At 57.0% G+C, this 58,891-nt stretch overlaps 2 protein-coding genes across 2 annotated transcripts; both read left to right on the plus strand.

The window, feature by feature from the left end:
- The first annotated feature begins 6,516 nt into the window (after nucleotides 1-6,516).
- On the plus strand, nucleotides 6,517-8,964 carry LOC118666303 (putative MORF4 family-associated protein 1-like protein UPP). The gene is made up of 2 exons (XM_036328462.1): nucleotides 6,517-7,059; nucleotides 7,935-8,964. Exon 1 carries the CDS (start codon nucleotides 6,685-6,687, stop codon nucleotides 7,042-7,044), a length of 360 nt encoding a protein of 119 aa, XP_036184355.1. The 5' UTR covers nucleotides 6,517-6,684; the 3' UTR covers nucleotides 7,045-7,059; nucleotides 7,935-8,964.
- A 9,079-nt stretch (nucleotides 8,965-18,043) lies between these two features.
- On the plus strand, nucleotides 18,044-47,562 carry MAN2B2 (mannosidase alpha class 2B member 2). The gene is made up of 20 exons (XM_036310149.1): nucleotides 18,044-18,178; nucleotides 19,530-19,676; nucleotides 22,351-22,456; nucleotides 25,208-25,380; nucleotides 26,009-26,097; nucleotides 27,083-27,287; nucleotides 30,272-30,470; nucleotides 31,124-31,314; nucleotides 31,742-31,880; nucleotides 33,315-33,448; nucleotides 34,910-35,187; nucleotides 37,994-38,185; nucleotides 38,873-39,125; nucleotides 40,042-40,152; nucleotides 40,226-40,418; nucleotides 41,664-41,811; nucleotides 43,372-43,474; nucleotides 44,823-44,952; nucleotides 45,791-45,878; nucleotides 47,487-47,562. Exons 1-20 carry the CDS (start codon nucleotides 18,044-18,046, stop codon nucleotides 47,560-47,562), a joined length of 3,090 nt encoding a protein of 1,029 aa, XP_036166042.1.
- The last annotated feature ends 11,329 nt before the right edge of the window (nucleotides 47,563-58,891 follow it).

Consider the following 58,891-nt stretch of genomic DNA (forward strand, 5'->3'; position numbering starts at 1 on the left):
CTCATTCCCCACCCACTCCCCCAACCCCACCCGTCAGCTGTCAGCCTGCTCTCTATCTACGAGTCTGTCTCTGTTTTGCTTGTTAGTTCAGTTTGTTCACTAGATTCCACATATGAGTGAGGTCATACAGGACTTGTCTTTCTCTGACGGGCTTATTTCACTCAGCACAGTGCTCTCCAGGCTCATCCATGCTGTCGCAAAGGGTAAGATTTCCTTCTGTTTTATAGCTGAGTCGTATTCCATTGTGTAAATGCACCACCACTTTTTTATCTGCTTCCAAATCTTGGCTTTTGTAAATAACGCTGCAATGAACATAGGGCTGCACATAGTCTTTCAATATACGCTGCTTTCGACAATGGCGGCACCAGTCTGCATTCCCATCAAGAGTGCAGGAGGGTTCCCTAGTCTCTGTATCCTCGCCAACACTTGGTTTATTGATGACAGCCATTGTGAAAGATGTGAGGTGACAGCTCATAGCTTTAATTTGCATCTCTCTGATGATTAGTAATGTTGAGCATCTTTTCATATGTCTATTGGCCTTCTGAATGTCCTCTTTTGAGAAGTATTTGTTCAGGTTCTTTGCCCAACTTTTAAAAAATATATTTTTTTATTTATTTTAGAGAAGAAGGAAGAGAGAGAAACATCAATGATGGGAGAGAATCGCTGATCAGCTGCCTTCTACATGCCCCCTTCTGGGGATTGAGCCCGCAACCCAGGCATGTGCTGTTGACTGGAATCAAACCCAGGACTCCCTAGTCCACAGGCCGACACTCAAGCCACTGAGCCAAACCGGAGCTCTTTGCCCATTTTTTAATTGGATTGTTTGTTCTTTTGGTGTTGAGTTTTATAAGTTCTTTATAAATTTTGGATAGTAACCCCTTATCAGATGTATTGGTGAATGTGTTATCTCATTCATTGGGTTATCTTTTTATGTTCTTGATGGTTTCCTTTGCTGTGCAAAAACTTTGTTTGATGTAGTCCCATTTGTTTATTTTTTCTTTTGTTTCTCTTGCCCAATGAGATATATCAGAAAAAATATCACTATAAAAATTTATTGCCTATGTTTTCTCCTAGGATTTTATGGTTTTGAGTCCGACATTTAAGTCTTGAACCCATTTTTTTGTTGTTGTTGTTTTGTTAATCCACACCCAAGGATATTTTTTCCATTGATTTTTAGAGAGAGTGGAAGAGGGGGGAAGAGAGAGTGAGAACGAGAAAGAACCATCAATGTGTGAGAGAAACATCGATTGGTTGCCTCCTGCAAATGCCCTGACCAGGACTGGGGATCAAACCTTCAACCCATGGCCATGCCCTTGACTCGGAATTGAGCCCACGACCTTTTGGTGCGTGGGCCAATGCTCTAACAACTGAGCAAACAGGGCAGGACACCTTTAATCAATTTTGAGTTGATTCTTATTTATGGTGTAAGAATAGGTGGCCTAGTTTCATTTTTTCGCATGTGTTTGTTCAATTTTCCCAACGCCATTTATTGAAGAGACTGTCTTTACTCCATTGTATGTTTTTGCCTCCTTTGTCAAATATTGACAGTACAGGCCTGGGTTTGCTCTCTATTCTGTTCCATTGATCTCTATGTTTTTATGCCAGTACCATGCTGTTTTGATTACTATTTACTCATATTATTATTTGCCCCTTCAAAGCATGTTTCTTTACACCTGTAACAGCTGAGGCAAGACTCCCTCAAGCCTGGGCTTTCCTGCAGTCTCGTTGGTGATGGGCCCTAGTAGCCCTCAACGACCGGGGGCTGCACTTCTGGTAGAGAGTAGAGAGAAGGGGAAGCAAGGAAACAGGATGTGAGGTTGGGGTTTTGAGGAGGTGTTATTGCCTCAAAGGACCTCATACACTAACTGGGTAGCGGGGGAATGAGAAGCAGGGGAGCAACAGGAGAAAGTAGCTGTAAAGTGAATTGAGGGGTCAGAGGTTTAAAAAGGTGCTGGTGATAGAGTTGAAGTGCCGCCTGGAAGGGTGGGATGTGGTCAGCAGAGAGGAGTGCTGGGCAGGTATTGAGCAGGTTTGCGGTGAAAGCAAGTCCCAAGCCACCCTTGGGACTGAGTGGCCAAGGGGCGTGGAGGAGCCCACTGGATACGAGGAAGCCGGGGGCCGAGGAGCCCAGGTGTGGGACGGTGGCTGTGTGAGCATCCGGGAGATGGCGGGACCTGGGGTGGAAAGGGAGACCGGGGCAGGTGCCAAAGTGGAGAATAAATGAGGGGACAAGGTGGAGGGTGATTAGGTTTTGGTTCTGAGCTTAGAAGTGGTTCCCTAGGGCAGGGGTTGGCAACCTTTTCCTGTAAAGAGTCAGATAGTAAATTTTTTGTTTTGTTTTTTTAGGTCTTGGGAGTTAAATAGTCTCTGTCACATATTCCTGTTTCTCTTTTTTCTTTCTTTCTTTCCCTTTCTTTCTTTCTTCCTTCCTTCCTTACTTACTTCCTTCCTTCCGTCAATTCCTTCATTCCCTTCCTTCCTTACTTCATTCTTCCTTCCTCCCTCCCTCCCTTCTTTCTTCCTTCCTTTCTTTCTCTTTCTTTCTTTCTTCTTTCTTTCTTTCTTTCTTTCTGTCTTTCTTTCTTCTTCTGTATTCCGTCTTCCTTCCTTCCTTCCTTCCTTCCTTCCTTCCTTTCTTTCTTTCTTTCTTTCTTTCTTTCTTTCTTTCTTTCTTTTCTTCTTCTTTCTCAGCCCTTAAAAATGTGAAAACCATTCTTAGTTCAGGCACTATAGCTTGCCAACCCATTATTTTATTTTTATTATTTTAAAAAATATATTTTTAAAAATTAATTTCAGAGAGGGAGAGGGAGGGAGAAATATCAATGATGAGAAAGAATCATCGATTGGCTGTCTCCTTCGTACTCCCTAGTGGGGATGGAGCCCACAACCCGGGCATGTGCCCTGACCAGGAATCGAACTGTGACCTCCTGGTTCATAGGTTGGTGCTCAACCACTAAGTCACACTCGATGAGCATTCTTCTTCACAATACTGCCGGGGCTCTCCAATATGTTTTTCCTTTTCCATCTCACTCCTTGACCATTTTGAAGAGAGCATTGAAAAATATGCCAGTTTTTAGCTCCAGAGCCTGTTTTCTGCTGGTAGGAAATTGGGAGTCTAGCCCTGACGGGTTTGGCTCAGTGGCAAGAGCGTCAGCCTGCAAACTGAAAGGTCCCAGGTTCGATCCCGGTCAAGGGCATGTACCTTGGTTTCAGGCACATTCCCAGTAGGAGGTGTGCAGGACAGCTGATCAATGTTTCTCTCATCAATGTTTCTGGCTCTCTGTCCCTCCCCCTTCCTCTCTGTAAAAACCAATAAAGCATTTTTTTAAATTGGGCGTCCAGACGTCTTTTACATTTTGAATAGTCTTAGTCTCTTTTCATGCCAGCTGGCAGCATTTCTGCTAATACTGGAGCCGGGTGCATGAAATTGTGCACTGGTAGGGTCCCTCGGGGTGGCCTGCGGAGATTGGGCCCCAGCTTGCAGCCCTGCCTGGCACCCTGCCTTGGCCTGGCACCACCCCTCACCCGCTCCACCATCCCTGTGTGGCGATTGATCAGGGCCAGGCCCCCCACTTGGCTCCCTCACTGCCTGGGAGCTGGGTGGCTGCCCCACCTCCTGCTGCAGCTGCTGATCACCAGGGGAGATTGGGGCCCCGCTCGCACCCACCCTGACCTGGTGCCGCCCACTCATCTGCTCCACCATCCCACTGTGGTCCCACTCTCGTCAGGGCCCATTGGGGCGGCAGCACCTCCACTGGCGCCCGCTGCCAGTGCTGTGTTGCTGATGCCCGCCATGTCCTGCGCTGCCCCCTGGTGGTCAGCACACATCATAGCAAGCTAAACTCCTGGTCAAACGACCTCCCGAGGGGACAATTTGCATATTAGGCTTTTATTATATAGGACGAGGCCCGGTGCACAAAAATTTGTGCACTCGCGGGGGGGGGGGGGGATCCCTCAGCCCAGCCTGTGCCCTCTCGCAGTCTGGGACACCTCAGGGGATGACCACCTGCTGGCTTAGGCCCGCTCCCTGGGGGATTGGGCCTAAGCTGGCAATCAGACATCCCTCTGGCAGCCTGGGAGCCCTCGGGGGATGTCCACTTGCCAGCGGGGAGCAGGCCTAAGCTGCAGTCAGACATCCTTAGCGCTGCTGAGGAGGTGGGAGAGGCTCCCACCACCACCGCTGTGCTGGCAGACGGCAGCGTGGCTTGTGGATGAGCAGAGCTCCCCCTGTGGGAGCGCACTGACCACCAGGGGGCAGCTCCTGCATTGAGCGCCTGCCCCCCTGGTGGTCAGTGTGTGTCATAGTGACCAGTCATTCCCAGTCATTCTGCTGTTAGGGTCAATTTGCATATTACCCTTTTATTATATGGGATAGAGGCCTGGTGCACGGGTGGGGGCCGGCTGGTTTGCCCTGAAGGGTGTCCCAGATCAGGGTGGGGGTCCCCACTGGGATGCCTGGCCAGCCTGCGTGAGGGGCTGATGGCTGTCTGCAGCTGGTCACACCCCCTTCAGGGTGGGGGTCCCCACTGGCGTGTCTGGCCAGGCTGGGTGAGGGGCTGAGGGCCGTTTTCAGGCTGGCCAAGCCTCCCCGGCAACAGAAGCTCCCAGCCTCTCCTTTTTTTTTAAAAAAAAAATATATTTTATTGATTTTTTACAGAAAGGAAGGGAGAGGGATAGAGAGTTAGAAACATCCATGAGAGAGAAGCATTGATCAGCTGCCTCCTGCACACCCCCTACTGGGGATGTGCCCGCAACCGAGGTACATGCCCTTGACTGGAATTGAACCTGGGACCCTTCAGTCTGCAGGCTGATGCCATATCCACTTAGCCAAACCGGTCAGAGCCCAGCCTGTCCTTTTTTTCTTTTTATTCTGGGATTTATTTACCTTCTATAATTGAAACTTTGTAGCCTGGAGTGGATCTCAGAGCTGGCCAGGACAGGCCTTCTGCTCGCTCTAGCTCCATGGCCATGGCCGGCTGAAAGCAGGTATCTTGGGTTTATTTACCTTCTATAATTGAAACTTTGTTGCTTTGAGTGGAGCTCAGAGCCAGCCGCGGCAGCTGGGAAGCTTGGCTTCCTTCATCATTGGGGCAACCAAGCCTCCTGCTTGCTCCAGCTCCATGGCTGCCGGCCGCCATCTTGGTTGGGTTAATTTGCATATAGTTGCCCTGATTGGCTGGTGGGCGCGACTTAAGGTGTAGCAAAGGTACGGTCAATTTGCATGTTTGTCTTTTATTAGTGTGGATGGCTGCCTCAAAATTTTTGTGGGTTTCCTATGTGCTTTATTCCATTCCACTCATGTACCAAAAGCAAGACAAGTCTTTCTGAGGTATGTTTAACTCTTTATGCTTAATTACCAGTACTTTTGCCATATCTGGCTGCTGTGAGATCACACCCTTAGCATTCCTAGGAGCCTGTGCCAGGCCAAATTTTAAGGTGGCCCTCTATGATCTATTACTCCTGTGACTCTGTTACCTTATATTGCAAAAGAGAGATCATTCAGGTAACCTAATCCTGAAAGCAGACTTCCCTTTGGCTAAGAACAAAGGGACCTCAGAGAGATGAAAAGGATGAGAATGATCTGACATGCTGCCGCTTGCTTTGAATATGGAGGGCACTATGTGCAAGGACCAGAGTGGCCGGCAGAAGCTGAGAGTGACCCGGGCCAACCCACAAAGAGGGTCTCCCAAATATTACCTGCTAGACCAACAAAGAGCGAACCACCTGGAACTTACTTTATTCACCCCACAACGACCATAGGCAGTAGTAACAGCAGAGGGAAACAGCTATTGGGAAATAACGTTAAAGCAACATTTACTGAGCCCTTGCTGTGTGCCACCTCCGACGAGGGCTGTAAGGAAACAGAGGGCTAATACTTGGCCCGAGCGTCTGTTGTCTCGTGGAGGTGCATGGACAGCACGTTGAAGAATGGGCTTTCAGTATTCTCCTCCAAGGGCACACCCGGTGCCAGGTGGGGGTGAGGAAACTGCTGAGCCAGGCCAACACCAAGTCCCGAAAAGCGAGATGCAGACCTGACCACAACCCCAGGCAGAGTAAAACCTACCCTGTGGACAGCAGTCGGCGAGGTCCGGGAGGGCGGTCAGGAGAACAGGGCCACTAGCATCAGCACTGGGATGCCGCAGTTCTCAACCAGCCTCGGGGGGGGGGGGTGAAGCCACTGCCCTAGGCGGCCTTGGCGCAGCTGACATCCAGACACTGGGTGAGCCACCTACCTGCTCGGGGCGTTAAGTTTCAAAAGGCACCAACTTAATTGGCTTATTTTTGAATCAGCACGTTAAGTACCTAGGCCATTGCACCGAAAGCGCCCTCCTAAGCTGTTCCATTGCCCTAACGCAGAGAAGCCGAGGTTAAAATTCAAGATCTTGGGGAGCCGGATCGTGATGGGAGGGCGGGAGCGTGCACGTGCCAGTGGAGGTCCCTGAGTTCCCACCGGCGGCGTGGCCGTAAAGGAGCTCCGGCGTGTCGTAAAAGCGCCGCACGCCAGCAGCGCCCTGGCAGACGGCGGGGAAGCCATCTTGGACGCCGTCTCCGCTGCGAAAGTTGGGAGAACCTGTTGCTCGTCACAGTGGCGGTTGGGCAGCGCTCAGCCCCGCGCCCGGCGCTCGCTGTGTGCCGGCCGGCCTCTCGGGGGCGGTGACGGGGCCGCGGGGGGCGGGCGGCGCGATGCGGCCCGTGGACGCGGACGAGGCGCAGGAGCCCGAGCTGGACGGGGAGAGGGTCCGGAGCCCCGCGCTCGCCGCCGGCCGCCGTGACGTCAGCGCCCTCGAGCGCGAGCACGTGCGCGCGCACCTGCGGGCCCGCCGGCGGCTGCAGGAGATCGAGCGCCTGCTGGACGCGATCCACAGCGAGGTGGAGGCCTCGGAGGCGCGCGCGCTGGACCCGGCGCGCAGCCCCGGCGCCGAGGCGGAGGAGCGGGTGGTGAAGCTGTGCGAGAAGGTGGAGAAGAAGGCGGCGGAGGCCGCGCTGATGGGGAAGCGCATCGTGGAGATCCACCAGCAGATCGACAGCCACGGGTGTTGCTGAAGGGCGCGGGCGCAGGTGCGTGTCGGGCCGCGGGCAGCCGGCTTGCGGGGGGTGATGGGTGGCGCCCCGCACCGACATGCTTCGGCGCTGGGGAGCCGGGGCGGGGGGCGCGGCTGTGGGTACGCGGAGGCTGAGACTGACGAGATTTTACTTTTTTTTTTAAAATAATTTTTTTAACATATATTTTTTACTGATAGGAAGGGAGAGGGATAGAGAGTTAGAAACATCCATGAGAGAGAAACATCGATCAGTTGCCTCCTGCACACCCTCTACTGGGGATGTGCCCGCAACCGAGGTACATGCCCTTGACGGGAATCGAACCTGGACCCTTCGGTCTGCAGGCCAAGTTCTAGCCACTGACAGCGGTTCTCAACCTGTGGGTCGCGACCCCTTTGGCGGTCGAACGACCCTTTCACAGGGGTCGTCTAAGACCATCCTGCATATCAGATATTTACATGACGATTCATCACAGTAGCAACATGACAGTGATGAAGTAGCAACGAAAATAATTTTATGGTTGGGTCACAACATGAGGAGCTGTATTTAAAGGGCCAGAAGGTTGAGAACCGCTGCGTGACTGAGCCAGACCGGTTAGGGCGAGAGTTTCCTTTTTCGACGTTGCTAATTAGAAGGAAACAGGTGGGTCTGTAGTTGTGAAGCATCCACACACTCGCAGGAAGTACTTGCAGAATGTGGAGCAGCCCAGTGGCTAGGGTGCAAGCCGAGGTCACAAGGCAAGAAAAAAAGGAGACGCCCTGGAGGGGGCACTCGTGGTGGCTCTGATGCAGTTGGAGTGCTTCCGGTGACCTGGGGGGGGGGGGGGGCGGGGGGCATTCTGCAGGGGCCGGGTGTTTAGGTTGTGACAGTAGATGTCCTCGCTTGTCCTCTAGGTTATCCGCTGATGGGCTCCGCCGCTAAGGAGGACTGACTGCTTGGAGAGGCGGAAACCACGAGTCTTTCTTTTTCCTCTCTCCTGGTTTTCCGTCTGCGTTCTCATCATGGTAAAGACAGCTCCAGACCATTCCGGGAGATGTTTTCAGTGTTACCTTGTCATACGTGCAGTAGGCTTACTTGGTGCATTCGGCTTGGAAAAGACAGCGTAGGTATCATTTTAACTTTTTATTAAATGCTCTTCCATGAAAAATAGGGCCCAGCTTGTAAGCTGCTGTGTGGTCGTATTCGTTACCGTGACTGTTGTATTTTTAAAGTTTGCAAGTATACGCTTGTGCTCTGCTATTTTTTATGCTTCCTGGAATTTGGGGACATGGAGGTCAGCGTTCTGCAAGAGAGAAGACACCTTGGCTGCAGCTGCTGAAGCCAGAACCCAAATCCTGATGGAGGGTGTTGGTGCCTCCTCCCTGGACGAGATTGAGCCGGCCCAGAGGACGGCGGGGCATCGAGAGTGGTGGGGTGTGAATTTGGGGACTACGCAGTCTGTTGGATCAAAGCAGGAGGCCTGTGTCCTGTTTTTTCTTCTTCTTTTTTTCCAGAAATGTAATTTTTTCTGTGGCACGTTAATTGGTGTACATCATGTAACCTGTCTGGTGAGTAACCTAGGGTAGGGGATATGAGTTCTCGTCACTACATATATTTGATGGCTTTTTTATATAATATAGTCGTGCATTTCACGGGCTTCTCGGCCACAAATGCACATGACCTCTGGGGGAGCTGGGGAGGAAGGTGAGGAGCCCGTGGCCACAGTGGGCCTCAGGCTGAGAGCAGGAGGCATCTCCCAGGCTCAGACGATGTCTGCCCTAGGCCGTCGGCGCAGACTTCACAGGGACTGAGGTCAGAACTCAAGCTTGTTATGATGAAGTTCATTTGCCTGGAAAACCAATTTTTAGAATCTTTGTACAAATGACCAAAGCTATTGAGTTGGCCAGAAAAGGTGAGATAAATAAATTTATTTCAAAATGAAAATTTCTTACTGATTGTCCGTCATTGTCAAATGGAGGCCAGTTGCTCTTGATTGAGAAATGTGTGGAAAGGCCGGTGTAGCCCCGAGGGAGGTGTGAGCTGTAGGCACTGCAGCAGGAGGGGCGGGGGCAGAGCAGGAAGGGGCCTCATGAAAATCTGGGTTGGCCCCCTCAGGAGGTTCAGCCACTCACTCACTGGGACCACGTGCTGGTCCACAGTCCCCCGAACACCAGGAATTGCCGGGAGAGACGAGCTAGTGAGACCGTCTGTAAACCCACAGTTGCAGTGTGGTGTCCCCAGTGCTGGTCTTCGCGTCAGCACGTAAACAGCCCCCGAGGCGCGGCTCCATCAGGGAGCAGACACCGCGCTGGTGCACTTGGACCTGGTGTTTGTAAGCAGAGAACAGTGCCGGGCCCTGGAAGGCAGGAAGAAAGATGGTGTATATGTCAGCAGTGAGTTCTGTGGGAAAAACCAGAAGGGAGCATGGGAGGCGGGCTGTTTTATGTAGGGTGGGCAGCCAACATCTCTGATACGTGACATTCCAGCAAGACAGATGTGTGGATGCACAGGGATGTTACACGTGTAATAATATTTATATAGGAAATATATATGATATGATATATAGGAAGTGTGTTGATATATACAACTATAACAATGCATAACTTTGAAGGAAATTCTCGTGTAACCCTACACCAGATGAGGAAGTAAAACCATGCCAACATCCTCAGAAATTCTGTCTTCTTAATCCAGCCCTGCCTCTCCTCTCTCCCCTAGAGGTAATCCCTCTTGTGACCAGGTTACCAATTTCCTCCCCCCCCATAGTATTAATATATTAAATCATAAATGTACAACAGCTTCTTAAATCTACACACGCACTTACCTTTTTTTTTTTTTTGAAAGGAAAAATGTTATGTCTTATACCAAGATCCTGGCTAATAGCTTTTCAAAACTTTGAGAGAAATCTTAAAGTTTTCACATGTCACCTGCAACTTACAAATTTAACATCATCAGAAAGCCCATTAGAAATAAACAAGTAAAAAGCTAAGAAACTGTCTCAGGCATTTTTTTTTTACAATCCTCCCTCCACAGTGAGGTAATGTTAAATAATCCAACCCATTCACAGAATGGCTCTGCGTCTGCCCTGGTGTCTTCTGCCACAGCCCTGCATGCTTACGCATGCCTGGGAGTCTCCTTAGCATGGCTACTGCGTGACCTGACGCTGTTCTGTCAGCTCAGGGCTCAGCCTCCTATTTATACAGGACGCTCAGGACAAATAGGAAGAAAGCGGCTTCTCCCTCCACAGCCCCACTTCCTCCAGGACCATAGTTCCCTCCACCATATGGTCCCCCATGTTCCTGCTGCCACCAACATTTCCACTCTTCACGGGACCATAGTTAGATGGTTGCAATTTCCACTTCCGTCATTTCCTCCTCCAGAGCTGTCATCGCCACCTCTGTAGCCGCCCCCCGCCCCCAGGTTGCCATATCCGGGTCCACCACCAGATCCTCCTCTTCCCCCTCCATAACCAGGTCCTCCTCCAGGCCCTCCATACCCATTTTAGCTGTCCCCCTCAACCCAAGGCCACTTCTATAGCCATCAGGTCCTCTAGAGTTACTTCCTGGTCCTGGTCCAAAATTTCACCGCCGCATTGAGAATCTCAAACCAAAGTTGCCTCCTCTCCCGCTTCTAGAACTTGGAGCTCCCTGCGTTTCTTGTCCAGACAAGCCTTACTTCTGCACGATGACCACGGTGGTTGGTATTTCTGCCACAGTCTTAGCCACAGGGTCATGCTCATCAAAAGGAACATCCAAAGCCTCTTCCCAGACTGCCTCTCAGTGATTATCTCCATGGTAACAATTTTCCCTCCTCAAAGTCGTCTCCAAGACAGTGTTCCTCAGTGTCCCCTTTAACCCACCAACAAACAGCTTCACAGGTACAGAGCCCCTGGCTTTCCAGATTCCTCTCGCAACAGCACCTTTTGGCCCACCGACTCTCCCATCAATTGAATGAGGCCTTGCAGCCATGGCGGCATCAACCTCGGCCATGGGTGTGAAGTTACAAAACCAAGTCCTCTTGATTATCCGCTTGCAGGATCTCTCCTTACCACACAGTCGGTAACCCCCCCCTCGCCCCCCTCCCCCCATTGCTCATAGTAGTTCCTCAGACTTTCTTCTGTGGTTTCAAAGCTCACGCCACCAATAAAGAGTTTACGGAATTGTAATTGTTCCTTTTCTCTGTCCATCGTGGACTCAGTCGCTTCCGCCCAATTGCCCGCAGCCAAGCGAGATGAGAGAGCTCTGTGGTCGAAGGCCAACCGGACTGGTCCTGGTGTCACGAGAAGAAATTGCAAGGCTGGAGGCACGTCTGCACGCTCAGTGGTGCTGCTGCTACTCATCAAAAATTCTTTATTGAATATTTTTAATCCAATTTCTTTGTTTTATGAGCTATGATTGCAATCATAAGTAATATGACATGTTCCCCCCATGTTGGACTTTATACAGTGGAATCAATCCTGCGAACATGCGTCTCCCTGTGCGACACAGGCCCATAGGTCCCTCGTTTCGATGGCTCCGTGGCAGTTTCTCTGATTTCTGTGTGCCTCGGGTCACCCGGGAAGCTTGTTAAACCGCGTTGCTGGGCCCCCCCTGACGGTGGCTGGTTCATTTGGTCTGGGTAGGGCCTGGCCATCTGTACTTCTAACAGCCTCCCAGCTGATGCTTGCGCTATGGTCTCGCCGCACTGTGAGACGTACTGTTCTCCTTTTCGTCACGCTGCTATGGACGGGTCTTTGGGCCACTAGCCATCTGTAGTCATGTACACCACAACTTGCTCAATGACCATAATCCCTGAGTCCCATCTACTCCTGAACAAACAGGACTTGGGCACTCTTTGGCAGTTTTCTTTGGAATTCCCCCAAACATTTGATGCCTGGAAACCTCTCTACCTATGTCTGCACAGACAGAGACACAATCTGTACTGTCTAGGGTTGCAGTGAGTTGCTATGTTGAAGTCTTACCGCCATGCCTGTGACTGGACCTTCTCTGGAAATGGGATCTTTGCAGAAGTACAATCCAGTTAAGAGGAGGTCGTGCTGGAGTGGGCGGGGCCTTAACCCGCTAGGATCGGTGTCTTTATGAGAAGAGGCAGAGAGGCAAGATGGCCGAGAGACGGTAGAGGTGGAAGTAAGTGCGAGGGAGGAGCTAAGTCAAGGAACCCCAGGAACTGCCGGGAGCCCCCAAGGCTGGCATTGGTGAGAAAGAACCCTCCCCATGAGCCTTTGGAGGGAGCACTGCCTTGGTGGCAGCTCAACTTTGGACTCTGGTCTCCCAGTTGTTCCAAGCCCCCCTGTTTGCGGCCCTCTGTCATGAGGGCTGCCCAAGAACATGAATACAGGGGGTTCTGAAACTCGCTTTTCCCCTTGAAAATGTGTCAAGTGTATTTCTTTTTTAAAAAAATTTATCAGGGTGACATTTGTTGACATGATCATACAGGTTTCAGGTGTGGGTTTCTATGTTACAAGATCTGTATATTGCACCGTGTACCCAACACCCAAAGTCAAATCTCCCATCACCATTTATTGGGCCCCCCCCTCTTCCCACTCCCTTCCCTCTGGCAACCACCACACGGCTGTTTGTTCACGAGTTTTAGTTTTATATCCCACATATGAGTGAAATCTCTGGTTCTTAGCTTTTTGTGACTGACTTATTTCACTCAGCATAATGTTCTCAAGATCTATCCATGTTGTTGCAAATGGCGCCATTTCATCCTTTCTTATGGCTGACTTGTATTCCATTGTGTATATGTACCACATTTAAAAAATATATATTTTTATTGATTTCAGAGAGGAAGGGAGAGGAAAAGAGAGACAGAAACATCGATGATGAGAAAGAATCATTATCGACTGCCTCCTGCACACCCCCAACTGGCGACCAAACCTGCAACCCAGGCATGTGCCCTGACCAGGAATCAAACCGTGACCTCCTGGTTCAGAGGTTGACGCTCAACCACTGAGCCACACCGGCTGGGCTGTACCACATCTTCTTTATCCAGGCCTCTATCACAGGACTCTGGTTGTTTCCGTGTCTTGGCCGCTTGAATAATGCTGCAATGAACATAGGGGTGCATATATCTGCGAATACATGATTTCGAGTTTTTCGGGTGTACACCCAGGAGAGGGACTGCTGGGTTGTATGGTAGCTCTATTCTTAATTTTCTGAGTAATCGCCAGACTGATTTCCATAGTGGCTGCACCGGCCTACATTCCTACCAGCAGCGAATGAGGGTTTCCTTTTTCCCCAACCTCTCCAACATCAAGTGTATTTTCTTCCTCCCTTCCTCCCTTTCTTTTTGATCAGCTGCCTCCTGTATGCCCCACACTGGGGATCGAGCCTGCAACCAGGGCATGTGCCTTGACTGGGAATCGAACTGTGACCTCCTTGTTCATAGGTCGATGCTCAACCACTGAGCTATGCAGGCCGGGCTATGGGAGGATTCTTCCCCCCCCCCCCCCAATTATTCTTTATTGTTGAAAGCATTACATATGTTCCCCTTTTTCCCCTATTGAGCCCCTCAAGACTGCCCCCCGCCACTGCCCCAGGCCTTCAGCACCCTATTGTCTGTGTCCATGGATTATGCATACAGTGGGGCCTTGACTTACGAATGTCCTGACTAACGAGTTTTTCGAGATATGAGCCGTCTCTTGGCCAATTTTTTGCTTTGAGTTGCGAGCTAAAATTCGGGTTATGAGCCAGCTTCAGATACCCCACCGCTAGTTGGCGCAGTGAACGTCACAGTGAACGCCACAACATCAGCCCAGCATCACGTGTCTCACTCGTTCACTCTTTGATTTGGCATACGAGTAATTTGAGTTACGAGCTCCGTCACGGAACAAATTAAACTCATAAGTCAAGGCCCCACTGTATTTGCATACTAGTGGCCTGGTGCATGAATTTGTGCATGGGGGGTGGGGTCCCTCGGGGTGGCTGGGGGGATCGGGCCAAAATCGGCAGTCCAACGCCACCTGCCGCTCCTGCCTGCCTCTCCCGCTCATCCTGGCCCCGCTGTGCCTGCCACAGGCTCGCGCCCGCTGCAGTGGCACTCGCCAGCCATGAGCCCTGCGCCTGGCACTCATCAGAGGAGTGTGGGGGGCCACCTGGGACGCGATCGGCCTTCCGGGTGGGCGGTAGGACCCCCTTGCCGGCCTGGGATCTGGATCTGTCCCGCTGATGGTCGAGCTGGTTGTTGAGAGCTTCCTGGCGGCCACTTTCATATCGTTTCTTCCTTGTGGAGTGTCTGGGGAGGGGAAGCGGCCGTGGTACCCAAGGCCGACTTCCAGGAGGCCAGTGGCGCTGTTGGGATCGTGCCGTTGGCACTGGTCTGTCGGTGCCTGGCCCATTCTCCGGATATTGGGCCTGCAGGACTACTGAGGGAGTGAGTGGCTGCCGCTGGGCTGGTGGGCTGCCAGGACAGGTGGTCAGCTGAGCGGCGCTCCCCCTGTGGTAGCACACTGACTACTAGGGGGCAGCTCCTGCATTGAGTGTTTGCCCCCTAGTGGTCAGTGCGCGGTCATAGCCACTGATCGTTCTGTTGTTTGGTTCCTTAGGCATATATATATGTATGTAGACAAGGTCTTTGGTTGATTACCTCCCTCCCACCCACTCTCCCCCACCTTCCCTCCGAGATTCCACACTCTGTTCCCTGCTTCCATGTCTCTGGATCCACTCTGTTCATTAGTTTGTTTTGTTATGTAGAGTCCACATATGAGTGCGATCATGTTATACCTGTCTTTCTTTGATTTATTTCACTTAGCATCATACTCTCCAGGTCCCTCCATGCTGTCTCAAAGGGTAAGAGATTCTTCTTTTTTTTTTTGACTGCTGCATAGTATTCCTTGGTATAAATGTACCACAGCTTTTCCACCCACTCATCTGCTGATGGGCACGTGGCCTGTGTCCAGACCTTAGCTATTGTCAATTGCTCTGCTATGAACATAGGGCGCATACATTCTTTCTGATTGGTGCTTCGGGTTTCTCAGGATATATTCCTAGAAGTGGGACCACTGCGTCAAATGGAATTTCCATATTTAATTTTTGGAGGAAACTCCATACTGTTCTCCACAGTGGCTGCACAGCCTGCATTCCCACCAGCAGTGCAGGAGGGTTCCCTTTTCTCCACATCCTCGCCAGCACTTGTCGTTTGCTGATTTGTTGATTGTAACCATTCTGGCAGGTGTGAGGTGACACTTCATTGTCATTTTGATCTGCATCTCTCTGATGATCAGTGACTTTGAGCATGTTTTCATGTCTCTTGGCCTTCTGTATGTCCTCTTTGGAGAAGAGTCTATTTAGGTCTTTTGCCCATTTTTTAATTGGATTGTTTGTCTTCCCCTTGTTAAGTTGTATGAGTTCCTTATATATTTGGAGATTAACCCTTTATCAGGCGTATCACTGGCAAATGTGTTCTCCCCTGTAGTGGGCTCCCTTTTTGTTTTGTGGATGCTTTCTTTCGCTGATGGCTTAGAAAATACCAGGTAGTATGTCCTTTCCTGCCGGGCCCACCACGGCCTGACACCCTCCAGCACCAGCCTGGTCACTGGCCTGATGAATCACAAGGGCCCCGGGTCCCTCTGGTGTCAGCCCTGCCTCAGGGGTCCTCGGGGAGATTCCCTAACTGAAGACCCTAAAAACCGTACAGATGGAAGGTGAGCGGTGCCTCGGACGGCCAAGCACCCAGCTGACTGAGCAGGTGTGGGAGTTGGTTACGCGCCTGTTCACACAGATAGGCCCACGCGGCTGGGCTGCGGCTCTGAAGCGCAGGCCTGACACACGGCTGCTTCACTTCTTGGTGGCAAACCTGGCTGGCCTGGCGACCGCGGCACCTGGTGCTCACCGCCCACCCCCCCACCCATGTCATGCCTTCACCACAGAAGAACCCGTGTTAGTTTTCCAGGGCCGCCCTGACAAGTACACAGACTGGAAGTCCCAGGTCCAGGGCTAGAGCCTGACGCTGAAGGCCTGAAGCACAGCTGAGGGCGGGCCGGGGGCCATGGCAGGGCGGGCCTGGGGGCTATGGCAGGGCAGGCCTGGGGGCCATGGCAGGGCGGAGCAGGCCATACGTCCATGCTGCGGGTCCCCCAGGGCATGGGCACCGGTGCGCCCCAGGCAGTTTCCCACCACGGAGCGGTGAGCCCCAGGCCTGTCCACTCTCTCCAGAGGACAGAGGGGCTGTGGTCACGGGGACTCGGAGAATGGGGCAGGTACCCATCTGGCCAACTCCCACGCACACCCCGAGGGGCACGCTGTTCCCGCCTCGAGATCACTCCGAGCTTTGGCCTCTTCCCCTGCAGCCACGGCCCTCAGGAGCCGCCATGTGTGCCCTGCCCGGGGCAGGTGACTGTTCGGCGGGAGCCTCGCGCCTCCCTGGCCGGGGGAGCACAGTGCCCGCGCCTTCCTCTGGACAATCGGCTACTCAGACCCAAGTCACAGACCCAGAGCCTGTCCTCTTAGGGTCCCCACAGTGGGAGGTCAGTGCCGTGTCCTGTGACATGCTCCGGGTGCGGGACGTTGCATGGCCATCGCAGGAAGCAGAACGGGCACGCTTGTCAGATGCACCCAGTGGCTTAGCTCCTGCCAGGCACTCATTCCTCACGACCAGTGGCTGCTCTGAGCCCGGAGGTCCTCGAGTGCCCTCTGCTCAGGCTGTGGGTGAGGGAGAGGGGCCATGTTTTGGGCCAGCCTGGAAGGGGGCAGCACCACCCACACCCCTGGGCTGAGCGCGCCCCCCTGGCCTTGGTGAGTGGGGCGCTCTGTGGCCTGCAGGATGTGGGCGCAGGTGCTGGGCACGTCCTGTCTGCCTCAGGCGAGAGACCTCTGGGAGGCGGTGGAGCAGAGGGACCCCGACCTGCTTGAAGACGGCGCTGTTCTCCGGGTGCATTGCCGAGTGAATGACACGACAAGACGGGCAGCGCGGGGCAGTGAGCACGTGGTGCTCAGGTGGTTCCCCCACGACAGACCCTCCGCTCTTGGGCACAGAGATGGCCCAGGCTGCCCTGATGAGGCCTCGCCAGGCCTCCAGGTGGCCCGGGGACGCCGCAGTGTCACTGCAGTGCGTGGCGCTGAAGCCACAGCCCTCCGCTGCCACCCTAGTTTCCGATGCGCCTGCTGGGGGTCAGGGGAATGACGTGTCTTGCCAGGGTTACCATCCCGCACCCAGGCCTGACCCTGGCTGTTTAGGACAGTCTGCTCCTCCACCAGCTTGGTGATCTCGGCAAGGCCTTCTGAAGGCCAGGTCCTCCTTAAGGTGGAGTGCCAGTCCCTATCACGTGGCCCAGATTGGGGTTTCCTGTGAGGGAGAGGCTATCAGGGCAGGCTTCCTGGTGGTGGCACCTCCCAAGCTGAGTTTGGAATTGAGTTTTGCAAGACAAACACGGAGCCCAGGAGTCCATCTCAGAGGGTGGGGACGCCAAGAGAGAGCACTCAAGAGAGGCACAAGTGAGGCGTGTGGGCACTGGGCACTCCCTGGCTGGAGGGACACCTGGCAGCTGCTGGGCGAGGTGGCATTGGCATTCAGCTTAAAGGTGGACAGCAGTGGCCCTGGCGGAGTGGCTCAGTGGGTGGGGCATCATCCTGTACACCAAGAAGTGGTGGGTTTGATTCCCGGTCAGGGCATGTACCCAGGTTGTGGGTTCAGTCCCCATCAGGTCACGTGTGGGAGGCAACTGAACGAGTTTTCTTTCTCTCTCACATTGATGTCTCTCTTTCTCCCCCACTTCCTCTCTCTAAAAATTAAAAAAAAAAAAAAGGTGGACAGCAATGGCCTGAAAATGGGAGATGGGGGCCGATCACTGGAAGTTGTTGAGCAAGCATCCACCCCCCCCGCCCCCCCCCCCCCCCCCCCCCCGCAGGGCAGGGCTCAGGCCCCACCTAGCCCAGGCCCCATGCTTCCTAATCGCCTACTTGCTCCCTTGCTCCCTCCCCTGGGGCTGGGGGCGGGGTGGGGGCAGCTGCCCAGTTTGCTGCCTAGCGGCTGCCTGCTGGCTGTGGACGAGAAGTCCCTGCACACCCGCTGCCCGCCAGGCACTGGGATGGGGCCGCGCTGGCTGCCTCTGTTCGCGCAGCTGGTGGTGCTGCAGCTGCCAGGGGCCTGGGCCAAGGACACCATCAGGGTCTTCGTGGTGCCCCACAGCCACATGGACGTGGGCTGGCTCTACACGGTCCAGGTAGGTGCCGGCCTCCTCCCCGGGCGCCCCGAGGAGCTGCCGCCTCCTCTCCCTGCGCAGCCCAGTGGGTTTCTGCGCCCGTCCGCGCCAGCGTGGGGGGTCAGCCTGCTTCCAGGTGTGCCTCTGGGCGGTGACTGGGCGGCTGACCTTGAGCCGATCACTTCCTCCCTCTGAACCCAGCTCCCCCCCAGTGACAGGCAGCCCAGGCCGAGGAAGGTGCGTTGGCCGGAGTCAGGCCGTGGTCAGCCCTGCTCTGGGGGCTGCTCTGGGCCCGTCCCCCTCCCGCAGGGGGTGCAGGCCTCAGACTTGGCACCGGTTCCCCCTCTTCCTGCCAGATACTGGCGGGACTCCGTCCCTAACTCCCAGGGCGCCCCCCTGGTGAGTCACTGGCCTGGTGAGGCCTGGCAGGCAGTGGCTCTGAAGTCTGTTCCCTCCCACCCTCTGCCTGCGAGGGCCTGCTCCCCACCAGAGAGGAGCCCACAGCTGGGGGGGGGTGGCTGCACCCCTTTATTCCGAACGTTCTCTGTGTGCTGACGGACACGGAGAATCGCTGAATGAGTGGCTCGGCACAGAGAAATGGCGTGGAAGTCCCCGATTTCCTTGTTCCCGGTGCCTCTCACTCTTATGAACGAGGGAGGAAACGCCTACACAAATGAGCGAAGGCCGCTGTGGGGGGACCCGTCACTTCGCGAAGGACATTTGTGTAACAGAGACACGGGCAGGAAGAGGCTGAGGCCGAGGGTTCAGTCTGGTCGGGGGCACATGGGGAGCCTCTGGGGGTGAGGACTCCTGCAGATGGAGACGGCTTGGGGAGGGGGAGCATGCGTGTCACCCCTTTTACGGAAGAGGAAACAGGCCAGAGAAGGTCCCAGGTCACTCAGAATAACCCTGCAGCCCGCTGACTCGCTGCCCAGTGCTCTTTGCCAGCCTGGTGCCCAGCAGCCCTGGGCACACTGTGCGTACCCGGAGCCCCTGATGGGAAGCAGCCGGGTCACCCCCGAGAGCCCCCCCCTGGGGGGAGGGAGGCAGGTGACCTCAGGGACAGCTCCCCACACAGCCTTCCCTGCATTTGAGCCCAGGAGGCCCCGGGGGGCCCTGGGACCTAGTTCCTCTCCTGGCTCGGGCTGCTGGCCCCTCCGGGCACTGCCAGGGGCGGGTCATGGTCCGACCCCTCGCCTCTCTGGGACAGCGTGTTCTCACCGAGCTGGCGAGCCGTGTCCTGTGCTGCGTCCCAGCCTCCCTGTGTCCGGGCAGTGGGTGGGTCCTTGGTGAGAGCAGAGGGAAGGCAGCGGGAGTGGGGGAGGCGGGCGCAGGCACGGTCCCTGCCCGGCTGGTGACCCCCCCCCCCCAGGAGAACATGCAGATCTACGCCGCCAGCGTGTACACCTCGGTGGTGCGGGAGCTGACCCTCAAGGAGCACCGGCGCTTCATCGCCGTGGAGCAGGAGTACTTCCGGCTGTGGTGGGACCGGTTCGCCTCGAGGACCCAGAAGCTCCAGGTGACGGGTGGCGCGGGGCAGGGCTGGGCGGCCCCTGGGCTGGCACGGGGCTGCTGAGATGTGGTGCGGTCGGCGGTCCCTCCAGGCAGCTGCACAGACCTGGCCTCCTGGCCCCTCATGAAACCGCAGCCCCGCTGCCCCGCCGGGCACTGAGCCCTGCCGAGTGGGCCCCTGCACGGCCTCCTGGGGTGGCCCTGTGCCCACCCCTGTGGCCTTCATTTCCGAGTGTGCGCGGCCATGGCCCGGACCTGGGTACCCCGACCACGTGCAACGGTCCCCGTGGTTTATAAGCGGTGCAAAGCTAAGAAGGCTGATCAGGAAGCTCTGGGGCCCCCTGGAGGGGTGTCTGAAGCTGAAGCTGTGGAGCAGGGGTCCTCAAACTTTTTAAACAGGGGGCCAGTTCACTGTCCCTCAGACTGTTGGAGGGCCGGACTATAGTTTAAAAAAAAACTATGAACAAATTCCTATGCACACTGCACATATCTTATTTTGAAGTAAAAAAACAAAACGGGAACAAATACAATATTTATATTTGCATGTGGCCCGCGGGCCGTAGTTTGAGGACCCCTGCAGAGTCATGAGGAGGAGCCTCCATTCGATGGGGCCGTGGCCAGCGCTGGGCCCCTGCTTTAAAAAAATGAATATTGTAATGGTTTCAGAGAAGAAGGGGGAAGAAGAAGAGAGAGAGAGAGAGAGAGAGAGAGAGAGAGAGAGAGAGAGAGAAACATCAATGATGAGAGAGAATCATCAATCGGCTGCCTCTTGCACGCCCTCCACTGGGGATCGAGCCCGCTTGTGCCCTGACCGGGAATCTAACTGTGACCTCCTGGTTCATAAGTCGATGCTCAACCACTGAGCCGGCTGGGCTGGGCTCCTGCTTTTTACACATTTCTTCATTGACCCTCCCTACTGGCCGTATGGGGGGGCTAGTTACCCTGCTTTACGGAGTTGGGGAGGCTCACAGAGGGCAGGTGACGGTCCTGTGGTCACAGCTCATATGTGACAGGAGGGATTCTGAGCCATGCATGTCTGACAAAGTACGTCTCTCCAGGTGTCCAGTGGGCGGTCCGCACTTTCTCCCATGGACACACCAAACCCAGTTGTCTGTCTCCTACCCCCACTTCCCCGCCGGGGAGCGGAGGGTCCCAACGAACACCCGGGCAGGGAACTCCATGGCCCCGCGTGCTGGCAGCAGGGGTTTTTGTCTGTTTGCTTCATGGCCGGACCTGCAAAGCCTGAACAGGGCCTGGCGTGTAGTAGGTGGCCACCTAAAACAGCACGGAGTAGGGGCTCACTCCTTATTTGTTGAGTGAATGCAGTGTAAATACTGCGCCTTCATAAAGCAAATAAAGACAGTCTGTAAACAGCAGGGTGGCGACATGGCCCACCTTCTTTGGCCATTAGTTATGTTCCAATCCCCCCTTCATTCACTTAAGATTACCTACTATTCTTCCGATATTTCAAAAATATTAGAACAGCGGTTCTCAACCTGTGGGTCACGACCCTTTCACAGGGGTTGCCTAAGACCATCGGAAAACACATATATAATTACATATTGTTTTGTGATTAATCACTATGCTTTCATTATGTTCAATTTGTAACAATGAAATTGGGGGTCCCCACAACATGAGGAACTGTATTAAAGTGGCATTAGGAAGGTTGAGAACCACTGCATTAGAAGCACGTTGGAAGACATGGATGAGATGCAAGTCTTCTGAAAAGACACGTGCTTTAGCATGTCATGAGAAAAACCCAAACTGCAGGACGGTCTCCAAATGACTAACCTGTGATCTCCGAAACGGTCCGTCCCGTGAAGGCCGGGCCCGGCGAGGAGCTGTCCCAGAGGGAAGGTCGCGGGGCGATGACAGCTCACAGCCGCCCCCAGAAGAGGACGTTCGGGGAGCTCTCGGCAAACTGGGGGGGGGGGGGGGGGGGAGGGGGAGAGTCTGGAGCTTAGCTAGCGGTGTGCGAGGGTGAATTTCCTGATTTTGATCCTTAGGCTGTGATTAAAACGATCCTTTTCTTCCCGGACGCTAACTGAACTTCTGCGGGTAGAAGGCATGCCCTTGCTAACTTATACTTTCAAATGGTTTAGAAACACACACTGCACAGAAAGACATGGGGGAGCGTGAAGGAAACTGGGTAAAGTGAGCCTCGAAGACTCCAGCCTGGGGACCCACGGAGCTCTTTGTACAATTCTTGCACATTTTCTCTAACTTTGAGATTGTTTCAAAAGTAAAAATTTAGCCTGGCCAGTGTGGCTCAGTGTTGAGTGTCGACCTGTGAACCAGGAGGTCACGGTTCGATTCCCGGTCAGGGCTCATGCCCGCGTTACCCGCTTGGTCCCCAGTAGGGGGCGTGCAGGAGGCAGCCGATGAATGATTCTCTCTCATCATGGATGTTTTTATCTCTCTCTCTGCCTTCCTTTCTGAAATCAATAATATATATATTTTTTAAAAAGTAAAAAATGTTAAAAGCTATAACCCGCAGCAGCCACAGGCCAGGTGCTGCTCTGGGTGGAGGGGTGCCGTGCTGAGCGGGGCAGTGTCCTGCCTCTGCAGAAGGAATGAAGGTGGGAGTTTCAGGGGAGGCACCGCGAGACGCTGGCCCATGTCCCCGCAGAGCCACCACACTCTGGGGTTGACCTGGCCTGCCTCTGTGCCTGCCGTGCCAGGTCCGCGAGCTGCTGGCCCACGGACGCCTGGAGTTTGTGAGCGGAGGCCAGGTCATGCACGATGAGGCGGTGACGCACTTTGACGACCAGATCCTGCAGCTCACAGGTTCGGCCCCTTCTTCCGTCGCCAGCCTTTCGGGGCCTCCATTCGGGCTGGGACTTGGTGCCTGAATCCAGGTGCTGCGCTTCGTCCTCCCCACTGTGCGGGGGACTGTGGCAGTGCGAACCGTGACTGGCTAGTGCCAAGGCCTGGCTCCGACCGGGGATGCTAGACCCGCTAGCCTGCTGGGTCCCAGCCTGTGAGCCTGGCCCAGGGATGTCACCTATCGCGTCTCAGTGTCCTCCTCGCTGAGATGAGTTTGATGATACTTACCTTAAAGATTTGTGTGAGAAACAGATTGCAATCATTGAAATAGAGCACTTTAGTGAAGTGCAGTGTTCCCTAGTAAATACTCATTAAAGGTTCGATGCCTTTCATCATTACACCACCATCACCACCACTCCACCTGCGATTCACCAACATAGCCATCAGCACCATCACCCTAATCACCTTTACCTCCACCACCACCACCATCACCACCATCACCATCACCATCACTATCATCACCATCACCACCACTACCATCACCATCACCATCACCATCATCGCCATCACCACCACCATCATCACCATCACCACCACCATCATCACTATCATCACCATCACTACCACCATCAATACCACCACCATCACCACCACCATCATCACTATCATCACCACCATCACCACCTTCACCATCACCATCACCATCATCACCATCACCACTACCATCATCACTATCATCACCACCACCACCACCACTTCCATTATCATCATCATCATCACCATCACCACCATCATCACCACCACCACCACCACTTCCATTATCATCATCATCATCACCACCACCACCATCATTATCACCACTACTACCACCACCACCACCACCACCACCATTATCATCACCACCACCATCATTATCACCATCACCACCACCATCACCACCATCATCATCACCACCATCACCACCATCATTATCACTTTCACAACCTCCACTTTTACCCCCAGCACCACCACCTTTATGACCACCAGCACCTTCCTCATCCCCACCTCCACCTTACCATCTCCACCCACCATTGCAATGGTGGTACTTCTCTCACCGTTTACCAAAGGCTTCATAAGAAGCATTTAACGGCAGGCTGCCGGGAGGAAACTAGGGCAGCTGGAACACTGACAAGAAAAGAAAAGAAAAGAAAAGAAAAGAAAAGAAAAGAAAAGAAAAGAAAAGAGCCAGTGGGTGAGCCAGAATGAAGCCAGGCCTGAGACCCTCCGCCCCAGGTCACCCCACGACAGCACGGCCCCAGGTGCCCAGTGTGTAAAACATCAGGGCAGAGCCGGAGGAGCTGGATGCTGTCTTAGGGCCTTGAGCACTGCCTCCCTCCCGCTCTGTAATCTGGAGTCCTTCCCTTATCTCAGGCTCTCCCTGCTCATTTCCAGACTTCACCCCCTTTGCCACTTTCGTCTAGAAGGCAGTGTTGCTGACAAAACCCTTTCTTCTCAGACTCTCACGTCCCTCTTGTGTTCAAGATGCCTCCCGCCCACAGAGCCCCTACTGCAGGCCAGGGCTGCTCCTGTGCCCCTCGCACGTGCTCGCACCCGGGCGGGCGGGGGTCTGGCGCAGGGGGGCCTCCTGCCACAGCCGCCAGCCAGGCCCGAGGGCGGGGCTGGAACTGGTTCCCAGGGGAAGTGAGTCCCAGGGGCCGCTCAGGCCTGTTGGAGAGCGAGGTGCGGAGCTGGGGGCGATGGCAACTGCTTTAGTTCTCATTTCATCCCCCTCCCGGCGCCCCACGTGGCCTCCGGGCCTGCTCGGGGCTCCTCTCCGGCTCCTCTTCTGCCTCCTGCTGCCCCTTTTTTCTTCTTAATTTTTTTTTTTATTATTTTTTTGTTGATCCTCACCTGAGGATATTTTTTCCATTGATTTTTAGAGAGTGGAAGGGCGTGGGAGAGAGAGAGAAACACCAATGCGAGAGACACATTGACTGGTTGCCTCTGCACGCGCCCTCTCCGGGGGTGGGGATTGAGCTTGCAACGGACATTCGTGCCCTTGACTGGGATCGAACCCGAGGCCCTTCAGTTCGCCGGCTGATGCTCTAACCACTGAGCCACCGGCCAGGGAACCCATCCTGTGTTTTCGGTCGTAATGTTTCCTTTTGCCTCCACCTGAACAGCTCATCTCAGTCTCTTCTGCCAGGACCCCTCCTTTGGGTCCCCATAGTTCCTTATCACCTCCCCTTCCCCCCGAAACTCCAGGGGGCCTCTGTCAGCAACCCAAGTCTGAGTCATCTTTGGGACCCCCCTCAGTTCACGGTCTGGCTGGACAAGTGCTGATGGGCATGGTGGGGGAGGGGGGCGCTGCCGGCCTGCCTCAGGGGTGCCCACAGCAGCAGCAGCCTCACCTCAGGACTCAGCCCACCTGCCCTCGAACCCTGAGCGCCCAGTGCTAGCCCTGCAGGCCTGACCTAGCGAACGGCGACCGGAACTGGGGTTGCATCGCTGTGGGACAGGAAGGGCGCTCTGCCCAGTGGACCCCAGAAGCTCTGTTTCCCAAACCAGCCCATCACTCTGTCTGCGTCACTCAGCCTGGCCTCTGGCTCCCGGGGGCGGCCCTTCAGTCCCGAGGAAGAAGTGAAGGGCGGGTGACTGGGTTGGAGCCCTTTGCATGAGTCATCTGTGCAGCAGACCCTGCTTGCCCGGGCACCCGTGCCCGGTGCCGAGTGGGTGAGCGAGGGGCGAGGGCCCGCCCTGTCGCCAGTGTGGGCGCCGGTGCTCTCTCTGCAGAAGGACACGGCTTCCTTTACGAAACGTTCGGGGTCCGGCCACAGTTCTCCTGGCAGGTCGACTCGTTTGGCGCCTCTGCCACGACGCCCACCCTGTTTGCCCTGGCGGGGTTCAACGCCCATGTCATCTCCCGGATCGACTATGAGCTAAAGGAGGCCTTGATGCAAGTGCAGGTGAGTGCTGGGCGCACCCACCGCTGCCCCCTTTGGCCCTAGGAAGCGCCTGTCCTAAGGGAGGTGCCCCTGCAGGGCTGGGCCGCACCCGAGCAGAGAAGCAGGGGCTTAGGGTCAGGAGAGCAGCGGGAACCGCCGTAGGAGGCAGGCGAAGTGGTGGAGCTCCGGTGGGCAAGGGAAGTAACCCTTAGGAGCGCCACCAGGGCCCCTGAGCACGGAGCACGGAGCACGGAGCACACTTCCCCGGTCAGCGTGTCTGCTCTCAGCCGCAGGCAACTCTGGCCGAGTGCGGCTCTGCCATCTTCCAAGGCCCAGAATCGAGTCGCTGGGGCGTCGGGGAGCCTGCGTGCGCCCCAGAGAGAGGCTAACAGGACCAGGATTTCCTCCCCGCGTGTAACCTGAGCACGCCTGGCCCGCTGAGCCGTGGGCTGCTGCGCCGTGAGCGCGATGAGCGCCCCGTGCCTGAGGGCGGCCCGGGAGGCGGCGGTGAATGAGCAGGCAGCCTGCTCGAGGGCAGATCCGCACTCATGCGGCTTTGGGGGGTGAGGTGGGGCCTCAGGAGGGGGCAGCGAGGGAGGCCTGTCCACGCCACGCGGCCCTCAGCCTCGCTGGTCCCTCCGGTTCGCAGGAGATGCAGTTCGTGTGGCGAGGGTCCCAGTCCCTGGCGGAGCGGCAGGAGATCTTCACGCACGTCCTGGACTTTTACGGCTACTGCTCGTGAGCGCTCGCGTGCCAGGCCCCTCTAGGCACTGTCCCTGCACGGCCTCAGCGGTGACCCTCCCCCCCCGGAGGGAGACGCACCCGGTGCCCCATGTCACACCACGAGAAACTGAGGCAGAGCCACTCGGCCAAGGTCCCCGTGGTTAGCGAACGTTCGGAGCCGGGTTTGGTTCAGGCGCCAGCGCCCAGGCCTCGTGTCATGGGTACAGCCAGCCCCTTTGCACCCGCGAGGCCGGGCACAGGGTGGCCGTCCCTCTGTGAGTAGGAGAGACCAGCAGGCAGGCTGGAGGGGCCGCTGGGAGAGGGACACCCGCGGGCTCACTGCCGGCGTGGCCGTGGGTCAGGCCCGCTCCGTGCCCGGCACGGTATCTCACGGTTTCCCACCAATGATTGTCATTGAATCCTCACCACGGCCTCCAGTACATGTTACCCACGAGATCCTGGTCCCCCAGGTGCCTCTGTGCTGCCCAGCGAGGCAGGGGCCAGGCTCATTCTCAGGGTCAGAGCCGTGCCAAGCGTGGGCGCCGGGGTGGAGGGGGAGGAGCGGCGTCTGCCTTTGTTGAACGCCGCGAGGTTTTGCTCACCAGGATTGTTCCGGCCTTAATTTTACTTTCTGAAACATTGCCTTAAATCTCGTTCCTGGCGACACTAGACTGGAGTTGAGGTGGCTGCTTCCCTGGCCATGGCCCTGCACCCGTTTTGCAGGCTGGGAGGTGCCCAGGGAAGGAGCGATCCCCTGTGGAGGAGGGGACGCAGTGGCTGTAGGCTCCATGGGAAGATGATGACGCGGGCCAGGGAGGGGCGGCCTGGACTGGAGCCCCCTCTGTCTGCACAGCTCCTGCCTGCCCACCCCTGGCCGGCCCGTGGCGTTGGTGGGAGCCGGGGTCACCGAGGAGGGTCTGCAGGTCCTGAGCTGCCCCATGGGCTGCCTGAGCCCTGCCAGGCCCCGGGGACCTCAGGCTGCTTCCCTTCTTGGGGTGGGGCCCCCTAACCTCTCTCTCTCCCGCAGGGTAGGGTATTCCTGGGAAGGTGAGGCCCCGTTGCTCACACAATTCCAGGGTGGGGAACACAGCAGCCTGAATGACCCCGTCACTGTGCGCAACATCGAAATGTACGTGGAGAGGTTTGTGTTGGACGTGAAGTCGCGGGCCCGTGGGTATCGGACCCCGCACATCCTCTGGCCCTGGGTAAGCTGCTCCCAGGCCCTGGTGTCTGCCTCGCAGCCACGCCGGGCTCGTGTTCCCCTCAAACCGGGCCGGTCTCCACCCAGGTGCCGGGCCGGCTGCCATCTGCCCACCCTGGCCTCACCCCACCAGCTCCTTCCACGCCCTGAACTCACCCAGCCTCTGCCCGGAAGCACAGCCCGCGCCTGCGCCCGCCTCAGGCCCCACCCGCTCTCTCCAACGCTTTCACTGTGGCGGCCTCTCTCGTTTTCTTTTAGAGCCATTTTGTCGGCTTGCTCTTTTTGTTTCTCTTTTTGTTTGCGATTGCCTTTCTCTACAGGTGCAGGCGTTAAAAGTAGTTTTTGAAAAAAATAATTTTTGAAAACTATAAAACTCCATACATGATGTCAACAGGCCACTTGAACGACATATTTGATCTAATATATATATAAAACTTTGGATGAGGCTTGAGGCATAAGTTAAACTACATGTAGGCAATAAAGAAACGCAATAATGAAATGTTTGCTTTCTCAACAGTTCAAAATAGAATGTGATGCTTGCAGGAGCACAGAAACACCTGCCTAAAGTATCTGCTGTCCAGGCCACAGAACCCCAACAGTATCATCCTGTGACCTCCCTTTGTTCTTTTTTATTTTTATTTTTATTGATTTCAGAGAGGAAGGGAGAGAGAGAGAAACATCAATGATGAGAGAGAATCATTGACTAGCTGCCTCCTGCACGCCCCCTACTGGGGATCAAACCTGCAACCTGGGCAGGTGCCCTTGGCCAGGAATCAAATGGTGTGTGTTATGTGTGTGTGTGTGTGTGTGTGTGTGACCAGGAATCGAATGGTGTGTGTGTGTGTGTGTGTGTGTGACCAGGAATCGAATGGTGTGTGTGTGTGTGTGTGTGTGACCAGGAATCGAATGGTGTGTGTGTGTGTGTGTGTGTGTGTGTGTGTGTGTGACCAGGAATCGAATGGTGTGTGTGTGTGTGTGTGTGTGTGTGACCAGGAATCGAATGGTGTGTGTGTGTGTGCGTGACCAGGAATCGAATGGTGTGTGTGTGTGTGTGTGTGTGTGTGTGTGACCAGGAATCGAATGGTGTGTGTGTGTGTGTGTGTGTGTGTGTGTGTGACCACATTGTTTATCCATTCATCTATGGATGGACACTTTAGGTTGCTTTCATGTTTTGGCTATTGTAAATAATGCTGCTATGAGTATGGGTGCATATAACTTTTAGAATTAATGTTTTGTTTTCTTTGACTAAACACCCAGGAGGGGACTTGCTGGTTCAGATGGGAGTTCTATTTAAAATTTTTTGAGGAATCTCCATACTGTTTTCCATAGTGGTCGCACCAACTTGCAGTCGCACCAACAGTACACAAGGGTTCCCTTTTCTCCACCTCCTACCAATACTTCTCTCTTGTCTTTTTGATGGTAACCATTCCAACAGGCGTGAGGTGATATCTTACTGTGGTTTTTGATTTGCTTATTATTATTTTTAATCTTCACCCGAGGATATTTTTCCATTGGTTTTTTAGAGAGAGTAGAAGAGAGAGGAAAAGACAGAGAGATATCAATGTGGAAGAAATGCATCGATTGGTTGCCTCCTTCACAAGCCCCGACCAGGGCCTGGGCCGGGGAGGAACCTGCAACCAAACTATGTGCCCTTGACCGGAATCGAACCCGGGACCCTTCAGGTTGCAGGCCAACACTCTATCCACTGGGCCACACTGGCCAGGGCAATGTGGTTTTTGATTTGTATTTCGCTGATGGTTAGGGATGCTGAGCCCCTTTTCATCGGGCCCGTTGGCCATCTGTCTGTCCCCTTTGGAGAGATATCTACTCAAATCCTTTGCCCGTTTTAAAATGGGATTGTTGTTTTCCCGCTTGAGCCCATGGTGTGGTAGTTTTGATGTATCGCTGAACTCAGTTTGCTAACATTTTGTTGAGAATTTTGCATCTATGTTCATGGGGGATGGTCACCTGTACTTGTCTTTACTTGTGGTGTCGCTGTCTCACTGTGGGACGAGGGTAACGCTGGCCTCAGAAATGAGTGTGGAGATGTTCTCCCCTCTTCTATTTTTGGGGGGAAGATTTTCGGGGGATTGGTATTAATTCTTCTTTTAATAGCCTTAACCAATGAACTCATCGGCCCTGGAGTTTTGTTTGTTTGGAGTTTTTGACTACCGATTCAATCTCCTTACTAGTCATGCCTGTTTACGCGCTCTGCTCTTTCAGATTCAGGCTTGGCAGGTAGTACGGTTCTAACAATTTTGACTTTGCTGTTTTGGAGGCGAGGTGAAGGGCCATAAATGTGGGCTGTGGCTGGCTCATTGTGTTCACGATCCCCACAGCACCTGAATGGATGGCTCTGATGAGTAGTAGTACTAATGGCTTTTAGAAATGCCGGGGCGTGAAATAAGTCAGAGGGAGACGAAATACCGTACGATTTCACTCACAGGATAGGTAAAATTTAAAACACAAAACGCGTAGAAAAAGAGATGGAATTTGTGGTTGTCAGGGGTGGGGGGTGAGGGAATGGGTGAAGATAGTCACAGGAAAAAACTTTAAAAAATATTCTTATTGATTTCAGAGAGGAAGGGAGAGGGAGAGAGAGAGAAACATCAATGACGAGAGAGAATCACTGATCGGCTGCCTCCTGCACGCCCCCCACTGGGGATCGAGCCTGCAACCCGGGCCTGTGCCCTTGACCGGATTCTAACCCGGACCCTTCGGTCCACAGGCTGACGCTCTATCCACTGAGCCACACCGGCTAGGGCAGGAACAGACTTCTTATAAGATAAAAGATAAACAAGTCTAGGGGGTGTACAACCTGATCTAGAGAAAAGAAAGAGAAAGAGAGAAGGAAACATCCAGGGGTGTAGCGGGGGAGCCGGTCCGGGACGTGGACGGCCGTGGAGAGCGGCAGGTGCCGGGGAAGGCCCCGCGGTTCTGCTGGGCTGCGCTCTGCCCTCAGGACAGGCCGTGCCTGTCCCGCCGCAGGGGTGCGACAGGAAGTTCTTCAGCGCCGGCGTGCAGTTTGCCAACATGGACCTCCTGCTGAGCTCCCTCAACACCCGCGCCTCGCAGCTGGGCGTCACGGTGGAGTACGCCACGCTGAGCGCCTACTTCCGCGCCCTGCACGCCCACAACGCCACCTGGCACGTCCGCGGCCACCAGGACTTCCTGCCCTACGCCTCAGGTGCCCGCCTGGGGGCGGCAGTTTGCGGCCAGCGTGGGCCCTCACGTCTGCTCTTCCAGCCTGGGGCCTGGCCCGGCCCCTCCCTCCTCCCACCCACCACCCTCCACCCACCCACCCCCCTCTCACCCCCCACCCTCCCACCTCCCACCCACCCTCCCTCCTCCCACCCACCCTCCCTCCTCCCATCCACCCTCCCTCCTCCCATCCACCCTCCCTCCTCTCACCCACCAACCCTCCCTCCTCTCACCCACCCACCCTCCCTGGGCCACCAGAGGGACGTGCTGAGGCAGGCCTGTCCTGGGTCCCCCATTGTCCCAGAATCACATTCAGAGGCTGCGGTGCTCAGACCTCTGAGCGGGTCCTGCCCACTCCCCTCCCCTCCCTCCCCTCCCCCAGGCCTCCCAGGCCCCTGGTTCAAGGCTGAGCCAGGCCTTCCTGACCCTCCTCAGGCTTTCCTGCCCCCCAGCCCACCCAGGCATCCTCCTCCCACCTGCCCAGCCCCTCCAGGGCTCTGGGGCAGTCCCTGGCCTGGCTGGGGCAGGAGCCCCCAGGCCTTCTGGGGGGAGCGGGTGACCCCGCCCCTCTGGCCCCAGCTCTTACGGGGGTGGAGGGTGGGGGGGGGGCTCACACCCCTGCTGGCCCTTGTCTCTCAGAGGAGTCGCAGGTGTGGACCGGCTTCTACACCTCCCGCAGCCCGCTCAAGGGGCTGGCGAGGCGGGCCAGCGCGCTGCTGTACGCCGGGGAGTCCATGTTCACGCGCTACATGTGGCCCAGCCCCCGGCGCCGCCTGGACCCCCGCTGGGCCCTGACGCAGCTCCAGAAGCTCCGCTGGGCCGTCTCCGAGGTAACGTCGCAGATGAGATCATCGAGGGCCCCCTGGTGACCAGCCTGGACGGGGGGCGCTGGATGCAGGCCCTGCTCTGCTGTGTGGCCTCGGGCATGGGATGCTCTGAGCCCCAACCTCGCCCTGTGCCACGAGAACACACGCCCACCCGGTGGGTGGGGGCAATCGAGTGCCATAATGTGCAGGACCCGCTTGGCCTGGCGGCCGCGGCGCAGGGACGGACTGAGCCCAGCGTGTCCCGGGGCGCCCAGCGGGAGTGACGGCCCTCCCCAAAGTCAGCTGGTTCCGCAAGGTCAGGAAGGGCGAGGGACCCACCTGCGCCCACACCTGCTGAGCGGAAGGGCAGCCAGGGCCTAGCAGGCGCGGGGCCCCGCCAGCTCTCGGCCGGCAGGCCGGACCCATTCTCCCCTCTCTGGAGGGGCGGCAGGTGCAGCACCACGATGGCATCACCGGGACGGAGGCCGTCAAGGTGGGGGACATGTTCACGCAGCACCTGAGAGCAGGGATGCAGGCCGTGCTCCGGCTGGTGGCCGCCATCGTGCTGGACCCGCCCCGAGGCTCCCCAGGTACGCGAAGCCCGCAGGGTGGGGTGCGGGCTGGGGGTGCAGACGCTCTGGTCCCTTCTGAGAAGAGAGCCTGGGGGCCGGGGGCGGGGCCTGAACACCTGACCTCGTGTGCCCTGACCTCGCCTGACCTTGGGCAGGTGCGTCACTGCTCCGAGCCCCCGTTCCCGCGCCCTGCACAAGGGAGGGCTGAGGGCTGAGGGCTGAGCATCGGCTGGGCCCCTCCCCAGGCTGGCCCCTATCCCGCCTCCCACCCTGCCTGCGAGGACTGCTCCTGCCTGCTGTTCTAGCGAGGACACGGGGAGACGGTGCTGCGGACTCCCCAGGCCACGCAGGCGGGAAAGGGCTGCACCCCAGGCCTGCCGCTGCCCTGTGCTGTGCAGGCCTAGGTGACCCCGGGAACCTGGCGCGGCCGGGCCCCCGCCCTGGCCGAGCGTCAGCGTGGGCACAGGCACCCAGTGCAGCCGGTGGACCCAGGCCTTTGACTACGAGGGTGTCACGAGTTCGCAGTGACGATCACACCCATCTGACGCGTCTGAGGGGCTTCAAACCCACAGGCCCCCACTCTCAGCCTGCTCTCCGCACTGGGCCCTTCTCCCCTCCATGTCACTGCTCACCTGGCCTGCTCCCCGCCCCCCGTGCCTGTGTGGGTCCCCATCCCACCTTCAGACTCTGGGTGGCCCGGGGGCCGGGAGCAGCACACAGCGCCTGCCTACAGGCCTGGGCTTGGTGGGAGAGACAGACAGACAGTCATGGAAAGAATAGGACAGGGCAGTGACCACACTGCCTGGCAGGGCAGTCCCTGCCCACGAGCTGGCACGGGCAGTGGTGCAGCAAGGGGTCAGCGGAGACGACCGAGGGGCACCGCAGCCCAAAGGAGTGGCCGAGCAGGGGCAGGCGCTGGACAGAGTGTGCTGTGAGCGGCCTCACAGGCGTGGTCAGAGCTGGCTGCACCCGGGGCACACGAAGGGACAGAAAGGGACTCAGGTGCACACCCGGGGGTCTCGCATGCTGGGCTGGGCAGCTGGACTTGACCTTCCAGGCTCCAGAGAATTCTCCGGTCACTCTCCGTGCCGGGCACTCAGAGCTGTGGGGCGCGGCCTCAGGACCTGGGCTGCCGGGGGCGGTGACCCTTTCTCTGGCCTCCGTGTCCTCATCCGCAGGGTGGGCTGACCGGGCAGGTGAGCTGGGAGCACACGGAGCCTCCGCTGTCCAGAGGCACTGGGGAGAGGGACACGGCGCCAAGCGGTGTAGAGCGCCCTGCAGGGAGCACACCCGTCCCTGTCCTCTCCCGGGAGCCCTGCAGGGAGCACACCCCGTCCCTGTCCTCTCCCGGGAGCCCTGCAGGGCCCTCTCTCGCCTGCCTGTTTCTCCTGCACCGAGGGGCCCCCCACGGTGTCGCCTGAGAACAGCAAGGAAAGCCCACCCTCCTTGCAGGCTCAGAGCCCAGGGGACACTCTGCCGCGGTCTACAACCCCCTGGCCTGGACGGTCACCACTGTGATCAACCTGACCGTGAGCTTCCCCCACGTCACGGTCACGGACGAGTCAGGCCGCCCGGTCAAGGCCCAGGTAGGGGCGCGATTGCTGCTGCGGACGCACTTGCTGTGGCTGACACCTGCCCGGGCCAGGCGCTCGCAGGGGCACCGACAGCCCCCCCTCCCTGAGGACATCCATGTGGGCGTGTCCACTGCGGGTCCGAGGGATCTACCCAGAGGACCGACACCGGGCTGGGGCAGCTGACGTGGCCACAGGTCCCGGGACAGACCCTCCCTGGAGGGCCTCGGCGTGGCCTGTGCTGGGAGGGCCGCTCGCCCCGCCCTGAGTGTGTGTCTTTTCTAATGTAAATGCCCACTTTGCGAGGGAAAGGCCTCCCTGTTCCTTAAGGGGGTGGTTTACGGAGGTGCTGATATCAGGGCTGCCTCTCGGTCCAGCACCCAGACACCGAGGGGCCCCCCACTCAGTGTGTGGTCCATTCTCCTCTCCTCCCCTGTCTGGAACCGGACCTGGTGCCCCGGGCACCCCTCCTGCCATCCTGCGGGCCCTTCCCTGGAGGTGCCACCCGTTGGTCATTCAGCAGACACTCCCCCATGCCTGTTCTGGGCCTGGCTCTGGTCTGAGTTCTGGGCCTCTGGACACATCACTGTGGGGAGGGGAGCGGATGCTGAAGGGCCAGGGAAGGCGTGGCGCGGTGCTCCGGAAGACAGGGCCGCAGCCCCCGCTGGGACCGGAGGCAGGGGAGCTCCTCCGAGCAGGAGGCCTGGAGGAGGGGTTGGTCTGTGCAGACCCAGCACGGCCCCCTTCCCACCAAGTGCAGCACCGTGCAGAGTAAATCACTGACCGCCTGTTCTGGAGCCCCTGCCACGTGTCCGCGCTGGTCTAGGCACTTGGGTACTATCCCAGCCAAAGTCCCTGCCTTCTAGCCAGGGGGACAGGCAATAAACCAAAGGAGAAAGTGCAGACGGTGACAAGGAAAGTCACCGGGGAGGCTGCGGGGGACAGACGCCTGCAGCGTCTCACCAAAGGCTGGTGGGAGGCTGTGTGGGGCCTCCCGGGGTGTGCTGACAGGCCTCCCCAAAAGGCCTCCCACTTGCCCTAAGAGCGAGGGGCATGGCCAAATGGGCCCCGTGTCTCCTCCAAGCCCCCTCCCCAAACCAGAGAAGGGGGACGGAAAAGGGTCCCCCCCCCAAAAGTGTCCCTCTGTGGGAAATTGGAGGATGGAGGGAGAAGGTCGCCCCCTCCCGGGAGGGGGTCTCCGGCAGAGGGAACGGCATGGGGAATGGTTCAGGGGCAGGAAGCAGCAGGAGTGGGGAAGGAAGGGCAGTTGGTGGTGCTGGTGCCAAGAGGGAGGGAGGCAGGGGAGGGAGACGAGGCCAGGGCTGGAGCCTGCTGAGCAGGGAGGATGCAAGGAGGGAACTCAGCCCAGTTTGATGATGGAAAGACGCCCTGCCCAGGAGGGGGCATGCTGAGGTTACTGCGGAGACTAGTCGTCCAACCCTGAATCTCTTTTATGTTGAACATTTGGCCCTGCAGGTCCAGAGATCGAAGGAGATCCCACATAAATATGACTTGTATGTGCTGACCACGATCCCGGGCCTCAGCTACCGGTACTACAGCGTCAGGCCCACCGAGCAGGCCCCGGAGGGCCAACAGGCAGCAACCGCCACCATGGCCTTCACCTCCAAGCTTGACCGCAAGCCAAGAAGACTGAGCACCAGGCCCTTGGGCAAGAAACTGGTGTCCGTGAAGAATGACTGCTACACTGTCTTCCTAGACCCGGACACCAACCTGATGCACAGCATCTGGGAGAGGTGAGGTGCAGCCACTACTGGCTCTGAGGTGGAGGCATTCCCTGAGGCCCGAGCTGTCACTCCCCCACTGGGGACTTTATTTCCTCTCCTGACTGGGGGAAGGGCTTGATGGTGGTGGAGGTCTTTCAGCATTTTGCCATCTTTATTTCTAGGAGGATGAGTTTTGGCCAGTGCAAAAAAGACTTTCTTAAACTTTTTCATTCCAGAGCTGTTGATCCTGAGGAAAAAGGGATATTGAGGGACCTCCACCCCAGGGAATAAATATAATAATCATTTTACCCCCTTTTTAAAATTTAGTGAAACATAAAATTCATTAATCTATTCACTCACCCACCAAACTATCCATCTACCCACCCACTCACCCATCTATTCACCTATTACACCTCCATTCTTCTGTATAACCCGCCCATTTATCCACACACCTGTCCCATCCATCCATCCATCCATCCATCCATCCATCCATATCTCTACCCATCCACACATCCATCCATTGAATCATTCATCCATTTATCCATCTATTTGTCCATCCATCCATCCATCCATCCATCCATCCATCCATCCATCCATCCATCCATCCACTAACGCATCCGTTTTTGCACTCAACCATCCACATATCCATCAAACTGTCTGTTGATCATCCATCCATCCATCCATCCATTCCTCCCTCCATCCATCCAATCACGCATTCAGGAGCTCCTTTCTCACAGCAGAGAGGGCAGCTGACTCCCAGGAAGGTCTCCCTGGAGGTTTGGGGTCAACCCTGTCCATGCTCAGGCCACAGCCCAGGCAGCTTTCATTGGAGCCCAGCTCCCTCTGCAGAGCACCATGTCCATGTCCTGAAGTGATCTCCAACCAGGAGTGGGAGTGTGGGAGAAGGAAAGAGGGGGGGGGGGAGAGGGGAGAAGAGGGAGAGGAGAGGTGGCTGTGAGTGAGTGTCACCAGGAGCTCAGCCCCAGGCGGCTGTCAGCAGCTCTGCAGGCACAGAGGTCTGGGACTTCCCTTCGAATGAGACCCTTCGCGAGAGCTGTGGCTGGAGGGAGGGCTGAGAGCAGGCGGTGGAGGGGAGCCACAGAAATGCCCCGAGCATGCTCCGAGCTCCCTGGTCAGGTGGGGAAAGGTGGAGTCAGCCGCTGGCTTTGGGTCCTTCCTTGCTCGGTCCTGCACACCATCCGGAATGCCCCTGCGAGGGCCAGCTCCAGCTCGCCACTCCTTTCTCGCAGCCCTCGATGCCCACACCTAAGCCAGGACCCACTGCCCACCTCCTGGCCCCTGTCTCCTGTCAGCTGCTTTAGGAGAGGAGAAGGGTGTTTCTCACTGGGATCCCTGATGTTCCAGTGAGCTCACCGCAAAGCACATCTGGCGCATTCTCAGAGAGGAGCTGCTGGAACTGGAGTGGGGGTGCTCGGAGGAGACCCCGGGAGCCCGGCCGGAGGCTTGAAGGGCCAGAGGATCTGCTGGCACAGATGAGGGGCATTGTGCCATAGAAGGGAACGCCTGGGCAAGGCCTGAGGTGGATCAGAGCTGAGTTGCTGTAATTCACACACCATCCCATTCACCCACTTACCTGGATGCATCTATGATTTCTAGGATGTTCACGGAGTTGTGCAAGCGTCACCACACACACTTTTAGAGCATGTTCCTCACCCCAAAGAGACGTCTCATGCTCCCTGTCTCCTACTCCCCGCAGCTCTAATCTCTTTTCTGTCCCCCTGGATTTGCCCTATTTGGAGATTTCATAAAATGAAAGCAGACCACATGGGGTCCTTTTGGGACTGGCTTCTGTCACTCAGCATCAGGTTCCCAAAGCTTTATCCGTGGTGCACCCTGGATGCGCACGGCGTGCCTTTTTCATGGCCCAGTAGTACTCCGCCGCTTAGCCACACCAGTTCATTTATCCAGTCCACAGCGGACGGGCACCTGTGCAGTTCCCACGTTTTGGCTCTTCTGAGTCATGTTGCTGTGGCGATGCCTGTGCCTGGATTTGTGTGCGTGTGGGTTTCCTTTCCTGGGAGGATTCCTCGGAGCGGAGTCACTAGGTCACAGGGCCTCCTGTCTCTCTGCTGATGGCGCTCCTCGGGTGTGACGCGGCATCGCGTCCAAGGGGGTTCTGACTTGCGTCTCCTCGCTGACCGGGGTGCCGGCATCTCTCGCGAGGCCTGGTGAACACCTGTATATCTTCTCTGATGAAATGTCTGGGCAGATCCTTTGTCTGGTTTGAAATTGGGTTGTCTTTTAAAAAATGTGTTTTTATTGATTTCAGAGAGGGAGGGAGGGAGAGAGAGAGAGAGAGAGAGAGAGAGAAACATCCATGGTGAGAGAGAATCATGGATCAGCTGCCTCCTTGCATGCCCCACACTGGGGATCGAGCCCACAACCCGGGCCTGTGCCCTGACCAGGAACCCAACCATGACCTCCTGGTTCACAGGTCGACGCTCAACCCCTGAGCCACGCCGGCCAAGCTGAGTTGCCTTTTTATTATTCAGTTATAAGAGTTCTTTATCTTTTCTGCATGCAAGTCCCTGTCAGGTGTGGGGGCGGCCTGGGCCCAGACGGGAAAGGCCCAGATGCACAAAAAGGAGGCTTTTCTCTTCCCTCCCCTTCGGAGGGCAGAGAGGCCTCGCGGACGCCTCCTCTTCTGCACTGTCCCCGGCACTGTCCCCAAGCCACCCCCAGAGTGGGTGCAGAGGCGACTCATCCTCCCTTCGCGCCTGCAGAGAGAGGCAGCAGCCTGGCTCCAGCTCGTGAGGGTGATGCCGGGAGACGCTGCCTGCGGCAATAACCCTGCTCTCTTGGGCTGCTCTTGTAGACAGAGTAACCGGACGGTCCGCGTGACCCAGCAGTTCCTGGAGTACACCGTCAACGGCAACAAGAATGACCTCCCCGTCTCTGACAACTACGTGTTTCTGCCTGAAGGGCCTGCGGACCCCGCGTGGGAGGCAGTGAGCGTGGAGATGGTGCGCGGGCGCCTCCTGACGGAGATCCGGCAGTACTTCTACAGGTGCGCGGCCTCCGGCTGGGCCCGGCACACAGTAGGTGCACACGGGCGGGTGCTGGGGCCCACCTTTACCAGCTCCTGCTTGGCAGTTGCCGCTGGATGGAAGTCCGGTGCAGGAATGAATGGCTCCAGGCCAGGCTTTCTGGCTGCGTCTGCATGTGCTGTCACCTTGCTGGTGTCCAAGCGGAGCTGGGACAGGAACCCGCGGTGCCAGTGACTTAGCACAAGAGGAGTTCTTGTGTTTTCCCCGACAGAAGCCATCGGGCCTGGCCGAGCCCTGCGCCTTCAGGGAACCGGCGCCTCCCGTCCTGTCCCTGAGAAGGCACCCTGCCCACCCACCCACCTGCGGGAAGGAGGGGGAGAGAAGCACCTGCCCTGGCCGGTGTGGCTCAGTGGATAGAGCGTAGGCCTGTGGACTGAAGGGTCCTGGGTTCGATTCCGGTCAAGGGCACGTGCCTGGGTTGTGGGCTCGATCCCCAGTAGGGGGTGTGCAGGAGGCAGCCAATCAATAATTCTCTCTCATCACTGATGTTTCTCTCTCTCCCTCTCCTTTCCTCTCTGAAATCAATAAAATATATTAGAAAAAAAAGAAAAGAAAAGAAAAGAGAGAGGGCAGGAGAGGAGGGAGGAAGGAGGAAGGGGCGTCCAGAGGCCCGGAGGCTGCATACCGATCTGGCTCTTGTCTTTCAGGACGTTGGAGGCCAAAGAGCACACCTACGCCATCTACTCCCGCCTGGCGCACGTGCCGCTGGGCTACGACCGGGAGCTGCTCTGCCACCGCCTGGAGCAGGAGCTGCGCGTGGGCCCCCTGGAGGTGAACCGCGAGGCCGTCCTGAGGACCAGCACCGGCCTGCAGAGCCTGCGGGTCCTGCACTCGGACAGCAACGCCTTCCAGATGCAGCACAGGCTCCACCGGGACTACCCGGCCCACACCATCTCCCGGGTGCGCTGGCGAGGCCTGGGCGCGGGGCCTCTGCGGGAGCCCCCCTGCTGCCGGTGGCGGTGGAGCCCAGGCTGGGTCAACCCGGTGTCTGAACCGGGCTGCCACGCGCTGAGGACAGTCCCCGGGGCCTCAGTTTCCCCTCCTGTAAGATGAGGGCTCGCTGGGCAGAGTTGGTCTGAGGGTTCGTGGGATGATGCATGTCTAGGGCTGACTGTGTCCACGCTCTCAGCGGAACACGGCGGCCGCAGGGCCTCCAGTCAGACGCCAGGTCCAGTGCGCGCCTTCAGCTCCCAGCTGGTGGCCTTGGGCAAGTGACTGATCTTCCCTGTGCCCGTGCCCTCTCCTCGCCCCGGGCTGGGAGGGTCCCTGGGAGAATCAGGGAAGCGGGGTGCTGGGCACCTCGTGAGCCCACAATGAGCCTTTGTTATTTCTCCTTCCACGGGATCCCCGCTCTGCTCCGCACTGCCTGCCTGAGTGTGTTCCCTGCATCTCTGTTTTCTGGTCCTCACCCTCTGTGGCCAGGGCCCCCCGAGTCCAGCCTGTCATCCCGGGGGATTCTGCCCCACGGGAGCCAGAGGCATGGCCGTGTGGCTGCTGCTCAGATCACGGGCCCTTACGCCAGCACCCCTCGGCCCAGGGCCCTGGCGGGTCCGTGTCCCTCCCTCCCTGCAGCAGTCGTCCAGAGTGGGTCTTTGCGCCCCATCTACAGAAGGGGAAACTGAGGCTTGAGTGGGCTCAGGTCCCCAGCTCACAGGTCAGGAGGCAGGAGAGCCGGATGAGTCCCTCCCCCATGGCCCCTCGAGCTGCCGCTGCACCTGAGCTGGGGCTTGGCTGGGGTGGCCAGAGGGCGGTCCCTGACCAGGTGGCCTGCCTTGCCTTTGCCCAATGGCCCTCCTGGCCATGTCTGTGCCCACAGAATTATTACCCCATGGTGCAGTCGGCCTACATCGAGGACAGCAGGACCAGGCTGGTGCTGCTCTCTGAGCAGGCGCACGGCGTCTCCAGCCAGGGCGACGGAGAGGTGGAGGTAGGCGGGGCCCTGCGCTGCCCCCCATGGCAGCCCCGGTGCCGGGGGCCTGCCACCCAGCTCTCCCCTGCAGGTGCTGCTTCACCGGCGGCTGTGGAACAACTTGGACTTGTCCCAGATCTTCAACGTCACCCTGAAAGACGCCTCCATTGTCCGCCCGGTGTTCTGGCTCCTGCTGGGACCCCTGTCCCTGACCACTCGCCTGCGCCCGCAGAGTGGGCTGGCCCTGCAGCACAGGCCTGTGGTGGTGCTGGGAAGGCTGCCTGGTAAGGGGGTGCCGAAACGGAGCCCGTCAGGCCAGCGAGAACCGGGGAGGATGGGTGCCCTCGGGGTCTGGGCTGTGTGCGCCGTGAGGCCGAGTCCTCTCGTGAGGGATTCCTCGTGGGATGTGCATTGAAGAGACATGATCACACAGGTCGGGGATTCAGGGCAGACAGTGGGCGGGGCTGACGAGAGGGCCGGTGACCGGTGGGGTTAGGTAGTGTGACCCGCAGCCGAGATGAGCCTGTGGGCCAGCTTTGAGGGATGTCTTAGGGTTCCTGTGTTTGACAGGAAAAGCGCCAATGGAGCTGCTGGGTGGGCAGAGGCTGGGAAGCTCAGGGCGGGAGGAGGAGCTGGGCAGCGGCCGCGGCAGGCGGGCGGCCGGGCAGCGCTGGGCTTCTCGGGAGCCATCTCTCCCAGGACTGCCCGGAGCTGCTGCCTGCCCCTCCAGGCCCCGTGCTGGCCGCCAGTGTTCTTCCTGGCAGAGGCAGCCTTTCCCACGGAGGGCGGGTGCCGTGTCTGAGAGAGCCCCGAGGCTGCTCAGCTCCCTCCTCTGGCCTCACTCCAGTCTCTGGTGGCTGCGAGTGAGAGAAGTCGAGGGAAGGCCAGGGGTGTAATGCGTACCCAGCTGGAACCTTCATGAGGCTGCTTCTCCCTCCTCTATCTTCTCCCACAAAGGAATGGAGACGCTAAAGTCCCAGGGAAAGATTGTGATTGGCCCTATGGGATCACATGACCCCAGCCTGGACCAGTCACTGTGGCCTGGGGTACAGCAGGGAGTCGGCACTCCAGCTGCAGCCCAGAGTTGAAAGGAGCATTTCCCCGGAAAGATGAGGGGCTGAGGGGTCTTCAGAGCAGAGGCCCGGGGCAGCAGACAAGGGGGGAGCTGGCTTCCCAGGCTTGACTAGAAAACAGGGCTCTGTGTGAGCCCGTCATCTGATCTGGATTTACCATGTGTCCCTCTGGGCCGTGGTCCCCCTGTCTGCAGCTGGCAATGGGTGGACCGGAGATTCAGGGTCCACCCAGCTCTTAGATTCGTCATCTGAGCTGCTGGGCCTGTGGGAGGAGGGGCATTTGTGGGGGAGGGCCTGGGGTGGGAGCCTGGGTGGACTCTGGACCAGCCGTGTAGGCTGCCCGGGGGGAGGCTGGGAGGTCGCTGTGCTGGGAGGGACTGCGGCGGGGAGAGCTCCGCATGCAGGAGGAGGGGGTGGCCCCAGCCCTGCCCCTCGCTGTGTCCGTGGACTGTGCAGAGGCCGACCCAGAGCGCCCTGTGGCCCGGCAGCCAGAGGCCGTGACGCTGCCCCCAAGCCTTCACCTGCAGACCCTGAGCATCCCCGGCTGGACCTACAGCTCCAACCACACACAGCACCTGCAGAAGCTCCAGAAAGGTGAGGCAGGGTCCGGGGCCAGCCCCCTCCTCCCTCCCCTGCCAACCCGGCCCCATCGCATCGCCGGGCAAGGGGCCTCCTCAGAGTTGTCATGGCTCAAGGTCACCTGGTCCCTTCACCTGCCAATGGGGAGGCTGAGGCCCACAGAGAAGCAGCGAGTGCCCAGGGACAGGGGGCCTGGACCCCAGCCCAGGACCTGCCCAGTGATTCTCCCTGGACCCCTCTAAGCCCGCCTCCATCTCCAAACCATTGGCCACATCCTGCCGGACCCTGTGCTTCCTCCACGGACTCCCCTGGGGCCGCGAGCACCTGACTCCCGTCACCCTCCGCGAGAGCCCTGGCAGCCCGACTGTCCGGAACTTCCATTCATTGTGAACCCAACGTCTCCGGGCCGGGGCCTGGGGGAAGCGCAGTGACCGGTGCGGCGAGGTCTCTGCTTGCCGAGCTCCTGGTCTAGAGGGGGGAGCAGTCAGGTCACCAGGCAGCGATGACAGTGATCAGACGGAAGCCGGGGCTGGGCATCAGGGAGGGCTTCACGGTGGAGGCGAGACCTACTAGGAAGCGACTGGTCCTGCTGTCAACACTCCGGCTGCACTTCCTCTGCCCCTTTGCACTTGAGCAGCTCAAAGGCAGGCTGGCTGCGCCTCAGCCACCCTCGGGTCCCCACAGTCCCACCCAGGACCTGGCCCCCCACAAAGGAAAGTCTGTGGAATTAAGAAGTGGCGACAGGCCAAGTAACATCCTTGTCCCTGAAAAAGTGTGTGTGGGAGACCTGGGCTCAGGTCTGCATCCCAGAGGCTGCCTAACCCTGAACCCCAGCACCTCAACCCCCATCACAGGAGACACTGGGCGGGCGGCCTCCCGCCAGCAGCACCCCCTTCCCATGGGCACGTGACCCCCTGTGAAGCAGGCTGTCATCCTCACCCTCCTCCTCACCCTCCCCACCTCATCGGGGGCCCGAAGCCTCACTCGGCTCAAGGCCCATCCCGAACCACTGCGCCAGGACCACGTAGAAGAAATTTTACAAACCTCCTGCCACCGTAACCAAGGGCCCACCTGTCCCTGTGCGGACAGCACGCCCCCCCTCCCCCGCTCCCCGCCCCCCGCGGCTGTATGTCTCCTGGGTCAGCAGCGAGCCCTTCTCGCCGTGGGACCAGGGACCTGCCGGGGGAGGCCATGATGCACCATGTGCGCCTCAGTCCCGGTGACAGGAAACGCTCCCGTCTTGAGTGACAGGTCACCTCTGCTCGCTTTGCACTGGCCTCAGGGTTACCTGGCCTCAGGCAGAGAAGGAGCGAATGATCCTGAGACGGGAAGCTCTGAGCACAGGGCCAGGAGGCCCACAGCCACGACGGGGGACGGAGGAGGGAGGAGGGAGGAGCGGGCCTCTCCAGGCGTGGCATCGCCGTGTGGCCAGGCCAGGGACTGCCCCTCTCTGAGCCCGTGGAGGCCGTGCCGGCGCCTCCCAGGAGCCGGAGGACGTAAAGTGGAGTGAAGGGGAGGGGGTGTCAAGTTCCGCACACGTTGGGTCCTCACGGCCCTCCTCCCTCCGTCCCTCAGGCTTCCCAAGGAAGGCCAAGCCCGACCTCCGCCGGGTCCTGCTGCGGCTCCACCACCTGTACGAGGTCCGGGAGCACCAGGTCCTGTCTCAGCCGGTGACCGTGGACCTGAAGGTGAACGCCCCCGCGCCCCCCTCTGCCAGACCACCCTGTCCAGCCTCTTGGGCGCTGGCCCAGGGAGTCACATTCCAGGTCACAGTCCCGACTCCGAAGCCACTTTGGCAAAGAGGCGTGTTAGTGCGCTCACAGCAGACCCGGTGTGGGCTCTGGGGGCCCCCCTGCCCCTCCCACCCCACCCGGTACCCAGCCTGACCCCTTCTCCCCGGAAGGTAGTTCACGACGCCTCCCCCCTCCCCGTTTTCTCTCTGTGCCTGGCACTCCCCGTTCATCTGCTCCCAGAGTGCCTGTTCCTCCCTCTGATTTCGCTTTGGGGCATATCTGCTGCCTGTGTCCTCCACTGGTCCTGTGGAACCCAGCACCCCCACCCCAGGCCTGCCACATATGCCTCCGGACGCCCCCTTTTCCCAGCCTCACCACGTGGGGCCGTGGCCGTCTCCTTCCTCTCCCGCCCCCGTCCCACGGGCCCCTCGCAGGCCGACAGCAGGTCTAAGCCACGTGTGTTCAGGGCACAGGGAAGACCAAGGTGGCACTTGGCGTCAGTCGCCTGTGCTGCAGGTTCAGCAGAGTGCCGAGGCCCTTGGGGGGCGATGGCCGGGCGGAGGCCGCGCTGCTCCTCCGCGTGGATGGTGCTGGTCGGTGGCCCAGCGGGTCTCAGGGAGGACGGTGCACGGTTGCCAGGGCGGCTGCCAGCGAGGGCGCCTGGAGCAGGCCGGGCGTTTCTCACCATCAGAGCGCGGCTGGGCTGTGCTGCCCTCGGTCACTCAGTCCTCCGGGCCGTCCTCAGCACGCCAGCTCCTTTTCGTCCTGCTGTCGCCTGTGGTCACAGCCGGTCGGGCCTCACCAGCAGGTGTAAAGACCGAAGTGGGGTCGCAGCACCAGGGCCTGGTCGCCCGTGCACGTCCTGTCCATCAGCCAGGGCAGCTGGCCCAGAACCCCGCCCTCCGGCCAGCCGCTGTCCCTGAATGCCAATGGCCACTCGGGCCCCTGCCTCCCTGCATGGGTGGCTGGGCTGAGCTACTTGGCTAAGGGGGTGGGTGACTGGCTGGCCTCCTCCAGGGGCCGGGCCTGGTGCGGCCTGAGCACCGCTCAGGGCAGGAGGGGACTCGGTGTGGGAGGGGCTGCTCTGAGCGCCAGCCACCTCCTGGGCACCCATCCACCTGGCAGCTGGGAAGCAGGGCCTCCTGGCCTCAGTTTCCTCACCTGTGAAGTGGGCTCCCGCCAGTAGCTTTGCTGTGAGAATGGAATGAGGGAGGCGTGTTGGGCCCTGGGTGGCCCCCTGCAGCTGTGTCCTCTGCTCCGCCCTGGAGCCCTGGCTCACCTCCCCACGCTGCGTTCCCTGCAGGCCGTGCTGCGGGGGCTGGGCACGCTGGTGGCCGTGGAGGAGCGCTCGCTCACGGGGACCTGGAGTGTGAACTCGCTGCGGCGCTGGAGGTGGAGGACACCCAACAAAGGTTTGGGAGCCTCTGGTTTGGGTGCTGCCCGGCTGCCCCGCGCTGCCCCTTCAGGCTGTGTGACCTTGAGCAGGCTGCTCGCCCTCTCTGATTCTGCAGCCGCCCTGAACTACCATAGCAGTTAGGAGAGGCTTTGGGTCAGTGCCTGCCTGCCAGGGCTCCACGCAGGTGTGCGCGTGTGCGAGTGCGTGTGCGTATGTGCGAGTGCATGTGAGTGCAGGCCACGCCGCCTGTCTGTGCCCCTGGTGAGACCCATGCTCGCCGGCGGCCCCCAGGGTCTGAGTGTGCCAGGCTGTGCCTCGCTCTGCACACACCACTGTGGCCCGCCAACCACAGGCTGCTTCCCGCCGCCCAGGCTTTGCGCACGCTGTTCCCTCCGCTGGAACGCGCCTGGCCCGCCGTCCGGCCTATCCTGCCCGGGCCAGGCAGGCGCCAAATGACGCCTCTCGGTCCACTGCACCGGCACTGTGGCGGGGGCGGGGCGGGGGGCCGTTCAGTCATTGGGGGGGCGGTGAATGGGTGGATCATGCATGGGTGGGTGCAGGAGGGAAGGTGGGTGAACAGTATGAGCCCAAACCCCAGCGCATGACTTTGGGGGGCCAGTGAACTAAAGGGTGGGGCCCCCAACGGCCTCAGTGAGAAGCCCCTTAGGTCCTGAGGCCTCGTGGGACCAGGAGCAGCCTCCTCTGCAGGCCCAGTGCTCGGGGAAGGGCGGAAATGCGGCAGAAATCCTCTGGGGTGCGAGGCCCCGGCCGTGGGTCCTGGCAGGAGGGGCAGCCACACACCCTGTGGTGTTGGGGGTCCCGGGAACAGGGGCTCCGAGGGACAGGGCTGGGCTGACCACCTCTGCCACTGCCAGGCGGCTCCCGGCCCAGCGCCCCGCACGGCCCCGTCGTCACCATCGGCCCCAAGGAGATCCGGACCTTCTTCGTCCACTTTCAGAGGCCGTGAGTGCTCGGCCGAGGCTGTGGGCCCAGGGCTTCCGGACCCGGGAAACCACAGGGCCCGACTCGGCCCAGCAGCGAGGACGGACGGGAGGACAGCTGCCGTCCGGTCGGCTGATGCAGGAAACGGACAGGCTGGGTTTCCTATTTTTTGAAATAAAAGCTGCATCATAAGGACCCGTTTCTTCTCCTCGGCCTCTGGCGCCAGCCCCTCCTCCCCTGCCGCCTGGCTCTGTCCTCACGCACCCACAGCTCCTCGTTCATTCGCGAAAGTCAAAGACAGGAAGTCGTGCCAGGCAGAGTGCGAAGCCACAGTGACACCAGCGCACCCGCCGCGCAGGCCCTGTGGGTCTCATGAGGCCGCCAGTGGCTCTGCCGTGTGAGGGTGACACGGTGTGGCGGTTGGGACATGGGGGACAGGAGGCCTTAGAGCTGTGGGTGCATGGGGCTCGGCTTCTGGGTCAGGAGGGCCGTGGGGAACGTCTCCCCGGGCAGGGCTGTGAGCTGTAGAAAGACGCAGACCGGAGTCCGGGACACCCCGCCGACACCCTGACACCCACCGACTCGTCACCTCGCCTCTTCCTGGCTCCAGGTCCTCCCCCGCTCAGTGTCATCCCCGATCGTCTGGCTCTTCCCACCAGATGTGTGTCCCCAGGTGAGCACCACAGCTAGGCGCTGTCAGTATTTATTACGTGACTACAAGCTTCGGGAGGGAGGGGGGGAGATATTCCATGATTTTCCTTCAGGAGAAGAATGAAGGCAGGAAGATGGGAGTCACCCCGTCCTCTTCATGGTCTGTGCCCCTGCTCCACCCACATGTACCCACACATGCTTGCGTGTGTAGGCATGCACACACACACATATGCTCATACACATGCACTCTGGAACGCAGCCCACCCGCCTCTGTCTCTAACAGTTCTGTGCCCGCAGCACCTAGAATGCTGCCTGGTACTAGGAGACTCAGAGAAAATATTTTTCCAAAGAATGAAGGAGACCAAGCATCTGATTGGATTTCCGGCTCCGACGCGCACTAGGAAGCCCCTGAATTTATCCTAATCTCAGTTTTCCCTCCTGTAAAAATGGAGATAACGATCCTCATGCCTGTCTTATGTGCGTGTGAGGGTTCCCGGAGGAAACATGCTCATTGCTTAGACCAGCACCTGACATGGAGTACGTGCTCCATAAAGGTGAGCTGTTCTGGTGGTGATAGCAGTGGTGGTGGTGGTGTGATGGGGATGGTGTTGTTGTTGGTGGTGATGGTGTGGTGGTGGTAATAATGGTGGTGATGGTCATGGTGCTGTAATGGCAATGGTAATGGTGTTGACAGTAGTGGTGATGGTGGTGGTGATGGTGAGATGGTGATGTGATGGTGACAGTAATGATGGTGATGGTGGTTTGGTGGTGGTGATGGTGTTGCTACTGGTGGTGATGGTGTGGTGTGATGGTATGGTGTTGTTGGTGATGGTGGTGGTGATGGTGTCATTGGTGGTTATGGTAATGGTGTTGCTGTTGGTGGTGATGGTATTGCTGTCAGGTAGGATGGTGATGGTGTTGGTGATGATGGTGTGGTGTTGTTATTGGTGGTAATGGTGTTGCTGTTGTTGGTGGTAGTGTGGTGGTGGTGGTGATGGTGTTGCTGTTGGTGGTGATTGTGTGGCTGTTCGTGATGGTGTGGTTGTTGGTATGATGGTGATGGTGGTGTTGGTGGTGGTGATGGTGATAATGTTGGTGATGGTGTGGTAATGGTGTTGTTGGTGATGGTGTTGCTGTTGGTGGTGATGATATTGGTGATGGTGTGGTAATGGTGTTGGTGGTGTGGTAATGGTGTTGGTGGTGGTGATGGTATTGCTGTCAGGTAGGATGGTGATGGTGTTGGTGATGATGGTGTGGTGTTGTTATTGGTGGTAATGGTGTTGCTGTTGTTGTTGGTAGTGTGGTGGTGGTGATGGTGTTGGTGTTGGTGGTGGTGATGGTGTGGTAATGGTGGTGTTGGTGGTGATGGTGTGGTAATGGTGTTGTTGGTGGTGATGATATTGGTGATGGTGTGGTAATGTTGTTGGTGGTGATGGTGATGATGTTGTTAGTGGTAATGGTGATGATAATGGTGGTGGTGTGGTAATGGTGTTGTTGGTGGTGATGGTGATGATGTTGTTAGTGGTAATGGTGATGATATTGGTGATGGTGTGATAATGGTGGTGTTGTTAGTGGTGATGGTGTGGTAATGGTGGTGGTGTTGGTGATGGTGATGGTGATGGTGATGATGTTAGTGGTAATGGTGATGATATTGGTGATGGTGTGATAATGGTGTTGTTAGTGGTGATGGTGTGGTAATGGTGGTGGTGTTGTTGGTGGTGATGGTGATGGTGATGATGTTGTTAGTGGTAATGGTGATGATATTGGTGATGGTGTGGTAATGGTGTTGTTGGTGGTGATGGTATGGTAATGGTGGTGGTGGTGGTGGTGGTGGTGTGGTGGTGGTGGAAACTGATACACCAGCAAAGGGGAGAATGAGCCTGGTTACTGCTCTCCCTCCAGGGAAGCTGCCACATTGAAGCCTTCGACACCCTCTCTTCTAGCTGATGTTCACCCAGCCTGGGAAGAGCCCCATGGGACCTTGTGCCCGTCCCTCACTGGGAAAACAAGGGGGCAGACGGGGATATTTCTCAGCCCACATAGGATCACCGTACTCAGTACCATGCCCTCAGCCCCATGGTGTGCAGCACCCGGCTGGTCCTTCAGACTCAGAGCAGGCTCCTCCTCCGAGAAGCCTCTGTCCTGGCCTGACCGGTCACGTGGCCCTGCTCTGCCTGCCCGTGCACCTGTGTGCTCATGTGGACGAAGGCTTGCAGCTCTGCCTGCTTCCCGCCTCCCCTTGGGCTGCACGGCTCAGGTTCCCACTGGGTTGTCCTGCAGCCTCTGGCAGCCCGAGCGTCTGCCCTGAGTCTGGCCTCAGTCTGGGCAGCAAGCTGCTTTTGTGCTGCTGGGCTCTGCTCAGCTCCTCCGAGGGGAGTGCAAGTCTTTGAGGGCCCAGGCCTATTCCTCTCTGCCTGCAGGGCCCGCGCCGGGCGTGGCGCCAGGGAAGTGCTCTGCAGCTGTTTGTTGAATGAATGAGTGAGTGAGTGAGTGAATGAGTGAATGAATGAGTGAGTGAGTGCAGGGCAGGCTCCAAGGTGAGGCCCTGCGGAAAGGACCTCACATCCGCATTGACCGCCTATGTCGAGGGGCTATTCGCAAGGCCCCCCACTCTGCAGGGCTGACCCGGGTCCCGTGGCTGTCGGGCTGACCTGGAAGCGGTCAGGCCGGTGGGCAGGCCTTGGTCCGGTTCCTGGGTGCTGGCCAGAGTGCTGGTAAGGCTCAGGCTCATGCTGAGAAGTCTGCCAGGCCGCCAGCCGCTTCGAAATGCCCAAGTCCAGGTGCCCCGTGGAGCTGGCGGCAGAGAGGTGGCCGCAGACGACGCGTGGGGGCAGGTGAACACGTTTGGATGAGAAAAGGCCAAAGCCTCTAACAGCCGGGAGCTTGGCTGTAACATTCCAGCACGTTCTGTTGATTTATGGCTGTTGCTAGGTAACCGAGTACACTGAGGCGGGTGTGATTGGAAAGCTGCGTGCAGCTCTCGACCAAAGAGTCACAGAAAGAGAAAACCGTTAAGCTGGGGGGCTGGGGAGGGTGTGGGTGCAGCCCAGAGGAGGGGCGCTGTTAGAGGCAATTAGAGGAAGTGGAGTCCCCCCCCCCCCCGAGTTTGCTGTCCTCAGGGTGTGTCCTGCAGCCCCGGGAGCCCGCTGCTGCTCGTGCGGCTCCTCCCTCAGAAAGACACCAGCGTGAACCGATGCTTTATTCTGCAGAAAATTGATTAGCACGTGGCAGGTTTCTCACACAGTGCGTGACGTAGGAGTGTGTAAGCTTGATGGGCAGGATTCATTGTCTTCATTTTCCCTGACAAATGGCTCCGCCTCCCACCAGCACCATTCATTGGCTGAACACATATGGATACCCACTGCGTGCCCCCGGGATTCACGTGTGAACAAGACAGACATCCCTCCACCCCACAGAGCTGGCATTCAGACTGGGGGAGACAGACACTCAATAATAGTCATAATTAAGAAGCCAGTTCTCTCTTATGTTAAATAGCAACAAGAAGAAGCAAAGCCGAGGTGAGGGGGCCGGGAGGAGGGGGGTGGAGGGGGCTTGCTGCGATTATGAATAGAGGTTCCCGATTAGCCTCATCAAGAAGGTGACATTCGAGCGACGTCTTGAATAAGGGGGCACCGGGCCTTGCAGGTGTCTACGGGAAGAGCAGTCTGGGCGGAGGCTAATCTCGGCAGTGCAAAGGCCCTGGGGCGACCTGGGGAAACAGCAGGGAGGCCAGTGCGGACAGTGAGAGTGCCGGGGGCAGTGGGAGGTAGAAGCAGGTCGTGTAGGCTCCTCAGGCCGGGGGGAGCACATGATGGCAGGGAAAGGGGGCACTTGGTGGAGAGGGGAGGCCACCAATCTCTGGGCGGTTCTGTGCCAGAGGCTGTGCTGGGGGTGCTGGGCTCATGAGAGGTGTGTGCTCACCCTTCTAGTCCATGGACGGCAGGCTGAGCCCCGAGGGGGCGGCGAGCTGGCACAGGTGCAATGTTGCTGAGCTGCCAGCTCCTTACCTGTGGGCCAGTACCACACAGGGCGGGACACGTAGGGACTCAGGGTGACAGGGGGGCCTAGACACCGGGCAGACAGCTCAGGTCCAATGCCGGCTCCTCTCTGAGCTTCCCTGTGTGAGCTGGGACCAGCGACTTCATCTCCATGCCGCCATGTTCCTCCCCGTCTATGAAACAAAGGCAGCACTAGCTGCCTCGTCCAAGAAGACCAGCCAGTCCAGTGCTGGGCACCGGCACTCACCCAGGATGCTCCTCCCATCTGCATGCGTCTCTGAGCAAGCGTGCGCTGCACTGTGCAGCTCTGATGGTTTGGGGTGACGGTTTGTGTGGGGCACGGCCACAGTGTTTGGACAGGTTCAAGCCTTGGACTGAGGAGAGGGCACAGTCCTCTCGTGGCCACGTGCAAGTCCCAGCTGGAGGGCAGGGCCCTCCCAGCACAATTATAGCCAACAGCTGTAGTTATGAGCTTGAACCTGTGGTCCAAACACGTGGCCCCACGGGCCTTGTGCTAGAGTTCGGGTGCATGTAGTTAAGTGAGGTTGAAACCCACGAGAATGTTGTAAACAACGTGATCACGCCCCTACTTTGCCTCGTGGCATCTGCTACAAAATAGACACGGCTTGTGGGCGCTGGCGCTGTCTCCTCATCAGGGAGCAGCGTCCCGCCGAGACCCAGCTTTCATGGTCTTGTCTGTCTTTTCTAAGCCCTTCACCGCCCCCACTCGGGGTCACTGAACCAGGCTGAGCTGGCATGAGTATGCCATGGCTGTGCCTGCTCCCCACAGGTTTTCAGGGTGATGGTTTGTGGGTGATGGTTTGTGGGGTGATGGTTTGTGGGTGACAGTTTGCAGGGTGATGGTTTGTGGGGTGACGGTTTGTGGGGTGACAGTTTATGGGGTGACGGTTTGTGGGGTGACGGTTTGTGGGTGATGGTTTGCGGGGTGACGGGTTATGGGGTGATGCTTTGCGGGGTTACGGTTTGTAGGGCGACAGTTTATGGGGTGATGGTTTGCGGGGTGACGGTTTGCGGGGCTATGGTTTATAGGGTGACGGTTTATGGGGTGATGGTTTGCGGGGTGATGGTTTGTGGGGTGACGAATCTGGAGGCAGGCCGAGGTTCCACCGCCGCAGCTGGTTCCCTTTGCCCATTCTGTGCTCCCACAGCCTCGAGTTCCTTTGGGATCTTGAGGGCAGGAATGTGTGTTATTCGTTGGTTTCTGCCCATGTCCACTGCAGGCCTGATACTCAAGGATGATTAATAACCTCTAATTAAATTAATGAATGCAGAATAAGTGCTGTTAAGGACTCAGGGATGGTTTCAACCACTGAAGTAATCAAGGAGGGCTGCATGCAAGAAGAGGCATGAGGAGGCTGGGAACTGCCAGGGGGAAGAAGAGTGCCATGTCGCTGGAGGAGGCTGGGAGGTTACTTTCGCCGTGGCCCCCCTTATAGATGGCGGTCCCCCCTTTATCTGCTGAACTTCTGGGCTCCTGTCCTGGGGAGGCTTGGGATCTCCTTCCCCCGCCATCGCCAGGCCCAGGAGGGACCCCGGGCCCCTGGGCCTCTCCCAGGGCTGGGCTGGCTGGACGGAGAGCTGATGAGCGGAGGCTGGGTGCTCGGCCGGCCGTGCTGTGAATTACTGATCACCAGAGAGCACTGTGTAGGCAAGGTCACTTCCCGCCCAAGCCAAACTGCTCAGTCACGCTAATTGCCTGTTTTCCAAATTTCCCTCGGGCTGGGCCGGGGCGGGGCAGTCGCTCTGCGCCCCTTGGTTCTGCCAGAAGGCGGTCTAGGGGTGAGAAAGGCTGCGTCGTTGCTCTTCGGTGGTAAGTTGGCGAACCCTGGATGGGTGGGAGCAGGTGCTTGCTACAGGCCCTCCTGTCCCACCGCACGGCAAAGGCTTTGCGCATCCCCAGCCCCCAGACTTGACTGACTCGTGTGAGGGGTGGGCCGGCAGGACCCGAGAATGAGCGGCAAGTCACGCCCCGTGAGCGCCGGCCCCGCGGCCATCTCCCTGGTCCTCGCCCAGACAGACATCCGTAAAACAGCACAGCACGCGGGAGTGGGGCCCGCGGAGGGACAGACCCTCAGAGGAAACTGTCAAGGCCGGCTGCCTGGCCTCTCCGAGCCTCGCTGACCAGAGCGTCGGGCGGGGCCTGGAAGGAGAGGGAGGGCTGCTCTGCGGGGGTGGGGGGACCATGCTGGGCCCCTCTCTCTGGAGGTGGGAGGAGGAGGGGTGTCTGAGTGTGGATCAGTGACTCAACTGTTTAAGATCTAGCTGCTGGGCGCCCGGCCAAGACAGAATAATGGGGCTGATTTACCTTCCGCCCCAAAAGGATAAACAAACGGGAAGGACACAAAACAGCCGCTTCTAAGAGCGTGGCCAGCAGTGGTCAGGGATGCGAGCAGACAGGGGGCTCAGATGGCTCCTGCTTCTGCCCTGGGAGGTTCCCGGTCAAGCTGCCGGGAGAGGCTGTCCACGCTGGGCCGAGCCGGTGGGATCCGCAGGGAGGGGATGAGCCAGAGGTGGGGAGCCCCAGGCGGTGGAGGCACAGGCTGAACCCTGGGAGGAGAGGGCGGTGGGGAGGTCAGCCTGGCACCGGCCCACACATACCTGGAGGAAATGACCCAAAGCTGGGGGAGGGGACCACCCCCAGGACCAGAGGGAAGGGTGCTGGAGCTCACAGAGGGGAGGGCAGTGCCTGTTCACCCCGTTCGTGGCCCTGGGTGTCCCCTAAGGAGAGCCCTGCCTGGGGCGCGGAATCACCAGTCCTGCCGAGAGCCGCTCCAGACACACCCGGCGGGGCTCTGAGCTGACTGCAACCCACACACGGCTCAGGATGTTCATAAAAATGCAAACATGCCAGCCCCCCCAAAGCTAAAGGTCACAGTATATAGAGGTAAGTGATGAGCCATGCAAAGAAGCAAGAAAGTACAACCATAATGAGGGGAAAAGTCAGCCCATTGAAACGGATCCGGACTGACAGGTGTGAGATTCAGCAGACAAGATGCCAAACCAGTCATTGACAGGCGCGCGCCCTTTAGCAAGGGGCGCGCTCTGAGCAGTGCGTCCTTAGGGGATGGCGTCGGTGGGAACGTCACAGAGGGCGCTCACACACCTCGAGGGCACAGCCTCCGACATCTAGGCTGCGTGGGATGGCCTGTCACCCCCCTGCGTGGGATGGCCTGTCACTCCCCCTGCGTGGGATGGCCTGTCACTCCCCCTGCGTGGGATGGCCTGTCACCCCCCCTGCGGGGGATGGCCTGTCACCCCCCCTGCGTGGGATGGCCTGTCACCCCCCCTGCGTGGGATGGCCTGTCACCCCCCCTGCGTGGGATGGCCTGTCACCCCCCCTGCGTGGGATGGCCTGTCACCCCCCCTGCGTGGGATGGCCTGTCACCCCTAGGCTCCAGGCCTGCACAGCAGGGCGCAGCGCTCAGCAACACGGCGTCAAGTCAAGAGAAAAGGATGCCGTCGAGAGACAGCGTGAATGTGAGCTGCACGAGGCTGCTGCTGGTGTCACACGGCCACTGTTTTATTATTAAAAAATATTTTCACTGATGTCAGCGAGGAAGGGAGAGGGAGAGAGAGAAATCAATGGAACATCAATGAGAGAGAATCATTGACCGGCTGCTTCCTGCACACCCCCTACTGGGTGTCCATAACCCGGGCATGCGCCCTGACCAGGAATTGAATCGTGACCTCCTGGTTCATAGGTCAATGCTCAACCACTGAGCCACACTGGCTGGGCATGGCTATGGGTTTTATAGCAAGCTTTTTTTTTTTTATAGATGGAAAGAGTATACCCTAAAATAATGATTAAAAAGTGCAGTATAGTAAGTGCATCACACAGTAACAGCCATTTGTGATCATTATCCAGCACTACGCACTGTCCATAATTGTACGCGCTACACTTTTATATGACTGGCAAGCAGCAGGTTTGTTTACACCAGCATCATCCGATGAGTCCATAATTACAGTGGAGATTTCAATGACCACCTTTTATTTTTAAAATATATTTGTAGTGATTTCAGAGAGGAAGCGAGAGGGAGAGAGAGACAGAAACATCAGTGATTAGAGAGAATCATTGATCGGCTGCCTCCTGCACACCCCACACTGGGGATTGATCCCACAAGCCAGGCGTGTGTCCTGGCTGGGCATTAAACTGTGACCTCTTGGTTCATAGGTCGACGCTCAACCACTGAGCCACACCAGCAGGGCAGCAATGACCATCTTTTAATAATTGATAAAACAAGTAGAACAAACATGTGTCAGGAAATAGAAGACACGAACAGCACTATCAATCAGCTGGACTCGGTTCACTTTTCTAGAACCCTCCGCCCGTGAGGGCAGTGTATACACGCTCTTTCCAGGCCCACACCCAGACACTCACCAAAATAGACCACATCCTGGGCCACAGGACAAGTTTCAATGAACGTGGAGGGATTCACGTTACAAAAAGTATGTTCTCTGCCACAATGGGTTTAAAGTAGAACCAACAAGAGGAGTGGCTCTGGAAAATCTCCAGATATTGAAGATTCGGTGTCATCATACCTCATGCGTCCAAGAGGAAATCGACAGAGAGATTAGAAAGTGTTTTTTACATCAATGAGAGTGAAAACACCGTGTTTCACAACCTGTGAGCTGTCTTTACAGGAATCGTTAGAGGGAACTTTATAGCATGAAATAAATATACATTTTGGGGGAAATTCCCAAATGAATTACCTCAGGTTCCATCTTAGGGAACTAGAAAAACAAGAGCCAGTTAACCCCAAAGCAAGCAGGAGAAATGAAATAATAGGAACCAGAACACAAGCTAACAAAATATAGAACAAAGATAACAGAGAAGATCAATAAAGCCAAAATTTGATTCCTGGAGATTTTTATCCATAAAATTAATAGACCGCTTGCCAGACTGACCAGGACAACAAAAGAAAAGACAAGGTTACCAATATCAAGAATGAGAAGGTGACATCACTACAGATCCTACAGATATTAACAGAATAATAAGGGAATATTAGGAACAACTTTTCACTAATAAATTGAACAGCTGGGATGGAATTTGTAAATTACTTGAAAGACATGAACTACCAAAGCTTACTGAAGAATAAAAAGATATCCTCAATAGTCCTATAGGACTAGTCAAGAAATGGAACTGATAATGTAGAACTTTTCCACAAAGAAGACTACAGGTTCAGATGTCTTCACCGATGACTTTTACCAGACATTTAAGAAACAAATAGTGCCAATTCTACACAAACTCTTCCAGAAATTTTAAGAAAAGGAACTACTTCCCAAGTCATTCTGAGAGGCAACATTACCCTGGTATTAAAACCCAGACGAAGATGGGATGAGAAAATGACAGACCAATACTAATGTTCCTCAAGGACATCAATCAAAAGTTCTTTTTTTTTTTAAAAAAAATATTTTTTATTGATTTCAGAGAGGAAGGGAGAGGGAGAGAAATATCAATGATGAGAGAGAATCATTGATTGGCTGCCCCCTACTGGGGATTGAGCCCACAGCCTATGGGCATGTGCACTTGACCGGAATCAAACCCGGGACCCTTCAGTCCGCGGGTCAACGCTCTATCCACTGAGCCAAACCAGTGAGGGCCAATCAAAAATTCTTGACAAATCTAATTCAACAACATAGACAGTGGATAGTACATCATGACCAAGTGGGTTTATCCCAGGCATGCAAGGTGTGTTTAACATTTGAAAAATTGATCAATGTAATTCAGCCTATTAACAATAAAAAACTCCTATGCAATCACCTCAAGACACACACACACACACAACACTGAAAAAACCCAACCGTTCTTTCTGGTAAAAATCTCTAGACAAACTATGAATAGAGGTGAACATCCTCAATCTAATAAAGAACTTTTCTGAAAAACCCACAGACTGAGTGGTGAAAGACTGAATGCTTACCCCCTAAGACTAGGGACAAGACCAGGATGGCCACTATTCAATGTTGTACTGGAGGTTATGGCCAGTGCAATAAAGCAAGAAAGAGAAATAAATGACATTCGGATTAGGAGGAAAATTGTCTTTATTCACACATGACATGATTGTCTGCATAACAATCTGATGGGAGCTACCGAAACCCCCCACAAGCCTATGAGAATGAGCGATGATTTTAGCAGGTTTGCAGGAAAGAAGATCAATCAGCATCAAAAACTTAAAAATACCATTTACAATCTGAGCTACAGAAGAATAAATGCGACAACAGATGTGAAAAACCTACACCCGAAAAATGACAGAACACTGATAGGGAAGCGAAAGAGTAAGTGGGGAGATGTACCATGTTCATGGGTCGGAAGACTCACTATTGTTAAGATGACAATTTTCCTTAACTTGACCTATAGATTCAACACCATCCCGTTAAAATCTCAACAGGCTTTTTTGGGGGGGCGGGGAGTCGGGGGCAGTTGGACTGACAAACTAATTCTCGAATTCATATGAAAATGCAAAGGACCCAAGGCGGTCAAAACAACTTTGAAGGAAGGGAATGGCGTTGGAGGACTGAGATGATCTAATCTCAAGAACTTATTATAAAGCTGCAGTAAGTGACACAGGCGGTATTTGTGTCAAGATAAACAAGTATATCAATGGGACAGAACGGAGAGTCCAAAACCCAACTCGCACGTATCTGGGAACTCGGTACGGAAGGGAACTGGCATTGTCACGCGGTGGGAGAAAGACAGGCTGTCCGTATATTAGGTTCTTTATGTGGAAGGGATATAATCAGATTTCGACTTCACCCCAAACAGAACAGTATGCTCCAGATGGCCTAAATTTAAATACGAGAAAGACATCCGACAGCCCTTCTTTTATGACTCAGGAGGTAGAGATGGATTTATTCAACAGGACGCAAAAGGCAAAATATTTAAAGGAACATAATCGATAAATTTCACTACATTAAAATTAGTGGCTTTTGTAGGAAAAGAAGAACCACAAAGTTAACAGAAAAGCAGCACATTGGAAGAGGATGTTTGCAGCACACATCAGCAGGCAGAGGCTGGGTGGTAAAATTATGTAAGAAGCTCCAGGGGATCAATCCGAAAAAAGCCAAACAACCCAATGGGGAAACGGGCAAAGGGACGAACAGGCAATTCACGGAAGTGGAACCACCAACAGCCAAACAGAAAGACTGTTGGCCGCACTATAATCTGAAATGCAAATCAAACAATCCCTGTGTAGCACTCGCCCACCAACTTGCCAGGCATCAAAGTCAACTCCAGGCATCACTCAGAATGTGACAATGTCGCAGGCGTGCACATTATTTCTCAAGTTGGCAATACGTAGGAAGTTAAATAGCTGCATACACCGTACCCCCCCCCCCCCAGGTGTCCATCCTAGGAAACCGGCCCACGTGGGTACGAGGAACGAGGAGAAGTGATGTAACTGCAATAGTGTTTGAAATCTCAAGAGGTGGACAACAGCCTGAACACCCATCAAGGTGGGTGGGAGCAATAATCAATTCATTGCAGTCATGGCTGTGCTTTCCCATCGGGGGGAAGTGTTAATCTGCAGAATGTGCCCATTTCTTTCTCTTTTAAAAAATATATTTTTTATTGATTTCAGAGAGGAAGGGAGAGGGAGAGAGAGAAACATCAACGATGAGAGAGAATCACTGATCGGCTGCCTCCTGCATGTCCCACACTGGGGGTCGAGCCTGCAACCGGGGCATGTGCGCTGACTGGGAATTGAACCGTGACCTCTTGGTTCACATTAGTACCAGTCAACATGGGTGACTCTACAAGCTTTGGACTCTCACAGACCTGGGAATCCACTTACTAGCCCGCGGCTTGGGAAAAGTGAATTGGTGCCTTTCTTTTTTTCATTTATAAAATGAGTGCTGTAGGGTATCCTACCTAATAAAAGAGTAAAATGTAAATTAACCATCACTCTGCAACAAAAGATGGCGGCGCCCATAGCCACAAAGATGGCGGTGCCGGCCGGAGCCACGGAGCTGGCCGGAGCGGGTGGGAGGCTTGGCTTCCTTCAGGTGGGAGGCTTGGCTTCCTTCAGGTGGGACGCTTGGCTTCTTTCGTCACCCCAGTAACGAAGGAAGCCAAGCCTCCCACAAGCCCCGGCCGGCTGCCGAGGGCTGGCCTCTGGGCAGCGGCCACAGAGCCGGCCGGAGCGGGTGGGAGGCGGCTCCGGCTCGGAGCGAAGGTGGAAGGCAGCGGCCAGAGTGAAGGCCTGGGTCCCGGGTGCCGGTGCCGGCAGCCAGGGGAAGGAAGGCCTATTCTTGCAGGAATCTTCGTGCATCGGGCCTCTAGTCCTATATAATAAAAGGGTAATATGCAAATCGGCCGAGTGGTGGAATGATTGGTTGCTATGATGCGCACTGACCACCAGGGGGCAGATG

Source organism: Myotis myotis, unplaced genomic scaffold (genome assembly GCF_014108235.1).
Source record: "Myotis myotis isolate mMyoMyo1 unplaced genomic scaffold, mMyoMyo1.p scaffold_m19_p_1, whole genome shotgun sequence".
In the NCBI taxonomy this organism is placed as follows: Eukaryota; Metazoa; Chordata; class Mammalia; order Chiroptera; family Vespertilionidae; genus Myotis; species Myotis myotis.

What these genes read in the sequence shown, in the direction of transcription:
- LOC118666303 (XM_036328462.1), top strand. Translation starts at nt 6,685, where the DNA reads ATGCGGCCCGTGGACGCGGACGAGGCGCAGGAGCCCGAGCTGGACGGG.
- MAN2B2 (XM_036310149.1), top strand. Translation starts at nt 18,044, where the DNA reads ATGGGGCCGCGCTGGCTGCCTCTGTTCGCGCAGCTGGTGGTGCTGCAG. An exon ending in CCAGATCCTGCAGCTCACAG is followed by an intron (nt 22,457 to 25,207) that starts GTTCGGCCCCTT and finishes CTCTCTCTGCAG; the next exon opens with AAGGACACGGCTTCCTTTAC. An exon ending in TTCGTCCACTTTCAGAGGCC is followed by an intron (nt 45,879 to 47,486) that starts GTGAGTGCTCGG and finishes TGTTGGTGGTAG; the next exon opens with TGTGGTGGTGGTGGTGATGG.